Raw genomic sequence first — 63,164 nt, 5'->3', positions numbered from 1 at the left:
AATCAAGGGATTACAATGCATGTATCTAAAAATAATTTACAGCGATTAAGTGAATGCTACACGACACTTTTAATTCATTAATGTCATAGAAATGAGCAACTAAAGAGAACTGGATATAAACTTACGGTGCTAAGATTTTTGCCAAGGAGGAAAAAAACTCTTGAATTCTATCATTTTGTTTTAGCATATAGATGACAAAATTAGGTATTTATAAAACTAGTGTAACAAGCATCAAGATCTGATATTATCTTTTAAAAAATGTTGGTAATAAGTCTAAGTTTTTTTTAACTCAGACTATACCTAATATGTGTACTTTTAGATGCAACTTGTAACTTTTGGAATAAAATAATTCTATAAACTTTGGGTTATTTGATCTGTTTTGGTTTGTGTTGTTTTTAATATAATAAAGTTCCTATCCTTGTACACTGATGTCATGGCTGATTTCTTTTGGTGGCTCTTGTTATGCTTTCTATTAAAAGTATGTGTGTTGAACTGAATTAGTAATTCTTGAATGTGTAACAGGTGAGAAACAGAAAGAATAAAATGAAGATACGCCCTCCATAATTTCATCTCACACTGTTTTGAGGCCTAAAATGTCAGCCAGTTCAGGGTAAATGGTAAGGAAGTTCCTAAATAAACTCAGTGAAATATTTAAATGCGGTTTTGCGTGTTCCCTTGAGTGTGAGTGTGTGTGTCTATGGGTGCACCTGTGCCGTGCCACACTGCACATGTGGAAGTCTGAGGACTAACATTTGAAATTGCTTCTCTCCTTCCAGCATCTGTGTCTGAGGAACCCAAGTCAGGTCATCGGGAGATGGGTGCCTTTCCCTGACGAGCCACCTTCGGCCAGCCCCTCACTGACAATTTTAGACACACATAGAATGAATGAACTTCGATCACACCCACCTCCATTTCCTGCTTCCACTCTTGTATTCTCCTTCTGCTCTTTCTCTTCCTCTTATCTAAAACTCACCTTACTATTCTCTGCCCCCCCCAAACAAACGAGAGAAACCATGTGATACTTGTCTTCCTGACTTATTTCACTTAACATGATTTCCAGTTCTCTCTGCACTCCTGCAAATGATATTATCTTCTTGATGGCTGAATAATCATCCAGTGGGTATCCATGCCACCTTTTTAATCCATTGATGGGCACCTAGTCTGACTGTGCTGATTGTCTATTGTGAATGGTGATGTGTTAAATATGGATGTACAGGCATTTCTATTGTGTGTTGTTTTGGATTCTTTGGGTATGCACCCAATACTGTCATGGCTGGATAGTATGATGGATATATTTCTAGGGTTTTTTGTTTGTTTGTTTGTTTGTTTTTTAAGGAGCCTCCCTACGGAAGGCAAAACAACCAGGACTCTTACATTGTAGATGTGGTGAGACAACAGCGTGAGGTCAAAGGCTTCAAAGGTTTTGTGCTCTGGATGGGGAAAGACTCCAATGGGGAAATTAACACTTCTGCTTAAAGCACATGCTATACAACATAAGTCAATGTTGATGGCTGCAGATTAAGATAAAGAGAAAACCATAAATAATAAAAAGATCGTGAGACCAAATAACTCTACAGGAGTGGTGGGGCTTTGTTAACATTCAGGTTTCCAAAAACGACAATGGGGGCATGGGAAATTGGCTCAGCGTATGAAGTGCTGGCTGCAGACATGAGGACCCGCGTTTGGATCCCTAGCAACTCCAAGAGCCTGGTTAGCTGTGGTTCAACTCCCAGGATTGGGAGTTGGGGGCAAATGGTCCTGGAGTGCGTGGACTGGGCAGTCGAGCCCAAATGGTGAGTTCCAAGTTTATTGAGCGATGATCCCGCCTTAGGAGGGGGTTAGAAGATGGCACATGGTAGGAATTTCTGATCTCCACATGTACGCCTCCACCCCTACTCACCGTGAGACGACGTCTAAAAAAGTTAAAAATATACAAAAATCGCTCTCCGGACAGAAAAAGCCCGACAGCTCAAATATTTTAAGTGAGAGGGTATGCTCCAGTTCAGTTATAGCGTTAATGACTCACAGGTCCTTCACCCTCCTTTATAAGGGCTGTCGGGGTTTGTAAGGCATTTTAGGTATTCTCTGCTGGCTAGTCTTACGGCAGCTTGACACACTAACTAGAGTGATCAGAAAGGAGAGAACCTTAACTGAGAAAATGCCTCCATAAGATCCGGCTGTAAGGCAGTTTTTAGTGATTGATGTGGGTGGTGCCATCCCTAGGCCCCCTGTGGATGGTGCCCATCCCTAGGCTGGTGGTCCTGGGTTCTGTAAAAAAAGCAGATTGAGCAAGCCATGGGAAGCAAGTCAGTAAGCAGCACCCATCCAAGGTCTCTGCATCAGCTCCAGTCTGCTGCCCAGTTTGAGTTCCTATCCTGACTTCCTTCAGTCATGGAGTACCATGTGGATGTATAAGCCTAATAAACCCTTTCTTCCCCAACTTCCTTTTTGGCCACAGTGTTTCATCGTAGCAATTGAAACCCTAAGACAGATTCCAAAGCAAAATAAAATAGTACCTACTCCTAAATTTCTTCCGAGGGTTCATCAGGTCCCTCCCTCAAAGGAGAAGGCAACCATCAAAATGCACATCTGCGCGGCCATTTATTTGTTCAATGGTGTAGCCTATCAAATGCAACAAAGCGACTTTTCTTTTCAAAGATGTTGGGCCGGGGTGGGAGTTGGGGGATGAGATAGAAAACACACAGACTTCTCAAGACCTTTTGGGAAGGGGCTCCATTCTTTAGCCGACACCTGACGCGCACACCTGTCCAGGTGTAGCGTGGCGGTGTAGCATTGCTGCGCTGGTGATGGGTGGCAGGGCGCTAAGCCGGTAGCTGGCCAAGAAGGTACAGACCCAACTGCAGTGCAGAACCCGCCGACCTCGCCCCAGACCGATTCCACAGTAATCCGTTGCCCGCGCAGGCGCACGACAGCCAGCGCCAGGCTGGAGGGCCACACCGGATGTTCTCTTAGTGCCCCGGATGCGACTGGGTGGCGGCGGTTGCCAGGCGACGGGAGCTTCTCTGTTCCGCTGGTGCTCGCGAATGGAGGTGTAGAACTCGTTATATATTGCGGGCCTTGACCGCTGAGGGTCGTCTTCTCCGAGTTCCCACGATGTTCTTCTATCTGAGCAAGAAAGTGAGTTTCCTCGGGGGCCCGCCGTCGCGCCACCTCCATCACCGCGGCCGCCGGTGCCCGCATCCTCCCGGGACTGCAGACAGCTGCCTCCTGGCTGAATCTCCATCTCTCTGTCATCTCTTCAAGTGGGTTTTTGAGCCCGATAGTCCTTGGCCGAGCTAGTTTTTTAAGGATTCTTTCATATTCCTGTCCTGCCTAAACTCTTTTGAGTGACAGAACGTGACCACCAGTCGCTGGTGGGTTTTTCCTCGGCCACTTGTTGATCCAGATGATAGATGACCACAGGCTGCCTGCCAGAGGAATGAAATTATAAGTGTTGTGTGGAGAGAAAGTGAGTCAGAGCAGTGATGCGGACTTAGGTCTCAGTTCCTGCATTTTTGAATCTGTGAGGTGATTCCCTCCTCTCCTCCCCCCTTTGTTTTCTTGGCAGTCACTCTCCTTCCCTTATGTGCACTTCTTTACTGAATTCTAGAACCTGTGACTTTTGGGGGGGCACACCCATTTTTATAATAGCTCATCCCCCCCCTCCTCCCAAGGGAGTTACTCATTCTCTCTCCTTTCATCCTCCCTTTTTGAGACAGGGTGTTGTTGTGTAGCCCAGGCTGGCAAGTAACTTGAGATTCTCCTGCCTCGGTCTCCCAAGTGTTGGGATTGCCAGCGTGGGCCACAACAGGTTTGTGCAGGTTTCTTCTTGGAAGAGATTCATCCGTCTACATCTCCTGGTTGGTGACCTTCCCAACTCCATCGTGAAAAAGCAACTAGCGTCACTACGATTCTTGTTACAGATTGCCGTTCCCAACAACGTGAAGCTGAAATGCATATCCTGGAACAAGGACCAAGGGTTCATAGCTTGTGGTGGTGAGGATGGATTGCTCAAAGTGTTGAGATTAGAGACACAGACAGGTAAGTGATGGTCGCCAGTCCATGTGTGAAGCTGGTAGGAAAAAAAATGGCTGGTGTTATTTCTTCCGTGATTTGTCATTATGAAGTTTTAACTCTTTCTGAAAAGAAACTCAAGTATTTGGTGGTGACTTTTTCCAGAGTACCTTTGCAATAAAGGGCAGAGAATGTGTAATATCAGACAGTTTTTCCTGAAGCTGTCCTTTTCACGTTCTCTGAAATCACAGTTTTGCATTTCTTTGACTCTCTAGGGTTGCTCTAGATTGGAAAAAAAAAACTTAAAAAGTTTATTATTTATTGTGAGTGTGATGTGTGTTGATAAACATGCGCCACAGCCTGTGGGGTAGAGGTCAGAAGACAACTTTCGATAGTTGGCTTTCCCCTTCCTCTGTGGGATCTGGGGATTGAATGCAGGTTGTCTGGCTTGTATGGCAAGTGCTTATAGCTGTTGAGCCATCTCGGTGGCTCTAGGTTGAGGATCTTGATAGGACTAATGTAGTTTGGGGATCAAGACGGATAGACGCAAGGTGAAATGAATGTGTCACATGACTGGTGAATGACTTCTAGCAAGTTACTGATTGTCTTTGGATTTTCACTCTTCTGGAAAACGAGAGGGAGTAGGCTAAGCTACAATTTTAGGCTTGGTATGGCATCATCTCTCCAGCTTCATTGGCCAGAAGGATTACAGAAGAGATAAGAACTGGGCTCCACGCTGCAGAGTAGATCTGGGAAGACATAAAAATTTGATCTCTTGTATTGCTAGTGCTGTGTACTTTGTACTAGGAGCGCTGGCTTACAGCTCTTACTGCGGAATAAATCACATTTACTGGATATTTGCCATGTTTCCGGGTGGCAATTTGACGTTAAGTTGTTTTAAGAAGATGGTATTTGAGATGAGAAAATTGAAGCCCTGGTCAGTTAATAATTTGCTTAAGGTCTTGTGGCTAGTAAGTGACAGGGATCAGATTGGAAAGACGCTTGTCTCACTTTTCAGTCATTGTTTTCCGCCTTTTGTATAAATGGCTTCTGGATAGGCTTAACCAAAAGGAGAACGATAGCTTTGCTGTACTATATTTAATTATATGAAATAAAAGGTAGATCCCCCAACTCCCTGCAGTTTCTCCTGGTGTAGCCCTGGCTAGACCTTAAAATGTAGACTAGGCTGGCATTGAACTTGTTCTCCTGCTTATGATCAGCAAAAAGCAGAGGTCTATTTGGAAGACAGATGCTCAGTACTAGTTAAAGCTTGGCTTCTGACTCGTATTGGGATCTCCCAGTTCTTAGATTTTCTTAACTGTGTATGAAAAGAAAGTGCTTTTTCTGCCTGTTGTTTCTTAAATATATAAGTATGTAACTATGTGTGTATGCATTATTTACTCTGCTTAAAATATATAACACATTTTAGTTATATCAATAAATGCATTCATTTTGTTTACCCTTAAAGGGTTATTGTTATTATTATTTTGAGACAAAGTTTATGTTGCCCAGGTTGGCTTTGAACGCTTAGGCTCAAGCCATCTAAGCCGTCTTCTTGCTTCTATCTTCTAAGTAGCTGGGGACTGTATCTGCTTTGCAAGTTCATTTAGGGAAAGCTAAAAAGAAACAAAATTCTTTTCCTTTTTTTTTTTTTTTTTGTAAACCTAGCAGGTAAGAGGCAGAGGCAGGAGGATTATAAGATTAAGGTCAAATACAGAAGCAAGGCATTGCTTCAATGAAACACTATCACCACCGCCACCACTACCACCATCACCTTTGTTTTATGACTGAACTTTTGATGAGCTGCAGTTAGCATGTGGGAACCAGAGCAATCCATGAACTTAGTGAGAAAGCTGGGAAGCAGATTCTTAGGAAGTTTGGGAATGAAGAAAAATGTTGGTTTTGTAGTTTAATAATCATGGTGGATAGTGTTAAGAGACAGATATAAGAACTATGGTTGGGTGGTTGTAACTGTGCCATTGTATTATAGTTAATAGTAACAGTAGACACCCAACAGACCCGCCAGTAGCAATCACCAGATATTGCATATGTACTGTGTACCAAGCTCTGAATTGTTCTGAAGTTGTGACTTTGTGATTATTGTGTCATAGCTCATCTGAAACAAAATATCTCACGGATCCATATCCTTCTCATAACCCATGATATGTTAAAATCTTGTAATCTTTTCCTTTTATTTATTTAACTATAGGCTTTTTTGCTTGTTTGTTTTAGATGACTCAAAATTGAGGGGCCTAGCAGCCCCTAGCAACCTTTCCATGAACCAGAATCTTGAAGGGCATAGTGGTAAGTAATTTAACTTTTTAATTTTGTCATGTTTGAACAGCATTTAGACATTTATGTCATCATCTACTTAATGTATATGTTAAAATATATATTTAATCAAATACTATTATTTGGACAATAATAGTATTGAAGTAATCATTTTTATTGAATCATGTTCCAGAATAACTCATTTTGACAGAAATTAAATATCATCTCTGATAAACCTGAAAAAAAAAAACACCTGGCTCTTAGTTTATACATTACAAACTTGTGTTATTTATCTGTGGGTTTTTAAATGTATATTATTCTCTTGAAGGATCTGTTCTGTGATTCCAACTTGAAGGAGACTAAAAGAATATAATACCTGAAAAGCCTTGGAAGACCCTAGCGTGAGAAGGAAAGTCCTATTCAGGACAGTTTCTAGAGAGCTGATGATGTTTAAATGGGCTGTATTAGATGGTGTCTCTCCAGTGTTAATTTCTTAATTTGTAATGTGGGTTGTAAAGGGAATATCATTAGGAAATACACACTAAAGTGTTTAGGGATAAGAAAATGGAACCAGTCATTCATAGATCATAGAGCAGTGGTTCCCAATCTTCCTAGCACTGTAACCCTCTAATACAGTTCCTCATGTTGTGGTGACCGTGACCCCCAATCATAAGATTATTTTTGTTGCTACTTCATAGCTGCAATTTTGCTACTGTTATGAATTGTGATGTAAACATCTGATGTGCAGGATATCTGATATGTGACCCTGTGAAATGGTGTTTGACCTCTAAAGGGGTTGCCATCCACAGGCTGAAAACCACTGACACATATTGTAGGTGGAGCGGCGGGCTGTGTCCGGCGCCCGGGCTGTGTCCCGCCGCTGGCGGCTGGCAGGCTGCTTGTCCTCCTGGCCACCCGGCTAGCTTATGCCCGAAATAATCACATGGAGATCTGCATTAATTAAATTGTTGCCTGGCCCATTAGCTCTAGCCTCTTATTGGCTAATTCTCACTTCTTGATTCAACCCATTTCTAATGATCTGTATGTCACCACGAGGCTGTGGCTTACCGGGAAAGATTCAGCATGTCTGACCTGGCAGCTTCATGGTGGGCGGCTCTCTGCCTGCCTTCTTCCTCCAGAATTCTGTTCTGTCTACTCCACCCATCTAAGGGCTGCCCTATCAAAAGGCCAAGGCAGCTTCTTTATTCAACCAATGAAATCAACACAAATGCAGAAGGACCTCTTAGATCAGACACAGAGGCTGAAGCTGTTCCCAGGAGTGTGGAACAGAATGGAAACTGGGATGGAAGGAAATAGAGAATAAAATATGGGACAGACCAACCAAGAGCAAACAAAATACCCCAAAGAACAGTTTGGCATCCTTATGATGTTTTATGCTTTTAGGCCAGTTTGGTGATGATGCCTCTATCTGCTCCACAGGAGCTCTATGGCAGCGCTGTCATCTAGGAGAGAGGCCTTTGGAGGTGTGAGATGGGTACATATGAAAGAATATTTGCATTGTTGCAGGCAGTAATATCAGCAACTGCAACACATGAATATTTTTATATTTATATCTTACTTAATACTAAAGACTGACTGTACGCTAATATATTGACATCCTCTTGGTTTTCATTTACACAAAGGTACAAACTTGAAATGAATTATAGATATTTTAGTTTCTGAATTGTTATTTTAATGTTCTAGGTGCTGTTCAAGTTGTAACATGGAATGAACAATATCAGAAGTTGACTACCAGTGATCAGAATGGGCTTATCATTGTCTGGATGTTGTATAAAGGTATATTAGGAGAGATGCTTGAAAAATTCTTTTACTGTTGTGTGTCTGCACATTTGTGTGAGTGCATGCACGCTCGTGTTTGTGTGTATGCACACTTGTGTATGGTTACCCTTGGAGGTCAGAAGAGGATGTTAGATCCCCTGAAGCTGGAGTTACTGGCTGTTGTGAACTGCCTGCTGTGCATGCTGGGGACTGAACTCTGGTCCTCTGCAAGAGCAACAAATGCCCTTATCCACCGGGTCACATCTCTAGCCTGTGAGAGCTGCTTACGTTTTTTAAAATTACACTTTATATGTCTCTCATTTGTGTCTATGTGTGCGCATGCACATGTACCACACATGTGGCGCTTGGAGGACAATTTGTGGGAGTTGGTTCTCTTTACCATGTGGGACCCCAGCATTGAACTAAGGTCGCCAGCCTAGACAGCAAGCACCTTTACCCTCTGAGCCATCTCGCTGGCTCAGGAGGGCTGCTTTGATCGTTCACAAAGCAGAGTCTGAACAGCGTTTGGATGGGGAAATAATATCTCTGAAATAGACTTGTAACCAGCAGAAAGAGTTTATCCTGTTCCTTTGATCTGTGACCCTGTGTTAGGAAAATGAATCAGGTGACTGCTGACATCGCCACAATGAGCCGAGACACTTAGAATAATTTCCATATGAGCAATTCCTCCCCCTCGTTTCCAATAGGAGTTATGCCTGTGTGGTCAGCTGGAGTTAGTATTAGATAAAAACACATTTATGAAGAAGTCAAAGGCAAGACTGCCTTTATTGTATTTCCTGTATTGAGCCTGTTAGCTTTTTTTTTTCTTTTGTGGATTCAATTCCTCTCATCTCTGATGAATGACTCACAGTTTCTGCCTCTTGTCTCAGAGAGAACTCCAGTGGAGGAGGATGGGGTGGGGCGCATGGAGGTTAGGGGTTAGGGGATGGGAGAGGAAGAGAAGGATTAACTTAGATGGGTCTCTATTACGGGAAAAACAGCTCAGTACTTATTATTTTGGAGACTAGGAAAGGCTTAGTTAAATATGTACAGTTGTAAAAAGATTCAGGACATCCCTTCTATAAATTATTATTAAATATTTATTTTTAATTATGTGCATGTGTGCCCACTGGATGGGAGCGTGTGCTCATGAGAGTAGTTGTCAGGTCCCTCTGGAGTTGGAGGTCTAGGCGGTTGGGTGCTGGGACTTGAACTTGGGTCCTCTAGAAGAGCAGCTGTACATGCTTGTAACTGCTGAGTCATCTCGCCAGCCTCCCATTTACGAATTCATTACTACAGTAGGTTTTGCTTGAGCTTCACTTTGAATTGTGTGCCTCTGCATATGTGTGTGTGTTTAGGCACAACATGATACAATGTATGTGCTGAGATAAAGGATAGCTTTCGAAAGTCACTCTGTCCTGCTGTGTGAATTCCAGGGATGGAACACTGGTCCTCAGCCTTGGTGGCAAGCACCCTTACCTGTTGAGCTATCTCTCTGAAGTCATGTGAAAACAATTTCAAAAGCAGGCTGGGCGGTGGTGGCACACGCCTTTAATCCCAGTACTCGGAAGGCAGAGGCAGGCGGATCTCTGTGAGTTTGAGGCCAGCCTGGTCTACAAGAGCTAGTTCCAGGACAGGCTCCAAACCTACAGAGAAACCCTGTCTTGAAAAACCAAAAAAAAAAAAAAAATCCCCCCCCCCAAAAAAAACCCAAAAAACACAATCAAACAAAAAAAAAACAAAAGCCCAAAAGAAGGCTTAGAGTTTTAAAATAATAGTCTACATGTTTTAATGGAATATGCTTTTATTTTAATCATAATTAATGATGACTCATAGAGAGCTCATGCATATGTGTAAAGCTGTTATTGTTACTTTTTCCCTCACTGTCTGAAATTTATCATTCATGGGAAAATCTGAGCTTTCAAAAAATCAGCTATTTTAACCCTGAAAAAGCAAATGAAATTTCATTTTCTTTTTAAAAAATTATTTAGTTTATGTGCATAATTGTTTTTCCTGCATGTCTGTCTGTAAGGGGGTCGGATCCCCTGGAACCAAGGTTACAGGCAGTTGTGAGCTGCCATGTGAATGCTGGGGATTGAACCTGGGTCCTCTGAAAGAGCAGTCAGTGCTCTTAAATGCTGAACCATCTCTCCAGCCCCTGTAATTTCATTTTCTTAACTGACAAGAAGAGAGAAATAAAAAATAAAAGATGAATATTTGTTGTATTTTCTATGATAATTTTGGAGTAATTAGGAAAAATACCTAATCAAACTTTTAGTTTTGTTCACGGTGGGTTTGAACACTTTAAAGTTAAATGCCTTACATTATAGACACCTTTACAATAATTTATCCAACAGTGAATTCTTAGAATGTTAGCGACTTTTTCTTTTTTCTTTCTCAAACAGGGTCTTGCTATATGTAGCCCAACCTAGCCTCAAACTTTTGATCCTCCTGCCTCAGCCTCCGAAATTCTGGGATTAATGGTATACAGGATAATACCCAGAAAATATTATCAACCCTTAAGTACCAAATGAGAAATGTGAAAGTTTTTTTCTCCCTTTGATTTTTCAAGGCAGTGTAGCCCTGGCTGTCCTGAAACTTACTCTGTAGACCAGGCTGGCCTCAAACTCAGAAATCCTCCTACCTCTCCCTCCCACGTGCCAAGAGATGTGCGTCACCCTGCCTGGCCCGCTAAGTGTGCAGGTTTTGACTTGTAGTTTTTTTTTTTTTTTTGACTTGTCAACACAGGCTCTTGGTATGAGGAGATGATCAACAACCGCAATAAGTCGGTGGTTCGCAGTATGAGCTGGAACGCTGACGGCCAGAAGATCTGCATCGTGTATGAAGATGGAGCTGTGATAGTCGGCTCCGTGGACGGTAATGCAGCCACTGATTGGGAAATAGACTCTGAAGAAGAAAGCGCCTGTTCTATTACCTGGTGACATTAGGGACTGCCGTGTGGCTCTAACTACTCGCCTTGATTTTCAGGACAAGTTTATTGTTTCAGTGTCCTGCAGTGATATGGAAAGCAGGTGGATTAGTTTCCCAGTATCATTTTAAATATGATCTTCAATCAGTTAGAGTGTATAGAAATGTAGATTTTAGTTTCAGAGGGATAAAATTACAGAAATCTCTCCTTTCAGCTGAACAGCATGCCGTTGGCATATTTTCTAGCCTTAACGTCACTTCCTTTCAAATAATATTACATACATAACACTGGGCCTTCTGTGAGCCTGCAACTTGGTTTTAATATAAAAAAATTCTTACGGAAATTGTTTTAAAATAATTTTCATTCATTTATTTATTTGTGTGTGGTTATTGGAGTAGTCAGTCCAATGCTGCTGAGCCTTGAAAGCAGTTGCTGTAGTTTGGGAATTAATGGCACAGCTGGGAGACGCATCCCTGACCTAGATCAGAAGTGATCATAGGAAAACAGGCAGTCACGCATCAGCGGTCAGCGCTACAACAGGGAGCATTCATGAACCTGTGGAAAATCACCCCACACAGATAGGGAGAGATCAGGGAGGGCTTCCTGGAGGAGGGCATGCATGCTGATGCATTCATTAGCCACAGGTAGATGAGTAGAATGTCTCAAGGCTAAGGAATAGCTTGGAAAAACAGTTTCACCCAAGACACTGAAAATAAACGTCTCAGAGACAAAGGCCCATGGAAGTAAAGACTATCAAAAAGGAAGGGTGTGGTCCAAAATACACGAAAAGCTTAGAATAAGACCCATTCATTGCCTGTTGGCTTCAGCAACAGGCAGTCATGGCCTCCTGTACTGGAGGCATCAGTAAAGGTGTGGAGCAGAGGCAGACAGGGATGGCTAAGGGGTTGAGAGGACTCTTAGGAAGGGAATCTGGCGGTACTCCGTAAATAGTAAACACTGTGGCTGGGAGGGGTTGGTAGGAATCGGGCCGTAGTAGAGAGGAAGTGGAGGGTTGAAGGAAGGGCTTTTTGTTTCATTCATTTTATGTGAGATAATTAGGAGTTTAATGCACATTTAAAAATTTATAAGAAGGATCGGAGAGAAAATTGAAAGGAGAAGAGAGAAATGAGGGTAAACTAGAGGGAGATGTTTGTAAACCAGGGAAGGGTTGACGGCTCAGTTGGAAGGATTGGCCGCAGAAAAGCCCATCTAAGGAGCTCCCTTCTCATTGTGTCGGCGAGCAGAAAGGTTGGGTTCACTTAGCTCTCAGTGCTTGGGGATGCAAGCCGATGAAGATGTGCTTTTGAAGACTCGCATTTCTGCCTAGAGTAGACGGCTGATTTCATAGCTAGGAGTTAGGCCCTCCCTGCCTGGGAGTTTAGAAAAGATGGCAGAGAATTTGAAACACCGCTGCTGTCTAAGGTCTCGGTGGTATCTCGCTTTCAGAAGTGCCAATAAATATCCCTTGACCAAATAAATTGAATGGCTGCATGACTGACGGCTGTGAGGAAAATGAGAACTCCTTAAGGAAACCAAGATTCCAAAGTGGGGTTGGAAGATCACGGCTCTGAGCTTGCGGTAACCATGGCTGTGTTTTGTCGTAGGGAATCGGATTTGGGGAAAAGACCTGAAAGGTATACAGCTATGCCATGTGACCTGGTCTGCAGACAGTAAAATCTTACTTTTTGGAATGGCAAATGGAGAAATACATATTTATGATAATCAAGGAAATTTTATTGTAAGTATATATATTCATTATTCTATTAGTATAATTTTATATGGTTATTTTATGTCATTTATATGTGCATGCTCTTACGATAGTTACAATATATAGAATTTTTCTTCAGTTTTAGTTTTCTAATCATTAAATAATTTTAAAAATTAAAAGACAAATCCTAGATTTTCTTGAGTGTGTGTGGTGCCGAGAAAGGGGCTGGCCCCCCACAGACTCATCTGTTTGAATGCTTAGTCGCCAGGGAGTGGAACTCTTTGGGAAAGATCAGGAAATGTGGCCTTGTTGGAGGAGGTGTGTCACTGGGAATGAACTTTGAGGTTTCCAAGCCTAGTGTGTCTCCCTCTGCCTGGTACCTAGGGATCAGGATGTAAAACTCTTAGCTCCAGTACCATGCCTATCTGCTTCCGGCCGTGATGACCATAAGAGCTGCTTTGGTCGTGGTGCCTCCTCACAGCCATAGGACAGTGGCTAGGGCAGGGTGGGGCTAGTCGCTGTTTTGAGAGGGTCTTACGTAGACCAGGTTGGGGTTTGTTGCATCGCTGAATTTTGGATTGTCCTGCCTCCACCTCCTGAGTTCTCGGGTTTATAGGAGCACCCTTCACCATGCTCAGTCTTTTGCAGACATTGGCTATAACACAAGGCTTCTTGAATGGTAAGCGGGCATTCTTTTCTTCTAAGCTACATTCCTAGCCCAAGTGCAGTTCCTGTAAGGCGAATTAACATAGCAGAGTGTAGACTTTAGTCCTGATTTCCTATTGCTGGATTGGACAAGATGACAGTGCATTGGTGCTGAAGGATAATGAGTAGGATGATACGCTGTGTTGTTAAGTTTTTTTTTTTTTAAAGGCTTCTGGTGCTTAAATCAATGTTTATATGCAGGATGTTGTAGGAGACTGTTTGTTCCCGGCTGCTCAGCCCTGAAATAACCATATAGAAACTGTATTAATTAAATTACTCCTTGGCCCATTAGCTCTAACTTCTTATTGGCTAACTCTTACATCTTAATTTAACCCATTTCTATTCTAATCTGTGTATCTCCATGTGGCTGTGTCTTACCGACAAGGTTCTGGCGTCTGTCTCTGGTGGTGGCTCCATGGCTTCTCCTTACTCTGCCTTCTTTCTCCGAGCATTTAGTATAGTTTTCCCCTCCTAGCTCTGCTCTACCCTATCACAGGCCCAAAACAGCTTCTTTGTTAACTTTATTAATGGTATTTTTTTTTTTTTTGGTTTTTTGAGACAGGGTTTCTCTGTGGTTTTTGGAGCCTGTCCTGGAACTAGCTCTTGTAGACCAGGCTGGTCTCGAACTCACAGAGATCCACCTGCCTCTGCCTCCCGAGTGCTGGGATTCACATCATACAGAGGGGAATCCCACATCAGTAGGATACCACAGATATTTTTGTAGTAGCCAGAACCTGTTTGCTAAAAGAATGGTAACTGATTTACTGCATAAGGGATAAAAATCAGTTTCTAGGAAGAAGGTAAAAGCAAGTTAGCTTTAGGTAAAATGGTTAGTGTGTGGGAATCCATTCAGCCAATTAGCTGTTGCAGGACTGGCCCTTTGGGCATGGTCTGAGTTCCAATGATAAGCTACAAGAGAAAGTGTGCTCACACTGCTGTTCTGGCTCCCCTTCAGGGAACTGAACCCTGGTCTATGCAGACTACACCCAAAAGGCTGGTCCCCAAAAGCTAATTGGCTGAATGGAGTCCCACAATAGGTTAGTGTTGATTGTCAACCTGGAATGACCTAGATTCACATTGGAGACAAAGCTCAGGATATTCTGGAGAGGAATTACAGAGACTGAGGTTAGCCTTTGAGGGTGTCTGTGAGGGATTGGTTGTGTTCATTGATGTGGGGTGGGCCATTCCTGGTGCTGGCTTCCATCCCTCTCTGTTGCCCCATTGTAGACTGTAGATGCTTCGACTTTCTTCCCTCCCTTCCTCCCTCCCTCTGTCCTTCCCTCCCCTTTTCCTTCCTTCTTTCTCTCTCATTCTCTCTCTCTCTTTCTTTCTTTCTTTCTTTCTCTTTCTCTCTTTTTCTTCCCCTCCCCTCCCCTCTCCTTTCCTTTTCTTTTTTTCTGTGACATGATCATCTCACTACATAGTCTCTGGTTTTGAACTCATGATCTTCTACTATCGTTTTAATCTTATTAAAAAGCTTTAAATATTAGTGTAGATTTTTAAAAACATGTTTTGAGCTTAGGTCTCCTATATTATTGAGACTGACCTTGTATTTGCTATGTAGCCCAAGTTGACCTCAAATTTGAGATCTTTTCTGCCTCAGCCTTACCACGCTCATCTCTGTGTGTTATTTTATGCATGGGAAAAAATGGAGAGTCAGGTGAGTAGTTTGTCTAGGTTTGGTGACCCAGTAAGTCACAAAGCTTGCATTTATAGCCAGATTTCACATCTTATTTTCATTGTTTTTCCTTCAATACTTCTGTAGATTAAATTACATATTTTAAAATTCAGTTATTAAGCCTAAGCTAACCACTTCTACCTAGATGAAAATGAAATTGAATTGTTTGGTGAATGTCACTGGAGCAATCAGTATTGCTGGGATTCACTGGTACCATGGCACAGAGGGCTATGTGGAGCCGGATTGCCCATGCCTGGCAATTTGTTTTGACAATGGGAGATGTCAAATAATGAGACACGAGAATGACCAAAGTAAGTAATTTTTTTTTAAGTTGGAGAAGTTTAAAAATGTTTTTAAAAATTATTCTTATGATTATAAAGTTTCCTAGGCTAAGTGTGACCCCAGTTGCCACATTTGTCCTTTATTTTATTTATCTTTTTTTTTCTAGACCCGATTTTGATTGATACGGGCATGTATGTGGTTGGTATCCAGTGGAACCACATTGGCAGTGTGCTAGCTGTGGCAGGCTCTCAGAAAGTAGTGACGCAGGACAAGGATGTCAACATTGTGCAGTTTTACACGCCATTTGGTGAGGTAAATGTGCCTCAGACTTACCTTCCCGTTTAAAACAGGTGCAGCAGTAAGTGGGGGAAATGAACAGAAAGTACAGCTTGCTATGCTTCCTTTTAGGGACCTTTGAGTGGTGGCCTCCAGATGTCAAGTGTGTCTGAATAGTATCTTCTAAGTCTTTAATATAGTTACTATCTTATAATCTGTATGTTTAGAAACCTACATGGTTGATGGAGGAAATTGCCATGAAATAGCTAAATTAGAATATTCTCTTTGTGAGCCAAATAAATGTCTCTTTCTAATCATTGACTTTATTAGTATTTTAGATTCAATTAGTTTTAATTGAAAAGTTTTTGTTTTTGGTCTTGTTTGTTTGTTTTTTGTTTTTCGAGACAGGGCTTCAATATGTAGCCCTGGCTATCCTGGAACTCGCTTTGTAGACCAGGCTAACTTCGAACAGAGATCCACCTGCCTTTGCCTTCCGAGTGCTAGGATTAAAGGCATATACTACTACATCTGGCATGATGATTTATTTGTTAAAAAAATCTATCTTAATAATAAGTCACAAATGATAAATACTAAAATGCCAGCATTGTTTTCATAAATATGTGTTATCCTTCTCAGTGGTGTTATTAATACATTTAATTTTTAGAATATTCTGTAGCCGCATTGGCACACTTGAGTAGTAATTTGTTCACTATAACTTTCCATTTCGTTTTTCCCCAGCACCTGGGTACTTTGAAAGTCCCGGGAAAGCAGATGTGCTCGCTGTCCTGGGAAGGAGGCGGACTGAAGATTGCTCTAGCTGTTGACTCCTTTATATATTTTGCAAATATTCGACCTGACTATAAGGTATGAAAAGCAGTTATAAAACTTTTTAAAAAGCTAAATCCATTGCAGCTTTTTAAGTAAGAAACTAGTAGAAAGGCGGCTTTTCTGACTGACTGAAGCTCTTAAAATTAGTAAATAACAACTTTTCCCGAATACCGCATACAGTTAAAATGACTTTAAGAATCAAGACCTCGGCTGGAAACAGTTGGCCACTCACGGCAGTAATTGAAAGGCTGATTCCAGGGTATGACCGAGATGAAAGGGAACATCGAAGGAGATAAAGCAGAACCAGATGGTATCTCCATGGGCTCAGGGATCAATAGGGGAAGAGTGTTCCCGGAACCCATGAGCCGGGTCATTGCTGTCAGACAGGGACTGGGGACTAGACATTCCTCCTCTTTTCCTTTCTGGTGCCTTCTGATGGTCACCCCAAAGGGACCTTCCAGCAAGGGAGCCCATGTGATGGAGTTCACAATAATCACCCTCCAGGCCTGGAACGGAGTGGAGAAGGGCAGAGTGGATCAGAGGAGAAAGTGAGATAAATAATATACCATCTAAAACAAGCTTGGGATAATTTATTTTATTTTTATTTTTTAAGGATTTATTTATTTATTATGCATACAGTGTTCTGCTTGCTTGTATGCCTACAGGCCAACAGAGGGCACCAGATCTCATTATAGATGGTTATGAGCCACCATTTGGTTGCTGGGAATTGAACTCAAGACCTCTGAAAGAACAGCCAGTGCTCTTAACCTCTGAGCCATCTCTCCAGCCCTTGGGATAATTTACTTTTTATGAAAAATATTAAGCAATATAGGCTCATGCCTATAATATCATCTCTTGGGAGACGCAGGAAGAGGAAGTGGGAAGTGGGTTATATAGTGAGAGTCTATTAAAAAAAAAAAACCTCAAAGGTTCAGAGGTGATAAAAATGTGGCTTAGAGGGCAAGCATATGCATAAGACCTTGGGGTTTGATCAGTGTAGCACAGCACACAGATCACACAACACGAGCACACACAGTACACACAGCACACACAGCACACACAACACATACAGTACACACAGTACACACAACACATACAGTACACACAGCACACACAACACATACAGTACACACAGCACACACAACACGAGCACACACAGTACACACAGCACACACAACACATACAGTACACACAGCACACACAATACACACAGCACACACAACACATACAGTACACACAGCACACACAACACACACGATACACACAGCACACACAGTACACACAATACATACAGTACACACAGCTCACACAGCACACACAGTACACACAGCACACACAACACAGCACACAGAGCACACAAAGTACACACATCACACACAACACATACAGTACACACATCACACACAACACATACAGTACACACAGCACACACAATACACACAATACATACAGTACACACAGCGCACACAATACACACAATACATACAGTACACACAGCACACAACACACAATACACACAGCACACACAACACATACGACACACAATACACACAGCACACACAACACATACAACACACAATACACACAGCACACACAACACATACAACACACAATACACACAGCACACACAGCACGTACAACACACAATACAGACAGCACACACAACACATACAACACACAATACACACAGCACACACAGCACGTACAACACATACAGCAACACAGTACAGCACACAGAGCACACAACACCAGCACACACAGCACACAAAGTACACACAGTACACACAGCACATACAGTACACACAGCACAGCACACAGAGCACACACAGTACACACAGCACAGCACACAGAGCACACACAGTACACACAGCACAGCACACAGAGCACACAACACCAGCACACACAGCACACACAGTACACACAGTACACACAGCACACACAGCACACACAGCACACACAGCACATACAGTACACACAGCACAGCACAGCAAAGTACACATAGCACAGAACAACACAGTGCAGTACGCCCAGTACACACAGTACACATAGCACAGTGCAGGACAGCACACACAGCACACACAATACACACAGCACACACAACACACAATACACACAGCACAGCATATAGCACATATAGTACAGCAATACAGTACACACAGCACAGCACACACAACACAACATACAGAGCACACACAGCACAACACAGCACAGAACACACAGCACAGCACACACAGCACTGCACACACAAAGCACAGCATACACAGCACAGCGCACACAGCACAAACAGTGCACACAGCACACACAGCACACACAGCACACACAGTGCACACAGCACACACAGCGCACACAGCACACACAGTGCACACAGCACCGTGTTTGAATAGAATAAATGGAAGAAAATAGATTTTTCTTACAGAAGTATTCCAGATTGCATACTGCCTCTCTTAGAGGTGGAGCCTCCCATCCTTATAGCTTAGAAAAGGAAAAGAAGGGAGCTGTTCAGTGGCAAAGCCTGGGAAAGCACTCTCTGGCCAAGTGATGAGAGTTAACATCCTCAGTGATGTCATGTGGAGATCATAAACCTTCATGTGACATGAGAGGAGCAGGCATGTTCAGTTCTGGTCTTCCTACAAACCAGTAACTGTGTAAGCATGAGAAAATACCAGACAGACCCAAACTGATGGGCACTGGTTTCAGCTGAGATCATCAAATACAGGGGGACCGAGAAATCATCACAGTTCAAAGGATCCCAGGAGACATGACAGCGGAGTATAATGTAGCCACCATGAGATTCTGGCATCTCAGAGGACATTAGGGAAAGCTAATGAAGAGTGTGGAGTCTAGTGATGCTGGGTTCTTAGCTCGGACAAATGTATCATAGCCGTGTATCATGCTAACGACAGGGAAAATATTTGAAGGCTTTTGGGAACTTTGTACCTTTTTAACTTTTTCGTAAATCTAAAGTCTTTTAAAGTCAAAGTTGATGTTAGTGAGTGGTATGAAAATTCTACATGGCCGAACTTTCAGTAATATAAGCAGAGTGTTGATGATGAGTATGATGTACCCAAGACCCCATATGAATGTCCAAGCATGTTAGACGGAGGGAAAGCTGTGCGTGCGCACGTTCTGTTCTCTGTGGGAACTGTGGTGCAGACATTCAATGAATGGTTGTAACTACAAGATCCGTACGTGGTTACTACTCAGAAAGCTGGGGCGGGGCTTCTGCGTTTTGTTTTGAATAAACAATGTAGAAGGATTTGACTGTAAAAACGTTCTGTAAAATACATGGATGGGGAAAAGACATAGTACCTACTTTCTGAGTTTTGTCTTGGAGACCCAGAATTCAAACTCTTGATAGCAGTTGATCACTTTCTGGGCCCATCCTTAAAGCAGGGATTAACTATTGAAAATTTTTAGCACTGAAGCTTAATATTTGCAAATTTTAAGGAAAGTTAGACAAGCTAAGCTTATTTTTGTAGAACATTTTTAAAAAATGTCTTTTATTATGATTTTTAGATTTTTTTGGTAATAAGAAAGGATCTATTTTTCAGCCCTGATACAGCAACTGTTACATTAATCTAAAGTAAAAATAAAATAATGGGACTTTCTCTCCCAAACTAAATAGTCTATCTTCCTTTTCTTTCCTCCCCACTTCTGTTCCTTCCCTTCCTCCATTCCTAGTGGGGCTATTGTTCAAATACTGTGGTTTATGCATATACCAGACCTGATCGTCCTGAGTACTGTGTTGTCTTTTGGGACACAAAAAACAATGAGAAATACATTAAATATGTGAAGAGTCTCATTTCCATCACCACTTGTGGCGATTTCTGCACTTTGGCTACGAAAGCTGATGAAAATCACCCTCAGGTAGGGACCCCTTGATCTTAAGATACAGATGTGTTCGCAATGGCAGAACTGCTCTCTAGCTACCCACCACCTCAAGTGTGGCACTGGCAAGGACAGAACATTAACTCTCTTGGCCACGTCTGTCTGAACCTGTCTTGGAGAGCTGGATCCATGTTTCTGTGTTCTCTGATTCCTTTTCCTAGCAGCCAGGCATTGGCAGGTCATGCTAACAGTTTCCATACTGGAGCTCTTGCCTCTGAAATATGTCACAAGTGAAAAATGAATATCCAGATGTCTAGTAGAAATACTGATGAAATTACAAAAGAGTTTGGGTAGTTTTTTGACTTTGATAAATCTATTTTTAGTTGGAGATACAGTTTCTTTAAAACTAATATCTTAACATAAAATAAAGAATATGTTATGTGTTTTTGTAAGCATGCCAACAATTTGAGAATTTTCAAAAGCATGTATTTGAAAAGAAGACGATTAGTGTCTTTGACTGGGTTATGATTTAAAAGCTCAGAGATTTTATTAAAGGCAATTATTTGGACAGCTCCGTTTGGCTTTGTTTTCTCCTGACACACACTAGAACAGCAGTACAAATATTTTTCAAATAAGTATACCCATAGGGGTCAGAAAAGATAGGTACTGACAACGAAGTGTGGAGATGGGAGAGTAAGTGGACGAGGGGGTGACTCTGACAGACCTAAGGACGGCATTCTTGGGCTGTGGCTAGAGGCAACTGGTTAGAGAATGCCGAAGAAGCCTAGGACTTGAGGCGCCTTGTTGGGCAAATATAATCTGGGAGGACCAGAGATGATATAAGAAACAAAACTTCCCCAAACCACAAAAAGACATAGGAATAGGCAAGTCTCCTGATCTCCTCTAGGCAGAGCCTACAGGCTGTGTGTGGTCTTGTTGCCATTTACCAGGAGTGAAGTTTGGTTGTCAGGTGGACCAAAGTGAAAGTAAGGGCTGGAGGGAGGGGCCAGTGGGTAAGCGCACTGGACGTTGTTCTGGAGGACCTGGGTTAGATTCTCAGCACCCACAAGGTAGCCAACAGTCTAATTCCAGTTCTAGGGGATCCAGTGCCCCCTTCTGGCTTCCATGGGTACTGCACAGACATACATGCAGACAAAGCATCCATACATGTAAAATAAACAAATAAATATGCATGCAATATATGCATGCATAAAACAACAATTGATGAAAGTAAAGGCCAGGAATTTGAAAGCAAGCAGGGAAGGGGATATGGGAAGGTTTAGAGGGAAGGGAGAAATGATATAATCATCTCAAAAATAATAATAAATACAAACCTAAAAAAACATAACAGTTACAGAAAAAAATCTTTTTACATTTATTTGAGTGTGCTTGTGCTCTTGCCCTCCATCACACTTGTGGAAGTCAGAGGACAAGTTTCAGGAGTCTGTTCTCTCTTTCCACCATGGAGGTTTAAAGAAGTGGACTTAGGTTATCAGTCTGGGCAGCAAGCCCTTCCTCTTGCTGAGCCTTCTTACAAGCTACAAGCCCCAAGTAAATCTTAAAAAGGAATTTCTGTGCTGAATCCTCAGCATGGCTGATGGGGACAGACTCTGCTGAAAGTCAGACAGGTGTTAGCATTGTCCTGCAAGCACTGCCCTCCTCGTCCCACCATGCTCTCCTGCATGGTTCCCAGAGCACAGGCAGCTGAGCTTCCAGCCTTGAGGGTTTCTGTGTAGCTGTAGAGCCTGTCTTGGAACTTGCTCTTGGAACTTGGGCCAGGCTGACCTTGAACTCAGAGGGATCTGCGTGCCTCTGCCTGGGATTAAAGGTGTGCACTACCGCCGGGCTAGATTGAGAATCTCTTAAGACAGACCTGCCTAATCGTCTCACAGAAACATGGTGGAGTAGGTACCACATAGAGTTTTAGCATCCTACTCCTACATATAGAAGATGGGAAGGCAGTACAGACATTGGGGATAATGTCCAAGGTAGTAAGAGATGCTAAATATAGACACAAATAGAGGGAGAAGAATTTGGGGTAAACAGAGACTAGGAGGGGAACAGTTCAGGTCATATTTTGTTTTTTGTTTTTGTTTTGTTTTATTTTGTTTTGAGAGACAGGATCTCTTTATGTAGCCCTGGCTGTCCTGGAACTTGATATGTAGGCCAGGCTGGCCTTGAACTCACAGAGATATTCCTGCTTCTGCTTCCTGAGTGCTGGGATTAAAGGCACATGCCACCATGCCCAGTCATCATTTATTTATTTGTTTGTTTATTTATTCATGTGTGTGTCTGCTTGTCTGTGCAGCACATGAGTGCAGGGGCCCACAGAGTCCAGAAGAGGGTGTCTGAACCCCTGGAACTGGAATTATGGATGGGTATCGGGAACTGAACCCTGGCCCTCTGCAAGAACAATAACTTCTCCTAACCATTTAGCCATCGTTCGGGCCCAGGGAGAACAATTCAAAGGCACTGTTGACTCCTAAGAATGGTCATTGGTATCCTTACACAGTTCAGAGACATCCATCCATAAAACAAGAAAAGGATATGGAAATCACAAAGATGATAATCACATTGAAAAGTTTGCCAAGAAGGCTGAACAATGAAGTGAAGGAAACACACACACACACACACACACACACACACACACACACACAAAGCAAACAGACAAGGAAATGGAAAATAGTGAGGATGTTGTGAAGGTTTAACATTCGAATAATAGTGCTAAAAAGAGCGGACAGGCAAAATGGAGGACGGGGATGAGGGGCTGGCCCAGTGGATGAAACCTTGTGCAAGTGTGAGGGGTGGAGATGGGCTCCCTGACACCGACATAAAAGCTGGGTGCATGGTAGTATACCTGTAGTCCCTTCACAGGGAAAGCTGAGACAGGAAGTCCCTGGGGCAAGTTGGCTGACTACACTTTGAAATCAATCAGCTGGGTTCAGCAAGCAATCCTGCCCTGAAAGTCAGGTGCAGCATGATGGGGAAGTCAACTTCTGCCCTCCACATGCGTGATCACAAACAGGCTCTCCCACGTGTGAGCACACATGCGGAGACTACCCCGACTGGAGCAGAGTTCCTTTGAGGCTTTCAATTAGGAGTAATCCGGTTCAGTGACTGACAGTGTCTCCACATCAAGGAATGCCGCTGTGAGTTTCAGAGCACGTGGGATGAAACCGGCACAACACAGTAGTAGTAGACTTCACAAGGTGAAAGGTTAGCTGGCATTCAGCTAGTTAACAGCAAAGCTTTGGAGAATCGCCCTCAAAATTCTGAGAGAAAATGAGTCCATGAGCAAACTCCCGTGTGAGGTGCAATACCGGTCTTCTTAAATGTGCAAGAGCGACAAAATTTTCCTCTCAAGCTGATCTGTGTTAAGGAGATATTTCCGGGTAAAGGACACTAAAATGAGCTATAGAAACCAAGAAAGAGGAGGAAAACCAGAAGTCCAGCCCCTGTGGTAAAGAGTGTCTCAGCTGACCCAGGGCACACCCAGGGACTCCAGGCAGAGGCCAGGCTCCGAGGGAAGGTCAGGTGGATCAGCCACTACATCGCCTCGTGTCAAATCCATTGAGAGAAGATGTACTCAATCGGGCATAACTGGAGAGTAAAGCTAGTGATTAATACATTGGAAGCTAAGCATAGAGAGAAAAACCAAAACAGTTCCCAAACCTGTTTTTCTTAACAAGGGCAGTAAAGTATTTCAATAGGGAAGTCATGATGTTCTGGAGTAATCAGCTGTCAGAGCTTTTGTGTGGTCGAAATGATGTGATCGTTGAGTTTTGCACTTCAGAAACTCCTACCCCAAATATTCAGTCTCGAATTTGGTTCCAAAATCCTAAAAAGTTATGTTTAAAGCAGAAAGCTGTGGTGTGTGCGTGTGGGGCAGACCTTTGTGTTACCTGAGGCAACAGACAGCCTATCTTAAGTAGTAGAAGGATAAAATTTTAGTCGTTTATCATTTAATGTCTATAAAATTAAACAAGTTTTGAGACATTGATAGAAAAAAACAAACAATGCAGAATTGATATGAAATTATTAAGCTGATTAGAAAACATTTAAGTAGAACAGTATTGTTAGTGCACAATATAGTAGCTAATAGTTAAGATGAAATTACCAACTTAGAACAGTATATGTAAAGTGTGCATCGTATTTTTCCTAATATGATTTATGATGATTGTTTGGATATAAGCCATTATTCCTGAATTAATTGCATTTTTTTAATTTCTCATACTGTTCATATATTGCTTCAAAGGAGGAGAATGAAATGGAGACCTTTGGTGCAACGGTAACAAATCACTCCTGTTCTGTGTGGTTGGATAGATGGGGCTGGTGAGAACGAGTTAGGCCACTGTCGTATCAGAAAGCTTAGCTGTAAATGACGGAGGCAGCTTCTCTCCACGTATGTCTAGAGTGTTCTCTGAAACCGTGGTGCTCTGTTGTAGTGAGAGTCAGCCTGGCTGCTAGTTGGTCTTTTTTTATAGTCAGTGCTGAAGATGGCCTTTCTTTTTGTCTGCTCTTGTTTGTACTGAACCGTTTTATCAAAGACTTGCCAGTTAGTGACGCTTGAAAGGATAAGCATGATTTATTCTTCATTGCTCACAAGCAGGAACTCTGATATTCTTGCAAGGATTCTGATACTTTTTTTCTTCTGTTTGTTCACAGTTTGTGTTAGTTCTTTGCAATTCTATTGGCACACCCTTGGACCCGAAATACATTGATTTGGGTAAGCAAATGTTAGCATTTACTTCCTTCCTGAACAGGTTTCGTTTGTAACACTAATTAAAAACATCCTAAAGGACTGGAGGTGTGACTCATTGTGTCGGAGTGTTTGCTGTCCTAGCAAGAAGACCCGAGTTCAAATCTCCTACCACCCACACAATCTGGGCATGACCACAAGTGCTTGTAACCCCCCAGCATTGGGGACTAAGAAAGGGGGATCCCAGGAACTCGCCGGTCTAACAGCCTAACCGAAACAGTTCTGATTCAGTAAAAGACCCTGTCTCAAAAGATAAGGTGGATAATGATAGAGAAGATAGACACACCACATCCTTCTTTGGCCTCTGCACACCCACACACCAGTGTGTCTTAGATCACACCTTCTTACCCATACTGGTGATATTAATTATACTGATATTCTCTGGTTGCCTTGGGCAGCAGCAGTTGGTGCCTGTTCTCATGGCTGTTCTCAGTGTCTCCCTTCACTGTGGAAGCATGATGGCGGATACAGTACCTGTAAGACTCCTGCGCCTAAAGCCCATAGTAATTCAGTAATCGCCACCATTTGTCGACAAGGGGATACAATTGTAGAGGAATTGGTGTGCAATGCAAATTAGTATGTAATAAACAGGGTTATAGAAAGAATTTTGCTTTTAAAACACTTTTATTATTAATAAACTGCTTGTAAATACTTCTCTGCCATAAAAACACTTCAGCTGCTTATAAAATAAGCTTGATTTTTCCAGAGCTTTCTAATGAAGCTAGGCTATTGATAGAGAAAGTCTTAAAAATTTCCCTGTTACTTATTTCTGAGGACATTTGTTTACTTTAGCTTTACCCTTCCCTCTATCCAATAGATACAAAAAGTAACACTTTGCCTAGTTTCAAGTCTCATCCTAAGAAATTTATTAAAAGCCATTAAAATATTTTTTTTGCAATTTCAACTTCCAAAATAAATATTTCTTTTATAAAATGTACTTTTATGTATTGGAAATGGTGTGACAAGAATAATTCGGTCCAAAAAATATGTTGAAAATCTTTTGAGCTATTTTCTGACCCTGAGAAGCAGCCATTTATTTTCAGGTTAGATATTGGGTCTTAAAAAGCTTATCAGTGGGCTGGAGAGAGAACATGCATATGGAGGCCAGAGGACAACTTTCAGGGGTGATTTTCTCCTCCCACTCTATGGGTTTTGGGGATTGAACTTAGTTTCTTAGGCTCAATACTGAGAGTCCTTACCCACTGCGCCATCTCGCTGAAGCAAAGTATTATGCCTTTAAGATGTGAATTCTGCTAATCTTGAGACTGTATTTTTTTTTCAATATCAAAAGTTTAAGTGTTGACTTTTTGTTGTTATAGGGTTAAACTCAAAGTAATTTTTAATGCCAGGTAGACTGTTTTAAAAACAAAACTAAATGTAAATCCTTCTGCTTCATAAAATGGTGAGTATTAGAGAATTTGACAATTTGTATTTCTGAGGTTCAAACTTTCCATCTTATAGTCTCACTGGATGAGACATTAACCAAGAGTTCGTTCACTGACCCGCAGCAAGTGGCTGCAAAGATTCAACATTTTCTTCTGCTTGTATCCTACACAATTCCCTTTGAAAGTCTCTCCGAAGTTTCCATGCAGGTAGGACACGGAAACACACAATAGCCATGTCACGGGGCAGGCACTCATCTAGAATGCATTGTTTTGGTTTGTTCTTTATTTTCCCTCTTGACAGTTTCTGTAGAAATCAAAGAACCTTGACGTTATGCAAAGTCTGGTTGGCAGGGCTCCTCTGTGCTCAATATGAGGAGTGCAGGTCCCTCTTTGGGTGCTGTCCCATGGAGCTCTCATTATCACCTGTGTGTACTCCTTCCAAGGTACTTCCCACCCTGCCCTGTGCTTGCCACTTTCTTTGTCTGACTTCTTAAAGATTTGTGTCTAGTTAACTCCCATATCCCCAGTCTCTAACAGCACTTGCCTTCACAAGTGTATCTTGAGTGCATGGACAGTGTTCATGTCATGTAAACTAAAAGTGATTATTTAGCAAACCACCAAAAGTATACTGTTTCAGACACTGTAATAGTCCCTGGGGAAATGATTAAAGAAATTATGACTTCTCTTATGGGTTGTATAAATATATAAGGCTTGGTTAGTCAGTTGAGCAACAGTTTACTGCTTCTGTCCTGTGTTCCATGTGCCAGATATTGTATTGATGACTGGGATAAACGAATGTTGGTGTGGAAGGATGGCGTGTAAGAAATACCTATACATGCCAGGCCCTAGTACTCAGGAGGCAGAGGCAGATGGATCTCTGTGAGTTCGAGGCCAGCCTGGTCTATGGAGCAAGTTCCAGGACAGGCAGGGCGACACAGAGAAGCCCTGTCTTAGAGAGAGAGGGGGGGGGAGGGGGAGAAGGGGAAGGAGAAGGAGATGCCTGTATTTCTTCAGCTGGCATTCTAAGAGGAGAGGATAGCATTGCGAGAAGGATAGAGGGACAGAGTGACCAGAGAGGATCAGCCGTGGGGCAGTCATTTTGGCAGGTTTCTAATGATGGCTCCCATGTATTCTGGAGAAAGTTAATTTGATGAAAACATTTCAGTTTACCAGCTCTTTAAAGTGCTAAGACACGAGTAAGTTGCAAAGTGGGAACAATTTTAGATGCAGGAATTTATTCAGCCCTCAGCATTAAAATATTACAAGCAAGTTTTTCTTATATGTGAATTCCTAAATTGTTTTAAATTACTTTACATCCTGGCTTGGTTAATAATGACTGCCTGTTACTGTTAAGGCTCGGTTGATAGAAGCATAATTTCTTAAAATTTTCCTTCAGTAATCTTTCTACGTACTTTGAAATTGTTGCATGTGTATGTGGGTGTTGTATATGCGCCTGTGTATATGCATGCTCATGTTTGTTGGCACACATGTATATATGCATGTTGAGGTTTGATAGCTCTGCTTTTACTTATTGAGGCCAAGCCTCTTGCTAAACTTGGAGTTTGCTAATATTGACTAGTCTAACTAGCATCTGGCTCCATCTCTGCCTCTTGAATTTGGGGATTATGGGTGGCTGGCATGCCTGCCTGTCTTTTGTTACTGTGTGTTCTGGGGACATAAACTCAGTTCCTCATGCTTACATGGCATCTTAGCTTGTTGAGCCTTCTCTCTGGCACTGATATTTTGAATTGTTTTCGTCCTAAGTCGACTTAAAAGGGGGATTGAGTATTTTTAGCTGAATAATGTTCCCCAGCCCTAAGAATTCTATCTCTTAAAAATTGATCTTAGGGCTTGAGAGGTGGCTCAACAGTTAAGAACACCGGATGCTCTTCCAGAGGACTTGGGTTCAGTTTCCGTCACCCACATGGCTGCTCACAACCATTTGTGATACCTGTTCCAGGAGGTCTTATGCCTTCTTTTGGCCTTCAGGGGTACTAGAAACATAATTGGTACATAGACATACAAGAAGGCAAAAAAACATACACATAAAATAAAAATCAGTAAATCTTTATCAAAGTTGGCCTTCATTTTCTTCTTAATGTAATATTTAATTAACTCCTTGAGAATTTCATACAATGTATTTTGATCAGATTTATTCTTCCCTAATGGATAGCTACACCCTAGCTCTCACTTCCTCCCAACTTCATGCCTTCTGTTTTTTGTTCGTTTTGTTTTTTTAATAATCCACTAAGTCTAATTTTGCTGTCCATGTGCTCATTGGTGTGGAGCTATTCACTGTACTGTAGTTGACCTTCCATGTTCTTTAAAATAATTGACTCAAGCAACACAGGCTCCTGAGCCTGTCCCTCCATGCTAGAGTGTTGACTGGCTTGGTCTTGAGCGGGTCTTGTGCAGGCAGCCACAGCTGCTGTGAGTTCACAGGCGCAGTGGTCCTGTCATATCCTCTTCTGGCCTCTGGCTATTGCCATCTTCCTGCCCCCTTCTCTGCTGGTCCCTGAACCTTGGTGCTGGGATGATACCTGTCCCATGTGTAGCTGAGCCCTCCATAGACACATTCTCTGTACTTTGATCAACTGTGGATTTCTGTCCACTGCACAATGACATTTCTCTGATGAAGATGGAGAACTGTTCTAGTTTGTGAGCACGAAGATAAGTGAGTGTCTTATGGGTATGAATTTCAAGGGCAATTTGATACCATGTCCATTTAGCGGGATAATAGCGTCAGGCCTATCGCTAGGCTACAAACTCCCTAACCAGATTTGTAGTACCAGGCATGTGTTTCCTTCTGTGGATCAGGCATTAAATTCAACCAGGCAGCAGCTCGTTGTCCTTTTGACTTTGGTGACACTGTTACATCCAGCATTATCTTGCCATGCCAGTCATTACTGTAGCATGTGGGGTTCACAGGTCTGTGCAGCACTTTCTAGTCCTGTGAAAACTTGCAAGAGTCAGGGGCTTCTTGGTCAGTACCAGTTGACTTCTTCCATGACTTGTGAGCAAACTCTGTGACGCCTTTAGTAATATCAAATTGTGATGGGCCACCTCACCTTTGTTTTTTTTTATATAAATTTAGTTGGGGTTTAATTAATCTTTTAATAAAAATCTATCAGAATTTACATAGATAGCATTGTGTTCCCATGTGAATTTACTGAAAGTACTACTATATTAATTGAAACTATGTTTCAGATATAGTTGCATTTGTTCTGAGTACTTGGTTATATTATAAAAATCCATGTAGAAAATAAACATAAAAAACGATGATAGCTACCATGCCTAATGTGTGGTAAGGTTTATTGAGGGGCATTCTGCTTCAGCGACTAAGAGCACAGATTCAGGAGCAATAGTTTACCTGGGTCTGTGTTCCACTTGCCCGCTTCACACAGGCAACTTATAACTGTATCTGCTAAATGATGATAACAATGTTGGCCTTATACAGTGGCTGTGAGTTATACGCATAGTGTGTTTAGAAAAGTGCCTGACATGTATTTAAAATTACTAAGTGTAAATTGGGCAGTGGCGGAGCATGCCTTTAATCCCAGCTCTCAGGAGGCAGAGGCAGGTGGATCCCTGAGTTCAAGGCCAGCCTGGTCTACAGGGCAAGTTCCAGGACACTAGAAACCCCGTCTTGAGAAACCAAGCCAAAACCAAATAAAAATTATTATTTACTTCAGGTACTGTGTTATCCTTTATTTTCTCTTTTAATCCTTAAAACATCTCTATAGGGCTGATATTGTGTTACCTTCAGTAGACAACAAGAAAACCGAGGTATGGAGAGAGGAAATAATTTATAACATTATAGTTATGAATGTTTGCGATTTGAATCCAAGAAGCCTGACTTGTCTTTTGAACCAATAACATTTTAATTTTGAATTAATTAGGATACTAATAAATTTTTATTTATGAAGTGCCAGGAATAAGCTACACAGAGGATGGGAAAGTATGGTCAGAATAAATTATGTGGGAAAAAGAATAAAAAGCATGAATGTAACTTTTAATTGTAATTAAACTTTGGTTGAGAAAATGCTTTTATTATATGTTTAGAAAAATTTATTTATATTTTTAACCAGTAAAGGTTTGTGAACCTCAAATCAGTGATAGCATAGTAATTACCAGAACTGGAATACTCACAGAGGATTTGCCGTGTTTATTAGAATTTAGTAAAAGGAGTCAGTGAGAGAGTGCACCCCGGTGGAGGCTTAGCTGCCTTTCCCCAGGCCATGGTTTTGTGCCAGGCAATGAAGTCTTTGCGCTCCCTCTAGAGGTCATTAATAATATATCTTTTGTTTTGAATAGAAAAACCGTTATGGCCAGAATTTAAAACAAAAACAAAAAACTGACTCCATTGAAATACTTAGCATATAAAAAATCTAGAATTTAAATTCTCGAGCTGTTAATCCAGTCAGTTAGCACCACACTGCCAGGCCTTTTTTACCTTTGTGATACTGAGGATTGAATCCATGGCTTCTCACATGCTAGGCAAGTGCTCTTCCATCCATGTACAGCAACCGCTCTTAGTCCTAAGTGTTCTCTAAAAGGTTTGGAGGTTTTAGCTCTTGGTCCATTAGATGGCAGATTCATTTTACTTAGTATTTTTGTATGATCCTAATAACTTCAGATTCTTTTCTGATTTGAGAGACTGCGTGTGTATTTGGAGACTGTGGGCTTATTATTTCTAAAATGAGGAGCTAGCCTCAGGGATGCTGAAGTCCTTTGAAGCGCATTCTGTGTAACCATAGACTAATTGTCTTTTGTTTCTTTTGAATAGTACCACTATTTGTTGCCATGACCAAAACCCATGTGATAGCAGCTTCAAAAGAAGCCTTTTATACCTGGCAATATCGTGTGGCAAAAAAGCTCACAGCATTGGAGATTAATCAGATTACACGGTCACGAAAAGAAGGGAGAGAAAGGTATGTATTTTGATTATATATATATATATATATATATATATATATATGTAACACAACCATATCACATTGAAGTCAGACATAGCTAATTATTCATTGCCATTCTTGAGAAATACACATAGTCTAGATTAATAGAAATACTTTTAATTAATCTGAATATCTTTTAGATGGATCTGTTTAAATTTGCTAAAGTCAAAGAAAGTTGGCATGGTGGAAAGAAAACAAAGACACTTATTGGAAAGGGCTAGAAATTGGTGGGGATATATTTGGTCAGGAAATGGCTATGTGAGACCCACTCCACATATTAGTGTTCAACTGAAATCATTCAGTTAAGATCCGAGTGTCTAACTGAAGCTTCATTCCCATAGGTTAGTAGCGTGGATCTTTCTAGGAAGTGATCCTAGCATCTATCACCAGGGCAGATGCAGGTCTTTAGACACGGGTATAGAAAAGGGCTTTAGGTGGCTTCTTTCCCTGGCCCCAGATTCTAGGCAGTCTGAATTGGAGTGGTTTCTGGTAAATGGGAGTGAAGAGCAAGCAAGCAAGCAGGCATGCATGCAGACAGGCAGGCAGGCAGGCAGGCAGGCAGGCAGGCAGGCAGGCAGGAGGCAGGCAAGCAGGCAGGCAGGCAGGCAGGAGGCAGGCAGGTAAGCACTCCAGATGAATAGCCAGGCAAACTATCTCACAGCTCAACACACGTTATTGGGAATGCCTGAGTTGAGTGCTCACAGTGGGGCATGACGTTGCTGACAGATCACGTAGATAACTGGTAAACAGTTGATGAATACTTTCTGCTTTTATGAGATTCAGCTGTATCAAGAACTCTTTAAACAATCAGTTTTTCTATTAAATAATAATGCTCATTGTTCTGAATTGCAAAGATTATGAAATAATGCAATCCTCACTTTCTTCAAAATTCTGATTTTTTAAAACAGAATTTATCATGTTGATGATGTTCCTTCTGGATCTGTGGACGGGGTGTTTGATTACAGCAAAGCCATTCAAGTAGGTGCTTTGATTTTGTCTGTGAGTAGTAGTGTCTGTAGGTAAGGAAACACTGCCATTTTATTAGACAGCCGAACAAGAGCTTGTTTCTAGTGATAGGACATCAGTTTAACAGTTCCCTAAACACTGCCACACCTGCTTTTTACACAGTTGCCGAGGATTAAATGCAGGTCCTACTGCTTATGTAGTAGGCACTTCACCTACTGAGCCCTCTTCGCAGTTCCAAACTCTTAATGTTTCAACTAAGTTTATGGCTTCTCTTGGGCCACACATGTGACTTGTGGGCCACAGAACAGACATGTCTGTTAGTTGTGCTGACTGTAGAGTTTGTAAACTGTTACATAGTTTTTTCACTAGAAAGGAAGTTTCTCCAAGGTCTTTCATTTCTTATCTGTTCCCCAGCCTAGAGGACTGTCCCTGGCAGGTCTCCAGGTAGATGAGTTCTGTGTGATTGGTTTCTCAGTGATTACGTATAAGTATGGTGTAACCTATGTGGACGGGCTTTTCTCGCTGAGCACAATGCCTCTTAGATATATCTATCCAGGTGGTTGAAGGGCTCTCCTGTTTTACTCTTCTAGTGGCATATGCTGGCCCCTCTGATCTCAGTTTGTCTTTAAGAGCTAAGTTTAGGCTTTTGCCTATCTAGTCTAAATCAGATTTTGAAATAATCCCTTGGGGCTCAGGATTGAAGTATCTTTAGTATTTCCTTCAAAGGTTGACACATAATAGGTATTGTAACTAAAATTGTTACGTTAACAAATGTTTTATTATATATTTTTAGTAATTGCATACTAGTTTGGACCTCCTTTGTCATTAAATAAATATTACATAAAATGATTGATTAATTTTAGGGTACAAGGGATCCAATTTGTGCCATTACTGCATCTGATAAGACATTAATTGTGGTAAGCTGAAAGAAACTTATTTTATGGATAATAACTGTTGAAATTGTACACCCAGGGTAAAGCAGGACTTTTGGATTTAGGTTATCATCTTGTGGGTGTCCGAAGTTTTCCCATGTCTGGTAGGAGAAATGAGAAAATTCTCAGGCTGGAAGTGTGCCTCGGTGTATGGGGGGGGGGGGAGAAGCGGGGAGGCTAGGGGGTCGGGGGGAGTTGGGGTGGCTTGTCTCTTAAAAGGACAGAGCAAACCATTACAGCGTGGGCACATCTTATTAATCATTTGCAAAAATGTGAACTATTTATAAAACCAGTAGGGTGTTGGCCCTGAGCTGAAAGCCCCACAAGAGTTAGTAGGTGCAGAGACTGTCTGGAAAACGCTGGACTTAGGATCTTCCCCGCGTGTAGCTTGGTTTCTATCCTGGCTCTGGTCGCGCCACTTTCCTGAAACTTAGAATGAGTTGCACTTTCCGGCCAGCGAAGTGGAAGAGTCCCTGGCAATATTTTGCTAATGTTTTTTTTTCCTTGAGCTTAGACATTTGAAAACATCAACTTCAGAAGTGACTGTGTGGTCCAGCAGCAGAGGCTTAACTGTTTCCAGTTCAGTTCTCCAGCGGTCAGCTCATTTTGTGGGAAAGCGCTCCCGAGACCCTCCTGTCGTATGACTCTCCCACCTTTCTCTTAGGCCCCACTTGAGCCTCATGCTGAGGAAGCCTTGCTCTCTCGCTAAAAGGCAGGAGGTGAAGATGAACTATGAGAGCATCTTCCCTTGCCCATCACCCCATGCAGCTCAGGCGCAGAAGAGCTTGAAAGTCAGCCGCAGCACCCTCCCCTCTGCTGCATTTGCTGCCCATCTGCACACCATCATGTTTGTCCAGAAAATGCATTTCCGGTGTCAGTTTTTAAATATCCCCTTGTTAAAAGCTAGTGCTGTAGGATAAAGACTGTAGGGTGGAGGCCAGGCTTCCAGTAACAGCCATTTCTCATCTTGACCTCTCATTTCATGTATGTAGAATGTAATTACTTTGGTAACCTTTAGTCCACGCTAAATATTAACCTAGACAAGTAGAAGCAACCTTAGATTTTTTTTTTCTTGTCAGATAAGAATTTGTGTATTACCGAAGACCTAGGGACTTGACTTCTTTCTTGAATATTCTATGAGGAAAAATTAGACCACCAAGAGTTGCTATTAAAAGACTTAAACTAGGTGATAAACATGTACTTAATAACATGCTTCAGCAGCAGAATTAGGAACTTGCTAGGACAGTGTCACTTTGGTTTTAAAAACATGGACATATAGAGACCTATATTTACAGCTTGATGCTCTTATGGTAAATATGCTGTAGTAACCTAAGACCATTTCTTTAGGGGCGTGAATCTGGCATCATCCAGAGGTACAGCTTTCCTAATGTTGCTCTGATTCAAAAATATTCTCTGGATTGCCGAGCCTGCCAGTTATCCTTGAACTGCAACTCTAGGTAAGCCCAAGGCTTCTCCTGGGTGTGTCCTAAGGCTTCTCCTCTGGGGGGAGGGGGTTGTACCCTGAGGCTCCTCCTCCTTTGGGGTGTGGCCTGAGGCTCCTCCTGGGGGTATGTCCTAAGGCTCCTCCTCTGGGGTGTGTGTGCCCTAAGGCTCCTCCTCCTGGGGGTGTGTGCCCTGAGGCTCCTCCTCTGGGGGTGTGTGCCCTGAGACTCCTCCTCTGAGGGGGTGTTCCTGAGGCTCCTCCTCTTGGGTGTGGCCTGAGGCTCCTTCTCTTTGGTGTGCCCTGAGGCTCCTCCTCTGGGATATGGCCTGAGGCTTCTCTTCTTAGGTGTGGCCCGAAGCTCCTCCTCTGGGGTGTGGCCTGAGACACCTCGGGAGTATATGGTTAGGTAATAAATTTGTTGACAGATATGTTTATTATGAACTTGTTCAGGATAGTTTTACCTTATTGTATTTTGTTTAAATGGAAATCCTGGTACTTTTTTTTAACTCTTGAAGCTTGATTAACTGTTTTATGTTTTGATATTAGCTGGTTTTGGATATGTTTTCCTTACAAGGTAGCAAAGTGAAGAGTAGGTTCTTTATTTATTTATTTATTTATTATGTACACAGTGTTCAGCTTCCATGTATGCCTGCATGCCAGAAGAGGGCACCAGATCTCATTACAGATGGTTGTGAGCCATCATGTGGTTGCTGGGAATTGAACTCAGGACCTCTGGAAGAGCAGTCAGTGCTCTTAACCTCTAAGCCATCTCTTCAGCCCGTAGTTTCTATTTTCTGTTAAATTTGTTTAAAAAGTTTTAAAGGCGAGAAACCTTGTCTCAAAAAAAAAAAAAAATCCAAAAAAGTTTTAGAGTCAGTTCCACCACATTCCAGGTTTCTGTTAAAGGGGTCTTGAAGAACAGTGGTAGGCAATTCGACTTTGTGACCACTGATAGTATTTTGCAATTTTCCCTTCTTCAATTGCATGACTTCTAGTCGTCTTGCTATCATCGACATCACGGGAGTCTTGACTTTCTTTGACTTGGATACTCGGGTGACAGACAGTACAGGGCAGCAAGTAGTTGGCGAACTGTTAAAATTGGAGCGCAAAGATGTCTGGGATATGAAGTGGGCCAAGGATAATCCTGATTTGTTTGCAATGATGGAGAAGACAAGGATGTATGTCTTCAGAAACTTGGATCCTGAGGTACAAACAAGAAATGAATGTTAACTTCATAATGAGCCAAATTTAAAACCTGGATGTTCTTCTGTGGTTTCTTTGAAAAATTTATTGACATTACTGCATACATTTGTGAAAATAAATTTAAAAATTTCTGTAGGGCTTAAAAATATTTGTTTCATAGCAGGAATGATGCCTTTGAAATACCTTCGCTTTCTCTGAAAGGCACGCCCCAGCTGCTTATTCTCTTAAAATATGGACTCATAGCTGGGCATGGAGGCATATGCCTGTAATCCTGGGACCTGAGAGGCGGAGGGAAGAGAACCATAATTTTTGAGGCCAACTTGGGTTATCTAGGAAGTTCCAGGCCAACTTGGACCATGTAGTGAGATCCTACCTGAAACCAAAACTAAGCTCACCGACATGGAATCATGGCCACTCAGTAGTCTTGTTTTTTCTCTTTCTTATCAAAGTTCAAACAGGAATAAAGAAAATCACCAGGTTTATTTGACAAAATTTCTTGAAGCATTCTAAATATGTATGTTTGGGATTGCCTCATCTTTTTATTCTCTTGTGTTTATGTAACTAGTTTATGCTTACCTCATGTTTCTTTTTTGCCTTTATTATTTTTTAATTCTATTTTATTTAATTAACATTTTCTCACTTATTTTACATACCCAACCACAGTTTCCCATCCTTCCTTTCTTCCGTTCCCCACTCCCCATCCCGTCCCATCTACCCCACTCCCCATCCAACCGTCCAGTCCTCCTCTGTCTCCTTTCAGAAAGGGGTAGGCCCCCTATGGACTTGAATGAAGCAGAGCATATCAAATTGAGGGATGATTGAGCTCTTTCCCCTGCAGCAAGGCTGGGTGAGGTAATCCAGCACAGGGAACAGGTTCTCAAAAGTCAACTAAGCCATGGGGACAGGTTCTGATCTCACTGCCAGAAACATTAGAAATAGACCAAGCTACACAATGGTCACTCACATGCATGGGCCTAAGTTGGTCCCATGCAGGCTCCCTAACTGTTGGTCAAGAGTCCATGAGTTCAGGTCACAGCTGTCTCTATGGGTTCCCTGTCAAGACCTTGACCTCCCTAATTGTACAGTTCCTGCTCCCTTTCTTCAGGAGGACTCTGGAGTTTGGCCCGGTGCTTGGCTGAGGATCTCTGCATCTATTCCCATCAGTTATTGTTGTCCAGGTTCCCTGATGACAATTAGTCACCAATCTGATTACAGGAGCAGGCCAGTTCAGGCACCCTCCCCACCATTGCTAGGAGTCTGAGTTGGTCATCCTTGTGGATTCCAGGAATTTCCCTGGCACCAGGTTTCTCCCTAACCCCCAAATGGTCCCTCTATCAAGGCTTCTTTTTCCTTACTCTTCTCCTCTGTCCTGCCCCCCAGCCCACCTCCTATATTCAGTTTGCCCAACCCTCTCCCTCAAGTTCCCACCCCCTAAGTCCCCCCACTCCACCCCCAGTTTACCCCAGAAATCTCTTTTTTCCCCCTCCCAGGGAAATCCATGCATCCCCGTTTGAAGTCTCTTTGTTATCCAACCTCTCTGGGTCTGTGGATTATAGGTTGATTATCCTGTATTTTACTCCTAATATCCACTTATGAGTGAGTACATACCATGATGGTCTTTCTGGGTCTGGATAACCTCACTCAGAATGATTTTTCCTAGTTCCATCCATTTGCCTGTAAATTCCATGAGGTCACTGTTTTTTACAGCTGAGTAATATTCCATTGTGTAAATGTACCACATTTTCCTTATCTGTTCTTTGGTTTAGGGGCATCTAGGCTGTTTCCAGGCTCTGGCTATTGTGAATAATGCTACAATGAACATAGTTGATCTAGTGTCTTTGTGGTATGATTGAGCATCCTTTGGATTTATGCCCAAGAGTGATATAACTGGGTCTTGTGGTAGATTGATTCACACTTTTCTGAGAAACTGCCATACTGATATCCAAAGCGGCTGTACAAGTTTGCACTCCCACCAGTAATGGAGGAGTGTTCTCCTTACTCTGCATCCTCTCCAGTATAAGCTGTCATCAGTGTTTTTGATCTTAGCCATTCTGACAGGTGTAAGATGGCATCTTAGAGTCGTTTTGATTTGCATTTTCCTGATGACTAAATATGTTGAACAATTCTGTAAGTGTATCTCAGCCATTTGAAAGTCTTATGTTGAGAATTATCTGTTTAAATCTGTAACCCATTTTTAATTGGATTATTTAGTATTTTGATGTATAGTTTCTTGAGTTCTTTATATATTTTGGGGGTCAGCCCTGTGTCAGATATGGGGTTGGTGAAGATCTGGTCCCATTCTGTAGGTTGCCATTTTGTCTTTTTGACAGTGTCCTTTGCCTTACAGAAGCTTTTCAGTTTTAGGAGGTCCCATTTATTATTTATTGGTCTTAGTATCTGTGCTACTGGTGTTATGTTCAGAGAGTATTGTCAAGGCTACTTCCCACTTTCTCTTCTCTTATGACAGCACCATTTGTTGAAGATGCCTTCTTTTTTCATTGTATAATTTTGGTTTCTCTGTCAAAAATCAGGTGTTCATAGGTCTGTGGATTTAGGTGAGGGTCATTGATCCATGTGTCTGTTTTTATTGCCAATACCAAACTGTTTTTATTACTATAGCTCTATAGTAGAACTTGAAGTCAGGATGGTGATACCTCTGGAAGTTCCTTTATTGTACAGGATTACTTTAGCTATCCTGTTTTTTTTTTCCTTATGAAGTTGAGTATTGTTTTTTCGAGTTCTGTGAAGAATTGTGTTGAGATTTTGATAGGGATTACATTGAATCTGTAAATTGCTTTGGTAAGATTGCCATTTTTACTATATTAATTCTACCTATCCATGAGCATGGGAGATCTTTCCATTTTCTGATATCTTCTTCAATTTCTTTCTTCAAAGACTTAAAACTCTTGTCATACAGATCTCTCACCTGTTTGGTTAGAATTACCCCAAGCTATTTTGTATTATTTGTGGCTATTATAAAAGGGCATCATTTCTCTGATTTCTTTCTCAGCCCACTTATCATTTGTATATAGGAGGGCTAGTGATTTTCTTGAGTTAATCTTGTAAACTGCCACATTACTGAAGGTGTTTATCAGCTCTGGCAGTTCTCTGGTAGAGTTTTTGAGGTCGCTTATGTATACAATCATATCATCTGCCAATAGTGAAAGTTTTTCTTTCTTTCCAATTTGTATCCTCTTGATTTCCCTTTGTTGTCTATTACTCCAGCTAGAACTTCAAGTACTATATTGGATAGCTATGGAGAGAGTGGACAGCCCTGTCTCATTTCTGATTTCAGTGGGATTGCTTACCTCATGTTTCTTATTTTCTCTCCAGGCTACTCAGTGATCCACACACTTTCTGTACGCGACTGCCCTCACACACATCCCAGCCACTTTCTCCTGCTCTGCATTTCCTGGTCTTTTCTAGTTATAGCTCACTTCTGAGGTGTTATTGAAACAGAGTTAGTTTTTTTTGTATGAAAACTTATAATAAAACATTTTCAATATAGACTTTAGATATGAAGTTAAGAGAGCAAGAGATGTAGTCAGAAAGAAAGACATCCCAGAGAGCGTGGGTTTAGGTTTCTCTATGAGAGAATCTCTCCAGCTGACTTCTATTTTCTGGATTCTTTTGTCCCTCAAGCCACTCTGGATCAACTCTTACCCATGCACTTAGGCCATGAAAAATAATGTGATCTGTGGCTTAATCAAAAAGACAAAACTTAAAAACAATTTTTGGAGTACTAATGATTTTCAATATGGAATTTTCTGTTGTACTTCACTAGAGTAAACAGTAAGAGATGAGTCAGTATATGTCTTCATCAGTTTCTGTTTGTTTGTTCTTGAGAAGAACTGCTAAAGGTTTTCTGTAGCCGTCCATTTAGTGCTGGGCTGTTGCCCCTTGAAGATACCATGCTGTTTGTGCATTTTCCCCTCTGAGCTCTTCTGTGACTGTCTGGGCCACAAAGTGATATGATAGGTGCTCTTAAAGGCCCTGTTAAAACATTAAGGAGCCATGTGGTCTTTGCAATTCTTAGACCCTGAGAAATGGCTCAAAGAAAAGACATCCCGGACAACTGCCTTTGCATGGCTTCTTGTGAGGACCCAAGGGATGTTTGGCTCTTGCCACAAAGTCAGTATGAGAATTTGATAGGTGTACACAGGAGAACCTTGAGGATGAGAGGCTAGTTTCTGAATGCCAGAGTCCTTTTTGTATTCTTGGCTCCCTTCCTTGTAAGCCTGGAGTCATATGCCCAGAGATGGACGTTCATTATGTTTTCACAGTGTGAGCAGAGTGTGGGTAACCAAGTGAAATCTTTGTCTGGAGAAATGATAAGTAGTTCTAACAGACTAGCCTTTATTTACACACACACACACACACACACACACACACACACACACACACACTGTTTTCTTTATTTGAATTTGTTTTCTGGCTTGGTATAACCCCAATTTCTACTACGTTTAGAACTAGACAAATTTTTAAAAGTAACCTCAGCACTGTCGAGACTTGTTTCTACACTGTGCTGTTCTCCCTCACCTTGCATTCCTGAGGACAGAGGCCTCTGCTTCTCCTGTGCTCAGCACTGTTGAGAATTGTTTCTACACTGTGCTGTTCTCTCACCTTGCATTGCTGAGGAGAGAGGCCTCTGCTTCTTCTGTGCTCAGGTGTCGCTGCTCTACAGGCCCTTTCTCCAGCTGCTGTGAGAAGAGACCTGGGCACAGAGCTACAGGATAATAAGTTCCTTCAGGACACGGCCTTCTGCGCTAGCACTCCGGAGGCAAGCTATGGTCTGATAGTGTCTGGACCTATTTTCTTTTCCATAGGAGGACAGATAGGTGAGAGATCAATGTTTCCATGTTGTGAGGGAGGGAGTAGTTAGCCCTGATATTCCATAGTTGCTTGTTGCTTGTGTTATCAGTGATCCTGGAGCTGGCAGATTCTTTTAAAAGAATCCCTTAAGCCTCTTGACTAATTTGTGAGATGAGTGTAAAATTTGATAATATAATCTCTCAATCTAGTTAAATAAGTGTATTCAAGCCTCAGTGTGTTACAGTGTGCTAAGACTGAGTAGTTAAGTAAGGACACGTCAGGAAGCCTGTTGTATTACATACGCTGTGTAGTCTCTGACTGTGCTGAGTGAGGTCCCCAGGGTTTCTTGGTACAGTAATGCATACCTGTACCTGGCTTTTACCGCCCATGTGAGTGTACCCTACTTTGTCCCTCGTTAGTGTGATGCACCGTGTTCGCTTGTGGTGTGGGTGAATTGCTAGTGTATTTTGGAAAATAAAGTTGGTTGATGTAATTTGGCCTAGTTAGCTTTATCTGTCCCCTTGATGCAGCCTAGAGTCACCGGAGATGAGAGTTTCAATTGAGGTCCTCTCTAGATCACATTGCCCTGAGACTCTATCTGTGTGGGGATTATCTTGTTAATTGATGTAGGAGGGCCCAGCCTACTCTGGTTGACACTATTCCCTGGATAGCTTGTCCAGGGCTGTAGAAGTCTGTGCCTGTAGGAGAGCCAGCAAGCAGCATTCCTTTGTGGTCTCTGCTTCAAGCTCCCTTGAGTCCTGTCCTGACTTCCCTCAGGGGTGGACTGTGACCTGGAAGTGTTAGCTTCCTTCCCTAAGTTACTTTTGGTCATGGTGTTTAATACAGCAATAGAAAGGGAACCAGAGCATAATACCAGCAGACGCAGAGTTTTGGGAAAACGAGTCACCCCTAGAGTTTTGGGAAAACGAGTCACCCCTAGAGTTTTGTGCATCACTCATGTGCCAACACTTATAGACTATGGTGAAAACTCTTCACTTCACCTTTCCCATTCTCCCTTTCTCTGTGTTTTCATCATTTAAAGAACTTTTATTTAAACAATAATCTTATAACCCCAATTATGTTTTTCTGCATAGTTATCAGTTCTGTCTCACTAAGCAGAACTGACATTTTAAGGTATCCTGTTGTGAAGAATCACAAAATTAAAGGAATGGTTTACATTTTTATACTTTATTTTTCCAGGGTGGTAGTATATTGTTTTAATCCATAGATTATCTTTGTTGAGTTCACCTTTTAACTACTTGCTTTGGTGTAGTATCTAATTAAAATTATTTCTAGTGATAAACAGGTTTATACAAGTATATTGGGTTTATATGATAGTATCAAAATAATCAAAACATAAAAAGACCCAATGAGAAATGTCATTGCATATTCTTTTTTTTCCAAATTAAATTTTGATTCTGAGTGTGCACAGATGTGGATGTGGTGGTGTTTCCAGGGACAGAATCATATTGTGTCACACAAGCCTGCCTCTTAACCTATAACTTTTTTTTTTTTTTTGGATTTTCGAGACAGGGTTTCTGTTGAAGGAGCTGCGGGCCTCTTCCCACAACCCAGCTCCCTGCTGCCTGGCTAGCTAACAACACACAAATTGTATTCATTTAAACACTGCCTGGCCCATTTCTATTAATGTGTGTAGTACCGAGGTGCGCTTACTGGGAAGATTCTAGCCTACGTCCATCCTGGGTCAGAGCTTTCTTGCATCTGCCCAGGAGAGAGGAGCATGGCGTCTGAGCTCACTTCCTCTTTCTCCTAGCATTCTGTTCTGTTTACTCTGCCTACCTAATTTTCTTCTATCAGGGCCAAGGCTGTTTCTTTATTTAACCAATGACCTTCCTCCTTCAGGTTTCTCCGTAGCTTTTTGGTTCCTGTCCTGGAACTAGCTCTTGTAGACCAGGCTGGCCTCGAACTCACAGAGATCTGCCTGCCTCTGCCTCCCAAGTGCTGGGATTAAAGGCGTGCGCCACCACCACCCGGTTCTGCCTCTTAACCTTCCTACTTCCACATCCCGTGTGCTGGGATTACAGGTGTGACTGTGTGCCTGGCTCTGTTTATGTGAGCTTGTTACTCATGAAAATATATTATCTGCCCTATGTAATAAATCACCTTTTTAAAGGTAACCAAACCTTTCTCACATTATTTGATTTAACTAACAACTCGTGATTTTTCAAAGAAAAGATATTTGAAACCCCATTTGATACATCTACTGTGCATATAAGAGCCTCAATCTAGGCAGACTGAACCCAAACTGTGAATTTTTACCTTTAATTTTCTTCATTTGGCATCTTTCTTTTATCATTATTATGTAATTGTATAATTGTATTACATATATTACAAAAATGTAATTTTGTTGATTTTATTACTAGCAGCTATTATCTATTTCTTCTATAGTATTCTTGGAGGTTTTAAGTAGATTAGCAGTTTATCTATTTTGTCTTATGTAATATTATATCTATTGTTTTCTGCTAAGAATGTAGGACAACTGCTTTACCTTACAATATGTAGGGCCTATACTTTTTTCCTTACAACTACTATCTATAGGATAAGAGACATTCATGTAACATCCATATATTTACATGTTGACAAATAAAATCTTATATAAGAAGTATATCAGATGCAAAGAGGGCAGGCTTCAGTTTGCTGTGGGATTTGTATGTTAAGATGCACTTAATTAGATCCAAATACAGTGTTGTTGGAGGAGGTTGCTTGTTTGTTTCCTGGCTACCCAGACTCCTGAAATAATCACACAAAACTGTATTAATTGCACTACTGTTAGGCAAATAGCTTAAGCATATTTATGTCTAATTCTTATATCTTAAATGATCTCATTTCTATTAATCTGTGAATTGCCATGTGGCTGTGGCTTCCTGCAAGGTTTTGGTGTGACTGTCTCCTGCAGGTGGCTACATGGCTTCTCCTCTGACTCTGCCTACTCTCTCCCAGCATTCAGTTTAGTTTTCCTGCCTAGCTCTATTCTGCTCTATCACAGGCCAAAGCAGCTTCTTTATTCATTAACCAATAAAAGCAACACATATACAGAAGGACTTCCCACACCATTTCCCCTTTTCTGTTCTGAATGAAAAGGAAGGTCTTAATTTTAACATAGTAAAGTTATATATAACAAAATAGGTATCAAGCAAGAATTACTACTTTATCTTTCATTATAACTAAGACAAACTATAATTATAATTATCTATTCTTCAACTCCATCAAAGACTCCAGAAGGATATAATATTACTTAAGTAAACAGGAAGTGCATTGTCAGCAACTTCCAAAACTCTAGAAATGACAGAGACATCTTGCTACCTGGACAGTCACCCAAAGTTCTTCTGTAACATTGGGACATCCAGTCTTCAGCCTACAGGCTCATAGCATCCAGCAGGCTTTTCCATGAAGCAGGAAATTTGAAGATCTATTATGCCATGTAATGGCGAAGTCCATCAGTTGTTTTCTTCTGTGTCCTGCAGATTGTCTGGCAAACTCTTTCATGAAACTGGAACCCCGAAGGACTGTCTCACCTTTTTTTTTAGGGAACTTCAGCAATCATTTCTCTGTGGGTCCTGCATGTCCAGTTTATACAGCATACCCAAGCAGTCTAGGCAAGAGCAGTTTCTTGCCCAAATGTCTAACAAACTCCATGAGGGGCCTCTTTGAGGCCCATTTTCCTCTTGAAGTAATTGGTGTGCCAGGAGCAGATGTGACACATTGCCATGAGAAGTCTAAGTTTTTAAAAGATTTCAAATACCATATTCTATAGTCTTTGAAAGATTTTAAGAATACCTATCTAACTGAAATGTATCTCTATATATCTAGTAAATCGAACTAACATGACTACGAGCTTGACTATTGTAGATAGATCTATTGATATATATTTTTAATTATACATTACATTTTAAAATGAACTACACAGTCACAATACCTTAATAAAGAGCAGAAATACACATATAACAAAATTGACCTAAAGTTTCTATCAATAGACCAAGATCCATACCAATGCCAATCTCTATAGCATATTCCCATTTAAATGTACACAAACATTTATAAACAATATTTGGGGATTTGGGCATAGTTCTACTTTGGATGAAGTAATTTTGGGGGGAGTTCATGGCAATCTTTTAGGGGGTCTTGGTTCATCAAACCACATTAATCTGGAAAGAATCCACAGGTTTTTATCCTCTGTGGAAACAAAAGAAGAACCTCTTTTCCAAAACAACAAATCCTTAGACCCAAAATTTGAAGTCAAGATACCTTTAAAATATGTATGTTGGTTTAGCTTAGCAGCCCATACAATGAAATGTCTGTCTGTATTTAGCTCCTTTACAGTCAAAAATTTAAAGGAAACACGATAATATGCATAATCCAAATTCTGTGTATATTTCATCTTTTTAAAAAATATTTATTTTATTTATTATGTATACAATAGTCTATCTGTGTGTTTGTCTACAGGCCAGAAGAGGGCACCAGACCTCATTACAGATGGTTGTGAGCCACCATGTGGTTGCTGGGAATTGAACTCAGGACCTTTGAAAGAGCAGGCAATGCTCCTAACCACTGAGCCATCTTTCCAGCCCTGTATATTCCATCTTTACATGGCTTATTTTTCTTATCCTATTACTTTTTCTACAAGTTTATTCCTTTAATCTATGACTGTAACTGTCTGTACTCTTTTATATTATAATTGTCTGTACAGTTTTCTTTCTCTCTCCAAGCCTACATACATTTGTCCAACACTGTGACCCATTCAGAGGTTTATTTCTGTCTGAATCTGTCTTTATTGCATATCTGTAATCCTTTTCTGACCAGGAGCACTTTTATTAAAACAGTAAGCAGCTTGGTCACATTGGCCCTGGATGCTGGCTCCACCTCTCTCAGGCTTTCAATATGGTGGAGGTAGTTCCCCATCTGCTCTGGGACTGCTGGGTGGGAGCCATCCTCACTACCTCAACTCTGGGCATGCAGTACATAAACCCTTTTTATCTGAGTAAAAACTTGTAATATGTGCGGCGGGGCTGTGTCCCCAGCACCCCGGCCGCCTGCTAGCTTATGCCCGAAATAACAACACACAAACTGTATTTATTTAAACACTGCTTGGCCCATTTCTATCTAGCCTCTTCTAGGCTAATTCTCACATATTAATTTAGCCCACTTCTAATCATCTGTGTAGCACCACTAGGTGCGCTTAGCGGGAAGATTCTAGCCTATATCCATCCTGGGTCGGAGCTTCATCGCGTGTGCCCGGGAGAGGGGAGCATGGCGTCTCTGAGCTCACTTCCTCTGCCTCCCAGCATTCTGTTCTGTTTACTACTCCCACCTATGTTTTAACCTATCAGGGCCAAGTAGTTTCTTTATTGCTTAACCAATGAAATCAACAGATTGATATATGACACTCCCACATCAAAAACTAAATCTGCCATGCAATGCACTGCATGCCATCTCTGTTTATGGCAGCAGGAATCTGCCATGCTCTCCTGCCTGTATACTCCTAGTAGACCTGATTTCACCACTTTCCCAGGTAGGGAGTGCTGAGTCATGGGCATGGTCTCAGCTATATTCCTCCTGACCCTGAGGGGGCACAAAAGGATCTGGACCCGAAGTGGGTGGCGGACATCAATCCCAAATATTTCAGACCATGTTGGTTCGCCAGTTTGTTGACGGAGGCTGCTCATTCATTCCTGGCTGCCCAGACCCAAAATAATCACTCAGAAACTATATCATTTACAATACTGTTTGACCAATAACTTAAGCATATTTCTAGCTAGCTCTTATATCTTAAATTAACCCATTTTTATTATTTTATATTTTACCACAAGGCTTGTGGCCTACCAGCAAAGTTATGGCAGGCTCCAGTGGAGGCGTCTGTCTCTGGCATTGGCTACATGGCTTCTCATAGACTCCACCTACTCTCTTTATATATCTTTTCCAGCCTGGCTATATTCTCTTAAGCCATTGGCTGAAAGCAGCTTCTTTGTTCATTAACCAATAAAAGCAACACATATACAGAAGACTTCCTATACCACAATGTTTATCATATTTACTAGGAATTCAATTCATAATGTGGTCTGGTAAGAAAGCATCCTTTTCTTTTAGAGAAATGTACAGAATTCTAGAGGTGAAATGTGGTACCAGCTAGAAATTCAGTGGTGTGTATGCAGGGGAATGTTAACTATTTAGGCGTTGGGTATATGACACTACTGACATTCTATTTTTTTCTTAATTGAAAGTTTTGACAATACAGTTTTAAATCAGGATTCCTTAGGGCTGTTTTATATGACATAACATTCGCTTTTGTCTTTAAAGGAACCGATTCAGACCTCTGGATATATTTGCAACTTTGAAGATTTGGAAATTAAGTCTGTTCTGTTGGATGAGATTCTAAAGGTGACTAGCAACAGAATTGTACCTGGGGAAAAAAAGGAGCTGAGAGAAACCTGGGGGACCATTTCTGCCATTGTCTGCACCTCTGTGTAGGAAGCCTGACTGCCTGTGGAGAACCCTGTTTGTCTGTTTTCCAAAGAGCCCTTAAGATCCAAATATGGCGATTTCTTTTTCTTTGTTTTGCTCACAATATGATACTACTTTGTTTCATTTTATTGTTATTTTTAATTATAAGGAAGAAGTATACCCTACAGGCATCCTTTTGAATTCCTTTGTTTCATCTCCACTTTCAGAATCCAGACCACCCTAGCAAGGATTATATAATGAACTTTGAGATCCGGTCCCTGCGAGACAGTCGAGCATTGATTGAGAAGGTTGGAATTGAAGATGCATCTCAGTTCATAGAGGACAATCCTCATCCCCGACTTTGGTATTTTAAAAATCCCCAACATTCCCCAAAGTCAGTATGCTTTTAAAGTCCCAACTCTGTCACCCCCTGTTCTCACACTAGTCTCCTACTGGAACTGGAATCTCTTTTTAAACATGTTATATGAAAAATGTTTGCATGTGCTAACACAATCATTTTCACCAGGATCTACCAGAATTTTTTTAAACCATGCTTCACCAATTGATTTCTGATACAAGACTTGTTTATTAGTGATATACAGTAGATTTTCTGTTTCTTTTTAAAATCAAGGCGCCTATTGGCTGAGGCGGCCCTCCAGAAGCTGGACTTGTACATGGCACAGCAAGCGTTTGTGCGCTGCAAGGATTACCAAGGCATCAAGTTTGTGAAGCGCCTGGGGAATCTGCAGAGTGAGTCAATGAAGCAGGCCGAAATTATTGCCTACTTTGGCAGGTTTGAAGAAGCTGAAGGAATGTATCTAGCCATGGACAGAAGGTAAATTAATGAAGGCAGCCTTATCCAAGTATTCTTCAGTTCATAGTGTTGTATAAATAGGGAATATAAATATATAAAGTAGACTAAATATAGCGAACCATTTCTTTTAGAAAATAATTTTCATTTTGGAATACCATTGGGCATTTCACATGCCCCATTAACTTATATTTTATAATTTGGGAGCAGCTTTCTTCTCTGATTTTATTTATTGTTTTTCAAAATTTTTTTTGTGTTTGTGTGTGTGTGTGGTGTACATGTGTTTGCACACGTGCGCATTTGTGGAGGCCGTAGGTAAATGTTGGGTGCCTTCCACTTCCATTTTCCTCCTTATTGAGACAGGGTTTTTCACTGAACCTGGAAACTGACATTTTGGCTCCATTACCTGGCGGGCAGGTCCCTGGGCCTGTCTGTCTTCTCAGTGCTGGGGTCGCAGATGCAGTGGCCATGCCAGACTTTTACGTGGTGCTAAGGATCTGATCAGGTCTTCATGCTGTACCACTGAGCCAGTTCTCAGCCCCTTGCTCTGTTTACATATGTGTTCATACATGACTGTGGAGTGTTGTTCATTGGTAAAGAAACTGAGAAGTCTGTAGAGACTGGAGACTTGTCTTTTTGGTTTTTTTGAGACAGGGTTTCTCTGTGTAGTTCTGGCTATCGTGGAACTTACTCTTTAGACCAGACTGGCCTTGATCTTGGAGATCCACCTGCCTGTGCCTCCACAGTGCAGGGATTAAAGGCTTGTACCACCACCACCCAGCAAGACTGGAGACTTTTATTATTTATTACATAGGTCATGATTTGAGTTTTGATGGTTGAAGTCATTATTTAATTTTCTTCTCTCAGGAATCATAAAAATCCAAAGGGAAATTGTCTTATGGCTTACATTTAGCTTTTCTTTATAGAATGTATGAACTTCATTTCAGCAATAAGCATGTAATTTAATTTTCCCTAATTGGTATTTTACTCTCAGAAGTTTCCTAATACATTTTAAACCCTGAGAACAAATGCAAAACCAAGCATTTATACCGTATGTTTCATTCTGAAATAAGCCTTTTTGTGTCTAAGAAATACATGAAAATACGTAATTATTACTTAGATAATTCATTTGCTTAGTAAGTTGGAGATCTAGGAAAAGAAGACTAGAAACACGTTCTTACTCCAGCGTCTTTTCTGTTTGTACCACTGTGACGGAAGTGCCCAGACTGGGTAATTTATAAAGGACAGAAGGTCGTTCCTCACAGTTCTGGAAGCTGAAGAATCCAAGGCCAAGGGTCTAGCAGATGTGATACCCGATAGGAACGCAGTCTGGTGTTTCTAGGATGGCGCCTTGGATTTTCACACGGTGAAGCAGAAGGACAAAGGGATGTCAGCTTCCTCCGGTGCCCTTTCATGAAGGCTTTCATCATCTCACAAGAGAGGCTTCATGGCTTCCCCAAACATACCCTGTCTCCATGCTATCACAACTGGGATTAAGTTTCAACAAGTGGTTTCTGCGAGGACACCCTTTGAAGCCATAGCTTTTGTCCCCTCTCAGTTGCCTCAGTTGGCCAGGCTGTGTCCGGGGAGTGTTTGGAGATAATCTAAGTTCCCGGAACTGTGTCTAGGACAGAGCAGGCAACTGACAAACGTTTTAGAGTGGATTAGTGGATGAATGAGTGAGTGAATGAATGATTTTTTTTCCTGTAGAGACCTCGCTATTGGTCTGAGGCTGAAACTGGGGGATTGGTTCAGAGTCCTGCACCTCCTGAAGACTGGGTCTGGGGACGCAGACGACAGCCTCCTGGAACAAGCCCACAATGCCATTGGAGACTACTTTGCTGATCGCCAAAAGTGGTGAGTGGACGACCTGAAAGACCTAATGGGCCTGATGCATTCCTGTGTGCCTAGCGTTAACATGTCATCTAGACTAGCTTCCCAGAAAACAGCACCCTCAGAGAGAAGGCCTTCTCCTAAATCCTGAAATTCGGATGGCCCCAAGGCACTTGCTCTCCCGATGCACACTGGAGATCAAGCCATCCTTGAGCTGAGAGATGAGCATGGTGTAATTTTGCCATCTGTACACATGAGTCTTATACTTAGCTTCAGAAAGCATTCCACTGTTTGGAGATTCAACTGTTTTGTATGATTTATTTGTAAACATAGTAAAAACAAAAGTATGCTTACTTGTTTTGTTACAGATTGTTTTCAGAAAGCATCATTTTATTCTTAAGTTTTCATTGGGATCAATATGCTTATTTATGTCAATGATGCGAGTACTTCTATGATACTGTAAGTTAAAACAACGTAAGAGCATTCAGAGAATATTACAAGGAGAATACGCTACATTGTCTTTAGATTCATAAATAATTTGTGTTCTTTAAAGCTATTGTGTAGCTAGAGATGATGAAGTAATACAAACACTAGTAATCCCAATGAAAGACTACTTTGGGGGAAGTTCCTGCTTATCTGGAGACTCACAGACTGATTCTGAAGGTTTTCCTTTTTGTCCACAGGCTGAATGCTGTGCAGTATTATGTAAAAGGCAGGAATCAGGAACGCCTAGCCGAATGCTATTATATGCTAGAAGATTATGAGGGGTTAGAGAATCTTGCCAATTCGCTTCCAGAAAACCACAAGTTACTTCCAGTAGGTATTCCAATTTTTAATTTTTGGTGTTGGTTTTCTTTAATAAAACATTGATTTTTAGTCACAAAATAACCTCTGCAGCATTGAAAACTGAAAGTTAATCTATAATGTCATAGTTTCTTAGACATGGAACGATGCTTTGATATTATTTTAGAGTTAGTATGTTAGTATTACAGAGTTCTTGAGCAAAGAGAAATAACTGAGATCCTTAGTACTTCACCAGAGCGCAGCCTGTGTGGTTCCTCTGCCAGAGCACAGCCTGTGTGGTTTCTCTGCCAGAGCATAACCTGTGTGGTACCTTAAGTTCTTAAAATTGCTTACAAGACTCAGCTGAGTGCCTGGAACATTTCTGGTTATGCGCTGTCAGGGATTTTCTTCAGAAGAGTCCATGATCATTCAGAATTTGCTTCTCATTAAATTTGAAAGGTCAGCTCAACAGTGAAGTTCAACATTAAAAGACAGGCTAAAAGCTATGTGTCCCTTCCTTGACTGTTACTTTTAGCCTCTGAGTTGATTGTCGGGTGCTGTTAGTGTCTGTATTTTATTTGTTTAGTGTGTGACTCAGTACCTGTGGAGTTAGCCACTCCCAGCCACAGGGGCCATACACATATGGGTTGAGGGTTCCATACTAAAAACTCTTTAGTAATTAATAGACAAGTCTAGAATTCTGGCAGTTGAGGTCCCTTGTGAAGGGGCAGCTGGCTCCCCTCATCATCATGGTTCCATTTGCCCTTCTTTACAACCCTGTGTGTTCCCTTAAGTCGGAGAGAAACTGGAACATCTTAGAACTCCAGGTATGAGAACAGTAGAACTTCTGCTAGTGTCATCTCTGGTGAAGCAGAAAAAAATGGCCGTATGGGATCCAGAGCAATAAATTACCCAGTACACAGAACTTACAACTGGCCTGGCAGCAAATACAGTGAAGCTGTGCTCTGAAGTCAGAGGGCTTTTGTAACGTGTGATGATGTGCACAAGGCATGGTGGGAAATGAAGACTATGACATGTGGTACACGGTCACAGTATATACACACGCATATGTGTGGGGGCTGACACAGAGGCTGGGAAACGGCTAGAGTATTGAGAGATTGGTTTCGTACAGGTCACAAAATTTTGAGCAATCCTACCTTTTGTGCTTTTTAGCTTTTTGAGAAATTAGAATGTACTTATAAGAAAAACGTAGGCATTATTTTTAAAATACTGTTGGATATAAAGTCTGTATTTATATATCCAAAATTATTTGTTACATGTGTGGATGTTTTGCCTGCATGTAATGACTGTTCCACATGCATGCAGTGCTCTCAGAGGCCAGAAGAGGGTAGATCCCGTGTCTGGAGTTAAAGATGGTTGTGAGCCTCCATGTGGGTACTGGGAATCAAAACTTAAAACTCGGATCAGCTGGGAGAGCAACCAGTGCTCTTAACCACTGAGCCATCTCGCTAGCACCCCACCCCTGGCCCCAGAGTATTTCTGAAGTGATGGGTGGGGTGAGAAAAACTCTTAGCTAGTAATGAAAGAAACCAAAGACAGCAGTAAGGTTTGTGGTAGTGGTTGATGCACTGGCCTCCCGCCTCCCTAGGAGGAAGTTGTTTTGGGTTTGGCTTCTAAAACTGACGAAGGGGTTTATTTTTTTTCCTTTTTTTATTTTTGCCATGCTAGGATTGAGACCTGACATTTGGACCTTAAACTGTCTCCCACCCCAGCCTGCGTTTTTTTTTTTAAATTTATCTCTGTCTATCCATCCATCCATCCATCCACCCACCCATCCATCGATTGATCTATCTATCTATCTATCTATCTATCTATCTATCTAGTTATTTTATTTTGAGAGGGATCTTGCTTTATTGTCGAGGGCATCAACTCCTGGCTCCAACTGATCCGTGTGTAATTGTGGTTAGAGATGTGGACCACAGGGGTGACATGAGGTATTCCTTAGATTAGATGTAGCCAGGGGTGACTTTTGATGCTGCTACCTCTAGACTCTGTGTACTGGGAATGCACCACCATGCCACTTATGTGGTACTGGGGACCAAACCCAGGGCTTTGTGCTTGCCAATCAACATTCTACCAACTGAGATTCACCCCCCAGGTCCTGGGATACTTTTTTAAAAAAAATATTTATTTATTTATTATGTATACAATATTCTGTCTGTGTGTATGCCTGCAGGCCAGAAGAGGGCACCAGACCCCATTACAGGTGGTTGTGAGCCACCATGTGGTTGCTGGGAATTGAACTCAGGACCTTTGGAAGAGCAGGCAATGCTCTTAACCTCTGAGCCATCTCTCCAGCCCCCTGGAATACTTTTAATATGGTTGAGAGCTTGAACGTAGTAACACATCAGTTGCTTTACAGGTTATTATTATGTTTAACACTGCCCAGGAGGATGCATGCTTCGTTTTTCCTTGTTAGTTTCTTTTCTGAGACAGTCTTACTGTGTATCTCAGGCTGGTCTTGAACTCACGGCAATGCTCCTGGCCTCAGGCTGCTGATCTGAAGGAAGGCAGGGCAGTGTCGTCAGGGAACTACTAGTTCTGCGGAAGTAGTCACTGTGGCACCCATCCTGTCATGTGGCCTCTGCCTCGGTCGGAAAGAAAAATCACCCTAACCATCGATATCCCCACCAGGTTATTGTTCACGCGTCCCGGTGGAGTTTTGATAAATTAAGATCTAAATGATTTCCCGGGTCTGTGAAATCTGGTAATAGTGTTTGATACTTACAGGAAATAGCACAGATGTTTGTGAGAGTTGGAATGTGTGAACAAGCCGTGAGCGCATTCTTGAAGTGTAACCAACCGAAGGCTGCGGTGGACACCTGCGTACACCTCAACCAAGTAAGGAGCGGACAGTGGCCATTACTCCGTGTGAGACGTGGAGGGCTAGGCATGGCTTTGGGGAAAGAAGCCTAGCTTGTGGGCATTTGCACTTAACCTCTTGTGTTACCACAAGGATGACCTGCTCACAACTTAGCTAACCAAGGAACACAGAACAGACCTGTGCTTTCAAGTCTTTGTCTGGAAGTAATTTCAGTTTCCTGCGTTTTGTTAGGGCTGGGTTTTGTTTCCAGGAAAGGACCAGGTCAATGGTTGCTGAAGGACAGACCTGAGCCACTTGAGCAATATTTGTTTTGGCAAATCTATTTCCTTTCTCTTTTATAGAAAGCATGCATTTGATATTTTTTAAAATCCTGAAATTTAACTAAAATAGGTACGGAATTATTACAGAAACCGTTGGCTATCAGTGCATTCCTTTAAGCATTTCTTTGAAATGTTTTATAAAGATCTATTTGCCTTATAAACATAATCTGTAAATGTTAAATCTAATATGATATCTTCTTAAATGGAACTGTATATTTATTTTACTTTGAAAACTAAAAAATCGGTTCTTTTTCTGGCTTATAATATGTACAAAAATAGAACTATAAGATTAATGTGATTATAAAATTTGAGACTTTCATTTTCAAATGCACTTCTCCAAGAAATCCATCTTAGATGGTTCAGTTATTTCGAAACGTTTGCTTGTATAACTTATGCTTGCTCTGATTGCAGATCCCTTCTAGACTATGTACTGGTTTTGCTCTATTTTGAAGTAGTGTTAGCGTTCATTACAAGCTTCGGAGCTTGTTGTGGGACTTTTAGGACGTAGCTATTGGAATATTGGGTGACCGAGTGGTATAATGCTTTCCCAGTGGAACAAAGCTGTTGAATTGGCTAAAAGTCACAGCATGAAGGAAATCGGATCCCTGCTGGCTAGGTATGCAGCGCATCTGCTGGAGAAGAACAAGACCCTGGATGCCATAGAGCTCTACAGGAAAGCCAGCTACTTTTTTGAAGCGGCCAAACTGATGTATAAGGTAATGCACAGTCCTGCTGGACATTTGTTTTGTTCCAGTCACGGCTTGTTTTAACTTTAAACCTTATTATTAAAAAATTGCAAATAAATGACACGTACCAAAATCAAGCAGCCCCAAAGCCTTCCGTCTTGGTGGACTTCTGTGCAGTTAGAATAGCCATTCAAGTATATTTTTATGCACTTACATACCACCACACTGGAGAAATCCACGGCAGAATTGGAACTAGAACAATTAGCTTTATATCTTCTTTTATAGCTTGACAAAAAAGCATTCTCTGTTTTCTTTGTAAACTAGTGTTTGTCACAGCAAAGTCACTGCAAGTCTGCCTGTTGCTGCCATCTGCTAACAAGGGTAGTTATGGATACCAGCAACTTGTCAGCTCAGAAACACCTGTGCTTTTGGTACAGAAGCTAACCAAGAATTTAAGAATTTTCTGGAATGGCCAAAAACAAACTCTTTTAACTGGAATTAAATCCTATTGATAAGAAAGTTATAAGTCCTTGTAAAAATGTACACATTTTAAAACAACATATTTCTTTAATATCCATTATACAGTATACACAGTTTTTACACTGTTATCCTCTTTCCTTGCTTGACTTCATAAAAAGAGAACATTTTCCTCAAAATCATTTAAATAAACTTCTGAAGGACACACCATTCTTTCCACTCTGATTTAGTTATTTAATGGATGCTATTTTTAAGGTTGTTAGTTTCTATTCAAGTGACTGAATACTGAAGAAAAAACAATGGCTTTTAAAGTCTAAAACATAGTTGCATTTGTATTCCACCCTACCACTCTCCCTCATCTTTTAAGAATCAAATTTCAGTTAACTTTGGAAATGACTCTGTTTGTACAAATATACAGCAGGAAGTATGTGTCCCAATTTTTTGAAATGTTTAAAGATTGCCGATGAAGAGGCCAAGAAGAGGACGAAGCCTTTGCGTGTGAAGAAGCTCTATGTGTTGTCGGCCCTGCTCATCGAGCAGTATCATGAGCAGATGAAAAACGCCCAGCGAGGGAAAGTCAAAGGGAAGAACTCGGAGGTAACGGAGAACATTTCCATGCTTAAATAGCAACAATGCCAGGTCCTCTCCCTCTTCTCTCCCTGGACAAGCGCTTCCCTTTGTAGGATTGTTCAGTTTTTTAAGGAGCTTAGAGAATAGTAATGTTGCATTTAGAGTAAGTATGCAGGCTGAGACATTTCTCTTTAAAGATTTGGAGAACTATTTTTCTTTAAGACTATCTTGTTAGATGCTTTAATTTACTTTTGTTAAAGTGTTTTTAATCAGAGAATTAAAAAACTTAGAATATTCTATTTTTACTGTAAATGAATCTTATTACATTAAGTCAATTTCACATTGGCTTAAAGTTTAATCAGGTCTATTTTAAGCTTTGATCTTAATTTAGAAAGCTGTGGGTTGTGATAGAGAACTCGAACCCGTGACGGCAGGAAAGATGCCGACATCTCCCGGGGAGCTGTGTTGATGTCTTAGTTTCTGACCTCACCTCCATAGTAATAGCTCTCTTGTGCTATGAGGGCTGAGACTGTCTGTGTTTGGACTGACCCAGTGCGCTGGCTTCCCTCCCAGGCCACTTCTGCCTTGGCTGGGTTGCTAGAAGAGGAAGTTCTCTCCACAAGCAGTCGGTTCACTGATAACGCTTGGAGAGGAGCTGAGGCTTACCACTTCTTTATACTCGCCCAGCGGCAGCTCTACGAGGGATACGTGGACACAGCCTTGAAGACAGGTGGGCACCTCACATAATGTGTGGAGGACATCCTAAACTTTTTTAAAACTTGTTTTTATTGAGCTATATATTTTTTCCACTCCCCTCACTTCCTCTCCCCTCCCCTTCTACCCTCTCCCATGTCCCAGTTTACTCAGGAGATCTTGTCCTTTTCTACTTCCCATGTATTTAGATCCATGTACGTCTCTCTTAGTGTACTCATTGTTGTCTAGGTTCTCTGGGATTATGAATTGTAGGTTGGTTTTTCTTTGCTTTATGTCTAAAAGCCGCTTATGAGTGAGTACATATGATAATTGTCTTTCTGGGTCTGGGTTACCTCACTCAATATATTTTCTAGATCCATCCATTTGCCTGCAAATTTCAAGATGACATTATTTTTTTCTGCTGTGTAGTACTTCACTGTGTAAATTCCACATTTTTCCTGATCTATACTTCAGTCGAGGGACATTTAGGTTGTTTCCAGGTTCTTTCTGGCTATGACAAACAATGCTGCTATGAACATAGTTGAGCACATGTCCTTGTGGTGTGAATGAGCATCCTTTGGGTATATACCCAAAAGTGGTATTGCTGGGTCTTGAGGAAGGTTGTTTCCTACTTTTCTGAGAAATCGCCAAGTGACCTCTGTGGGAGCAGGCCCAGACAACCTCTGGAATTGCAGAGCACCATCCTGAACTGAAACTGAGCAGGAAGAGCTAGCGTCTCTGTGTGTCTTTATATTAATTTTACTCTTTCCCCCTCTGCTTTTAGCTATACGTGTCAAAATTGTGTATTTAGTTTATTTAGTGAATTCTTCTTTTTGAAGTCCCCCCCACTTTAAAAACACAGTGCACAGTGTCCACAGAAATATCATATGCCTTAGATAACATGCAGACACACGTGTGGTGTTCATGTCTTCTGTTCAAAAGCCAGACACTTGGCTGCCTAACCCATAGGACTGTAGAGACAGACACTGTGCCTGTGTGGAGGAGCTCTCTCCTCTCTCACAGTGTGGGGAGAGCTTGAACAGGCCCGCCTCTGTGTGCCGTAGCAATGCTTGAAGATATTTTCATGACATACATATTTCTATAGTATTTATCCTTTTTATAAAGTGACTCTTGTTTAGTAACTTAACCAAAATAGAGAAATACAAAAAGACAAAAATAATGGCATAAAAGAACTTTATAGCTCAGAGATAACTGTTGTAAACATTTGAGTAACGTTTTTTTTTTTCTCTTTTTAATTAGAAAAATCACAGTTATTCAGTTAGGTTGTTGTTGTTGTTGTTGTTGTTGTGTGTGTGTGTGTGTGTGTGTGGTGGCCTGTGTGTGGAGGTCAGAGGACACCTGTGAGAGCTGGCTCTCTCCTTCCACCACGTGGATTCAGGGAATCTGACTCAGATCATCAGGCCTGATGGCATCATTTCTGTGAATTTCCTATGAGACATTTTTCCACATCAGAACTTAATTTTCCTTCTCAGGAGTGTGTTAGGGTTGCTCCCCCATTGCCCTCCGCAGGAGTGTGTTAGGAGTCTTTTCCTCATTTCTAAACATTCTCTGACAGTTCTGACAGCTACATCAATCACAGTCTATGGCTTTTATGGACCGTCACTCATACATTATTTACATATAGTATAAATGTACATTCCTTCTGGATTAACAACATCTGAGGGCTTAGATATTTCTTTGTATTTACTAACTCCAGTGAGTGTAGTTTGTAAACTAAAGCATGTGCCTGCCTGCCCGACTGACCCACGACTGCACAGCCACCATTTACCCCACGCCTTTGCCTTTTCAAGCTCCTGGTTTATAGTGTGTACCTGGGAGATGAGCTTCCCTGCCTCCTAGAGATGATCTCGTGGTGGATTCTGTGAGCCTTTGCTGAGAGGGAGGTTTACTGTAGCCTCTGTAAGCAGCAGCCGTGAGGAAGGAATTGGTGGCTGGGCCCTCAGGCTTCTCAGTCTTTTTCTTTGTTCTTTTTAACACAGTGGAGTGATGCAGTGTCTTTAAACTATTTATTTAAAATGTAGCCTTGGGGCTGGAGAGATGACTCAGCAGTAAGAACACTTGCTGCTTTGTGCTGAGGACCAGAGTTCTGACCCTAGCACCCACATCTGGTAGCTAACAGATGCTTTTAACTCCAGCTCTAGGGTGTCCAACAGCTTCCGTTGGCCTCCTCAGGCCTGCACTCATATACATGTCCTTACCCCCCCCCCATACACACGCAAATGCAATAAAATTTTTAAAATGTATTTTCCCCTCACAGCTCGGAAATTCTATCTTCGTGTGTGTGTGTGTGTGTGTGTGTGTGTGTGTGTGTGTGTGATGAGACAGAACTTGCCGTCTTCTTGTCTCTGCCTGCCAAGTGCTATAATTAGAGGCATGACCACCACCGTGGTTCAGCAGACACACTCTTCATTCTTCCCCAGCACTGTCCTCTTCCTACCTGTAATTGTTTATCATTATGATTATGATGATGATGATGTCTGTGTGATCGTATGCCATTTCTGTGCGAGTGCCAGAGGCCAAAAGAGGGTGTCAGATTCCTGGAGCTGAGGTTATGTACTCTGCCTCCTCCTGCTGGTGTGCCTGGCCCTCAGGAATTTTTATTCTTTAACATTTGTCAAAGCTCATGTAGGTTGCGGTAGAAGAGCATCCATGAATCCTGTCCCACACGTGTTCACACTGTGGTTCTCTTTGCCGATGCTCATTGCCCATCTTTTGTAGCTCTTCATCTGAGGGACTATGAAGACATCATTCCCTCTGTTGAGATCTACTCGTTACTAGCACTCTGTGCTTGCGCAAGCAGAGCTTTTGGTACCTGTTCCAAAGCTTTTATTAAACTGGAATCATTAGAGACACTCAGTGCAGAACAGAAACAGCAGTATGAAGACCTGGCTCTGGAAATCTTCACCAAACACACGCCAAAGGACAACAGGAAGTCGGAGTTGAACAGCCTTCTTGAAGGGTACGTGCGTCGTAATTAGATGCCATTTACCTGATTAGAAGCTTGGATATAATAAAGCACTGGATTTTGAAGGAGTTTATGTTAATATTTAAATCAATTTTATCCTAGAAGGGTATAGTAATGCTGTATTTTTTTCATTTAGAGAAAAGGTTTTATTAAAAAAACTGAGATGAGGTATTTTTATTTGAAGTTTGTCTTGGAATGTTTTTCATTCTTGAGTATTTAAAGTATATTAGATAGTTTACTAATCACATATTTTAAAGTCTAATTGTTTTCTCTCTTACTCTTTGCAGTGGAGAAGGAAAACTGCCGACATGCATTGCCACTGGAAGCCCAATCATCGAGTATCAGTTCTGGGTGTGCAAAGTGTGCAAGCACTACGTTCTTGCTCAGGAGATCAGTAACTATAACTTCTGTCCTTTATGCCACAGTTCGGTAGAATAAAGGCAAGAACCTTGTTAATTGTAAAATACATGAGATATATGTACTTATCCACACATGTATATGAAATAATGCTTGAGTTCCTTAGGTTTCATATGAAAATTAATTTTATCATCTTGTAGTTGTATTTTTGTATAAAAGATATATCAAACAATAAAATGAGGGCTGGAATGTAGCTCAGTGGTAGGGTGCTTTCCAAGCATGCACAAGGCCCTGGGTCCATTGTCAGTACCGGAAAAAAAAAAGATAATTCATGCATCACAGTTCAACTGTGAGATAATTTGACTAATTTTCACATAATACCTACAGATGTGAAGTTTATTTTTTCTATATTTCCTGTCTATCCATTTATCATTTATATAGCTTTTAGTTTGTGGCAAGTTACCAGGGAAATATCTCCACCAGGAATATTTTCATCATTGTCAAGGCTACTAGCTCATTAGAGAAACCTCAAGAGGTATGGAGGAGGCAGGGGAGGGCAAACCTGAAGTAGAGAGTTGACAGAGCCTGTATTTCAGGGAGGTTGAGCAGCTCTTGTATGAAATGAGCTCTGTTTCTTTCTAAGGATTAAACTCTTCTATATTTTATTTTCATAAACGAGGAGATGGCATTTTAAGACTTTTTATTATTTGAAGTTTTAAAAAATGTTTTATCCTCATTCAAGAAGAGTGATTTGGCACCAATTTTTCTTGTAATAAACATGAATGAACCGATTTTGAGTAATGCTGTTGTTCCTTATCATCAAACGTATTCTCAGTTATGCTATGGTTCCAAGTCCTCTGGAGGCCGAGGTGCTGGAATGTGGAACCAGCAGGTAAGGCCACGCAAGCGAGCAGTGAGCCTGAGTGCACATTCTGACCTTCAGTCACGATACGAAGGTCGTTATATTTTGCTAAAATGAACTTTAAAATAACCTTTCTGTATTTTCAGAGTTCAGATCTTAGGTTTTTATGAGATTTTATTTGAAATAAACACAAAAACTATAAAAACTATAAATTCTGAAGGAAAAAATGGCATGTTTACTCCCATGTTTTCCTTTGCTATCATGTATAAAAATGTACTTGTGTTGTCTTTGTTTAGATATTTTGGTGGACACACACACACACACACACACACACACTCACATCACATTTGTTATCACATGGGAGACAAACCTAACAGTTTTTAGACAAATTCCCGGTGAAGTTTTAGGCAAATTGTCCGTGGCAGAGAATTGTGAGAATTGTGCCCTCAGAGATCACACAAATTTCACATTCAGAGACAAGTTAAAAATGGTTACAAAGACAACTTTGTTGACATAGCTTCATACTCTCATTCTGGAAATGCAAAATGAAGACAGCAATATTATGTTGCCCTCTGCTGTCTATTTCTATAATTATTTTCTCAATGTTTTTAAGAAAGTATTTTTAACTATGAAAGTAATATGCTCATAGTATTAATTTTTGGAAATATGTAAGAATATAGGTGAGAAAGTAAAAATAGCCTTAACTTTTTAAGAAATAGTGTTCATTTATATTTCAGTTGAATTTCAAAAAAGAGGTGAAGTTGAGAAATGTGTATATTACAAACAAGTGTTTCACAAGATATTTAGACATTTCTCTAAAATTAAAAATACATCAAAAGACTAAGCTTATTTAAGCACTTTCTTATATGGTACACATTAAATATCTGATTAGTAAAATTTAGAGAAATTTGAGCCTGGTAAGATAGAAGTTGGGTTCTCAGTACCTACATAAAAACAGATGTTAGTAGACTGCCTGTTACCCCAGCAGTTGGGAGGTTCATGTGGGATCTCCTGGGCAAGCTGGTTAGCTGGCCTAGGAGAATTGTTAGCAAGCACTGGGGTTCAGCATGAGACCCTGTCCCAGGAAAGTGCAGAGCAGCCGAGGGAGATACTCATCAACCTCTGGTCTCATATCCATGAACATGTGCACACACATGCGAAAAGAGACACACAGATCCGTTAAAAAAAATAAAATATAGACCCGTTAAGAAATAAAAGCGGAAGTGAAAAGGGTGAGAAGAGCTATGCCACATGAGAGTGGTCAGGGCAAGAAAGCCCATATGGACTCACTAATAGCAGTTACAGTAAAAGGGCTTCATTTTGCAAATGCTTTTCTGTGTGCAATTGAGAAGATCACACAGTTTTTCTTCTTTCATTCTGCTAAAGTGGGATGTTACACTGGTTAGTTTTCACGGGCTGAGTTATCCTTGTATTTCAGGAGTAATTCCCATTTGGTTCCAGTCTATAATTCTTTCACTGTATTGCTGCATTTGATATGGTAGTCTTTTGTTGAGTTTTCTATTGACGCAGGCTGGAGAAATGGTTCAGCCATTAAAGGATAGGCTCACAACCAAAATGTCAAATTTGGCATTAATGTACTCACAGAGGATAAGGTCTGTAGTTTTCTTCTACTGAAATGGTTCTCAGTCTGTGGGTTGCAACACTTTTGGAGTTGCCTAGGACCACAAGAAACACAGATATTTACATTATTATTCCTTACAGTAGCAAAATTACAGTGATTAAGAAGCCACAAAAATGATTTTATGGTTGGGGGTCACAACATGAGGACCTGTATTAAAGGGTCACAGCGTTAGGAGGACTGAGAACCAGTACTCTATTATCTGCTAAATATTGACATTGCAATTCCAAGCATTGCTTTACAGAATAATGTATGATGTGTTTTTTTTTCCTGTTGTTTTTAGAATTAAAGGACTGGCGTTGACTCTTCCTTAAATGCTTATAATCACCGGGGTAGCCAGCAGATCTAAAACATCAGTCTCTCCCAGTTAGAGGTCTGTTGGCTTTCCTAGTTCTTCAGGAGTCAACATTGGTTTCTATTGACTTTCCCAGCCAACCTTTACAGAAAAAAAAACATGATACTAACCATCATCTAACTTAAAAAGACTTTGGTGCCAGGCAGTGGTGGTGCACACCTTTAATCCCAGCACTCAGGAGCAGAGGCAGGCAGATCTCTGAGTTGGAGGCCAGCCTGCTCTACAGATTGAGTTCCAGGACATCCAGGGCTACAAAGAGAAATCCTATCTCAAAAGAAACTAAAAAACCCTAAACCAAACAAAAAACTAAAAAGACTTTGCTTTCCTGCTAAGCTGCAAGGTTCTGAGGACAAAAAGCTTTGTTCACTGTATTAATCCCACTTTTAAAATCTGTGTGCACCACACTGTAGACTTAATATACACTTGTTCAGCAGGAAGTTCTATGTTAATAAGATTACAATTATTTTATGTCCTTCTTCTCTGACCTTTGATTTTATACCCAATTTCACCAAATGCCTCATAATATCTATTTTGTGCCACTGTGACCATGTTAGTCTGGGTCACTTAAAAATGAATTCATTCGATTCAGTTTTGGGGGCTGAGGAGTCCATGTATGTATAGGCCTTCTTGCCTCACCATAGCATAGTACACGCCATACAAAGAACAGGTGTGGAGCAGTGTGCCTTTTAAATGACTGGCACTAGTCCATTCCTGAGGGTGGAGCCCCCTGTACT

At 41.3% G+C, this 63,164-nt stretch overlaps 1 protein-coding gene across 2 annotated transcripts; it reads left to right on the top strand.

Moving 5' to 3' along the window:
* The first annotated feature begins 3,001 nt into the window (after positions 1-3,001).
* On the top strand, positions 3,002-60,556 carry Wdr35 (WD repeat domain 35). Of its 2 annotated transcripts, XM_041639386.1 has the most exons (28): positions 3,002-3,138; positions 3,924-4,041; positions 6,247-6,318; positions 7,990-8,082; positions 10,813-10,941; positions 12,598-12,731; positions 15,230-15,395; positions 15,533-15,678; positions 16,381-16,506; positions 20,152-20,337; positions 24,554-24,586; positions 24,964-25,024; positions 31,229-31,373; positions 32,306-32,375; positions 33,227-33,280; positions 34,643-34,752; positions 35,735-35,945; positions 47,070-47,150; positions 47,441-47,577; positions 47,845-48,048; positions 49,735-49,881; positions 50,541-50,673; positions 53,392-53,502; positions 54,357-54,521; positions 55,425-55,565; positions 56,112-56,268; positions 58,971-59,211; positions 59,505-60,556. In XM_041639386.1, the coding sequence occupies exons 1-28, from the start codon at positions 3,115-3,117 to the stop codon at positions 59,653-59,655; spliced, it is 3,546 nt and encodes a 1,181-aa protein (XP_041495320.1). In that variant the 5' UTR covers positions 3,002-3,114; the 3' UTR covers positions 59,656-60,556. The 2 variants fall into 2 exon arrangements, with proteins under 2 accessions (XP_041495320.1, XP_041495321.1); XM_041639387.1 differs by lacking the exon at positions 24,554-24,586.
* Positions 60,557-63,164: the final 2,608 nt, after the last annotated feature.

This window comes from Microtus oregoni, unplaced genomic scaffold, assembly GCF_018167655.1.
Source record: "Microtus oregoni isolate MIOR12 unplaced genomic scaffold, Mior012 000058F_ref0000040, whole genome shotgun sequence".
Classification (NCBI taxonomy): Eukaryota; Metazoa; Chordata; class Mammalia; order Rodentia; family Cricetidae; genus Microtus; species Microtus oregoni.
This window is presented reverse-complemented; position numbering and strand designations above follow the sequence as displayed.

What these genes read in the sequence shown, in the direction of transcription:
- Wdr35 (XM_041639386.1), top strand. Translation starts at nt 3,115, where the DNA reads ATGTTCTTCTATCTGAGCAAGAAA. An exon ending in GAGATTAGAGACACAGACAG is followed by an intron (nt 4,042 to 6,246) that starts GTAAGTGATGGT and finishes TGTTTGTTTTAG; the next exon opens with ATGACTCAAAATTGAGGGGC. An exon ending in AATCCTCATCCCCGACTTTG is followed by an intron (nt 47,578 to 47,844) that starts GTATTTTAAAAA and finishes TTTAAAATCAAG; the next exon opens with GCGCCTATTGGCTGAGGCGG.